General features: G+C 43.0%; 4 protein-coding genes across 4 annotated transcripts in view; all 4 read left to right on the forward strand.

Annotated features, from left to right (window-relative positions):
* The first annotated feature begins 605 nt into the window (after nt 1-605).
* Nucleotides 606-9,211, forward strand: LOC134355410 (pepsin A-like). The gene is made up of 9 exons (XM_063065258.1): nt 606-664; nt 768-930; nt 1,515-1,632; nt 3,181-3,299; nt 4,878-5,077; nt 5,789-5,908; nt 6,758-6,902; nt 8,831-8,929; nt 9,074-9,211. The coding sequence occupies exons 1-9, from the start codon at nt 606-608 to the stop codon at nt 9,209-9,211; spliced, it is 1,161 nt and encodes a 386-aa protein (XP_062921328.1).
* Nucleotides 9,212-21,701: 12,490 nt separating this feature from the next.
* On the forward strand, nt 21,702-30,307 carry LOC134355899 (pepsin A-like). The gene is made up of 9 exons (XM_063066426.1): nt 21,702-21,760; nt 21,864-22,026; nt 22,611-22,728; nt 24,277-24,395; nt 25,974-26,173; nt 26,885-27,004; nt 27,854-27,998; nt 29,927-30,025; nt 30,170-30,307. The coding sequence occupies exons 1-9, from the start codon at nt 21,702-21,704 to the stop codon at nt 30,305-30,307; spliced, it is 1,161 nt and encodes a 386-aa protein (XP_062922496.1).
* A 12,517-nt stretch (nt 30,308-42,824) lies between these two features.
* Nucleotides 42,825-51,430, forward strand: LOC134355900 (pepsin A-like). The gene is made up of 9 exons (XM_063066427.1): nt 42,825-42,883; nt 42,987-43,149; nt 43,734-43,851; nt 45,400-45,518; nt 47,097-47,296; nt 48,008-48,127; nt 48,977-49,121; nt 51,050-51,148; nt 51,293-51,430. The coding sequence occupies exons 1-9, from the start codon at nt 42,825-42,827 to the stop codon at nt 51,428-51,430; spliced, it is 1,161 nt and encodes a 386-aa protein (XP_062922497.1).
* Nucleotides 51,431-64,214: 12,784 nt separating this feature from the next.
* Nucleotides 64,215-72,089, forward strand: part of LOC134355901 (pepsin A-like) — an 8,606-nt gene continuing 731 nt past the window's right edge. The window contains exons 1-7 of the mRNA XM_063066428.1: nt 64,215-64,273; nt 64,377-64,539; nt 65,124-65,241; nt 66,790-66,908; nt 68,487-68,686; nt 69,398-69,517; nt 70,367-70,511. Of these exons, the coding sequence (XP_062922498.1) occupies nt 64,215-64,273; nt 64,377-64,539; nt 65,124-65,241; nt 66,790-66,908; nt 68,487-68,686; nt 69,398-69,517; nt 70,367-70,511 (924 nt within the window). The remainder of the gene's footprint in view (nt 64,274-64,376; nt 64,540-65,123; nt 65,242-66,789; nt 66,909-68,486; nt 68,687-69,397; nt 69,518-70,366; nt 70,512-72,089) is intronic.

Below are 72,089 nucleotides of genomic sequence, written 5' to 3' on the forward strand. Positions count from 1 at the left end.
CACATAAGAAAGCCTGCAGATGCTGGAAATCCAAAGCAACACACTTAAAATGCTGGAGGAACTCAGCAGGTCAGGCAGCATCTGTGGAAGTGAATAAACAGTGGATATTTAAATATACTCTGGTCTTTGAACTTCAGTTGGACTTCACAAAATTATGAGAGACATAGACAGAGTAGCCAGTCAATGATACCATCGTCCATTCTGTGTCAGGTCTCACTGATGTAGAGGAGGCCTCAATGGGAAAACCAGATACAATAAATGACACTGGTGGGTTCACAAGTAAAGGGCTACCTCACCTGGAAGGACTGTTTACGTCTCAGTCATTTGATAAAACAGTTTTGAACCTAATTTCAGATTGTGTTATCTATAATAAGAATTATCTTTAATTTCACAGCACTTAACATACTTTGTTATCAACTTCTACATTGAAGGGTGTCTTTAATAGAATGTATTTTATCAGAGATAAACTGATCACGAGTACCAGAATATTTACTTTTCATATGGAATGATTGTCTCTGTGTCCACGTGACAATGATTCCTTGAGTATAAGTATTAGGGCTCACAAGCCCAATGTCAGATTCTGAAAGGAATCCAATCGATTCAACATGAAGTGGTTACTCCTCGCCTTCGTATGCATCCAGCTCTCTGATGCCGCCCTGACCAGGTAGGAACAGTTTAACCAAAACTTAACAGTTGTAGCAGTTAAATCTTCTCCCCAAGGAGCAATAATAGATGATGACATTCCTAACCCATTTCCCACTTTACAGAGTTCCTTTATATAAAGGAAAATCTGCCCGAGATATTCTTCGGGAGAAGGGATTGTTGGCAGATTACCTCAAGAATCATCCCTATGATCCCTGCACAAAGTTCAAAGGTGCTTGTTCCATTGGAACTTTGGCATCACTGGAGCCAATGACCAACTACATGGATGTAAGTAATCCTTGACTGCTATGAGCCGAAACGTTGGGTGAAGGGTCTCTTGACCTTCGTAATGAAAATGCTGTAATATTTCTATTGTTTTTATAGCTAGTTCCTATTTGAAGGGAAAAACAGAGAGGTGCAGAAGGAATAGTCCCTTCAGAATGCTGATAGGGGGAGCAGTGGTGGGGAGATGAGTCCAGTGGTGGGATCCTGTGGAGGCTGATAGAAATGATGGGGTAGGATCCATTGTATGCAGAGGCTAGTCAGGTGGAGGGTGAGGACAAGAGGAACCCAACGCCGGTTCCTGCTGGGAAAAGGGTGGTGTGATCAGAAGTGGTCAATTGCTAACATGGTGAATTGTTTTACGATTAGTAAAATTCCACCTATCACCTCCCAGTTTCTCACTTCATCCCCGCTCATTCACCCACCCACCATCCTTCCCTCTCAGCTGGACGTATGTATCACCTGCTAGTCTGTACTCCAGACTCTCCTCCCACTCTCTTACTTCTGTCTTGTCCCCTTTCCTCTCCAGTCATCATGAAGGCAATCACACTAAATCAGACTAACCAAGGAGATTTTGTTTTTGCCGACAGCTGTCATACTATGGAGCCATCAGCCTCGGTAACCCCCCACAGAGCTTCACAGTCGTCTTTGATACTGGCTCATCCAACCTCTGGGTCCCGTCAGTCTACTGCGACCAGACACCATGCGGTAAGAACATGTTCCCTTGCTCTCAAATACATTGAAGCTCTCACATATCCCATAAGAACGTAAGAAATATGAGCAGCAGTAGGTCATCTGGCCCATTGAATCTTCTCCGTTATTCAATAAGATCATGGCTGATTTGGCCATGGACTCATCTCCACCTACCTACCTTTTCCTCATAACTCTTAATTCCCCTAATATTCAAAAATCTATCCAACCATGCCTTCAAATTATTTACTGAGGTTGCCTCCACTGCTTCTTTGGGCAGAGAATTGCACAGATTCACCACCCTCTGGGTAAAGCAGTTCCTCCTCATCTCCGTCTTAAATCTACACCCCGGAACTTTGAGGCTGTTTCCAGTATCACCTACCAGTGGAAACAACTTTCCATCCTCTATCATATCTATCTCTTCCATAATTTTATGTGTTTCTATAAGATCTCCTCTCATTCTTATGAATTCCAGCAAGTACAATCCCGGGCAACTCAATCTCTCCTCATAGTCTAACTCCTTCATCTCTGGAATCAACCTGGTGAGCCTCTTCTTCACAGCCTCCAAAGCCAGTCTACCCTTCCTCAAGTACGAAGACTCGAACTGCACGCAGTAGTCCAGGTGGAGCCTCACCAGTTCCCTGCACAGTTGCAGCATAACCTCCCTGCTCTTAAATTCAATCCCTCTGGCAATGAAGGCCAACATTGCATTTGCCTTCCTGACAGCCTGCTGCACCTGCAAACCAACCTTTTGTGATTCATGCACAAGCACTCCCAAATCCCTCTGCAAAACAGTATGCTGCATTGTTTTACCATTTAAATAATAATCTGCTCTTTCATTTTCCCTTCTAAAGTGGATGAGCTCACATTTACCAACATTGTATTCCATCTGCCTGACCTTTGCCCACTTACCTAACCAAACTATATCTTCTTGCAGGCTCTCCACATCTTCTGCACAATTTGTCTTTCTACTCAATTTATTATCATTAGCTAACTTGGATACACTACAGTCGGTCCCCTCTTCCAGATCATTAATGTAGATCATGAACATTTACGGGCCCAGTCCCGACCGCTGTGGCACACCACTCTCCACTGATTACTGACCAGAGTAACACCCCTGTATCCCAACTCTCTGCTTTCTATTAGTTAACCGATCTTCTATCCTTGTTAACACATCACCTTCAACTCTATGCATGTTGCTGGGACTCAGTGTATATTATATGTCACGTGAATGTCGCACCATTGAAACAAAGGTTAAAATGTGTCGCTTCCAAAGACGTGCAGCGGGCAGCCTGCAAAGTGTTGACTTGCTTCTGCCACCGGTGTAGCATGACCACAACTTAGTCGCCCTCATGTCTTTGGAAGGTGGGTGGAAACCGGGGCACTGGTCTGGTGAGGGGTGGAACGTTTGCAACTTCGCTCAAGGAGAAATCTCGGAGTCTGCCAGCCTAGCGATACTTGGTGTGTTTTGACAAGATTTAGGAAACTATTGGCAGGAGCTTGTTTGGCGCAGGGTGATATATTGAAACTTTTTGTTTCGTTGATGAAATGGATGTTTCTTTGCAGTGAAGCACAACAGATTCAACCCATCCCAGTCCTCAACCTTCCACACAGATTATCAGTATCTGTCCATCCAGTATGGGACAGGAAGTATGACCGGTATTCTGGGATATGATACTCTGAGAGTAAGTGAACTCTTCACCCTTATAACTCAAACCACACTAATACCTGTATTCCAAAACTTAGAGATCCTAACTGATAAACATTCTCAATATTATTTTGATGTATTTATTTATTGTTATTTTTTGGCATTGCTTTTCTTGTCCTCATTTTCACATTGCTTGTTTGCCCATCTTTGTGTGCAGTTTTTTTCCGTTAAATCTTTGTTCTACTCTGAATGTGTACAAGAAAGTGAATCTCAGGGAATGAAACTGATAAGTGGATATGGAATGGTATATTTGTAAATATTCAGATTTGGATTCATGTATATCGTAATTATGTTTTGAAATGGTTTGTTTGTGTTCACAAATGAACGTACCCAAGGATGAACTGGGGGCATGTATTCCTGTGCCAACATAGGAGACCCACAGAAACACAGAGCTTGACAATCTGAACAGAACATACAACAACAGTGAAAGAAGCTCCGTTCCTCCCCGCCGCCACCACCTTCCTACCCACACACCCACAAACACACAGCCCTCTCTCCCCAGGACAGGCCACCTTTGACCTCTGTGGAGTTGGAGATCTGGGCCCCTGCCACTGGATATCACACAATTGTTGCAACTATGCTTAGGAAGTTAGGTCCAATCATGATTTTCACCACAAGTCTTTACAGCATGGACACAGGCTACTTGGTGCATGAACAACCATTTAAGTCTCTGCCTACCTTGATCTACTCTTTGTAATTTTCCCCACATTCAGATTAAATCTTCCTTCCGAGCGTCATTATCTGCGATGATTAGGCTGGTATCATACTTCAATACAGCATCTTCCCCTCACCTGCCATCTGACTTTTGAATGGACGTTGAACCCATGAAGACAACCTCACTAATTTGCATTAATACTATTTTTTTGCACTAGTTATTTAATTTAACTCATACACATTTACTATAATCTGTAGTTTCTTCTCTATTATTATCTATTCCATTGTACTGCTAACAGAAAGTTAACAAATTTCACGTCATAGCAGAATCAGATTTAATATCACCGGCATACATTGTGAAAATTGTTCAGTTTACAGAGGTAGTGCAATGAAATACATGATGAATAAATCTAGAGAGAAAGAACTGTGTTACTCTAAGTTTATATATGTTTATTAATGTTAATTAGAAATAAGTAGTACAAAATAACAGAATAAAAAGTTACACACACAAAATGCTGGGGGAACTCAGCAGGCCAGGCAGCATCTAGGGAAAAGGGTACAGTCGAATTTTGGGCCCAAACCATGCTGAACACGTATTCGTCCAACATGAATCATCTTTTAGTCTTATCAGCACCCTCCAGATTCTACCACTAGGATAATTGACAGTAACCAATTAACCAATCAATCAGCATGTCTTTGGGAAATGGGAGAAAATCCGATCACCCAGAATGAACCCACCTGAACACAGGGGCCGATCTGCAAACGTCATGCGGGGAATACCAGAGGCCGGGATTGAACCTGGGTCACTGGCATTGTGAGGCAGCAGCTCCACGAGCTGTGCCCATGTGCAGCCTGACGGGAGAACTATCTGATTAATTTCTCTTTAAACCTGTCTCACCAGCTTTCTGATCTTGTGGTCAATGGACAAGAGTTTGGATTAAGTATGACTGAACCCGGCAGTTTCTTTACCTACTGTAATTTCGATGGTATTTTGGGCTTGGGCTATCCATCACTTGCGGCAGAAGGAGCCACTACAGTCTTCGACAACATAATGTCTCAGCATCTGGTTTCGCAGCCACTCTTTTCTGTCTACTTGACAAGGTTAGCACGTAGTGACAACTTCCTTCACTACTGGAGAATCTGTCATGTCGCTTGTTAATTTGCTTGGTACCATCATTGCTTCTTCTTCTGATGATTCTGGTTATTTATTGTAGTTCAATGGGATTCTAGGAATTAAATCATGAATACAAAATAACGATAATGTTGAAAACTTAAAAGCAGATGAAATTTACCCGGTCAGGTGCAACATGTCAGGTCAGTGCTGATGACATTAATTGAACTGGAACTTGAAGATATTTTGATCTCCAGTCTGATAAAGATGCCCATCATTCTCAGAGTTTTATTTTTACTTCAGCTTGCACAGCTCACTTAAGGTCTAGAATGACTTGAATACGTGGATAGGAAAGGTTTAGGAAGACATGGAACAAACGGGGCAGGTGGGATTGGTGTAAATGGTGAGCATGGATGAGTTAGACTGAAGGCCCCTTTTCCATGCTGTGAGACTCTAACTCTACAAATGCAGGTTTTTCTTGCAATATTCATGAAATTATTCCTTGAAAGATTGAAAGATGAGCTTTATTAGTTTCATGTATATTGAAACTTGCTGTTTGTTTTAGGGATGTGTTGGTGACAGCCTACGAGTGTCACCACACTGCTGGTGACAGCACATCATGCCTACAACTTACTAATCAATATCTGAATGTCTTTTGAGTGTTGAAATCTGAGATATTCTTACTTAATGTTGTTTTCCAGGACAAATGGTGAGTCTGGAAGTGAAGTCCTGTTTGGTGGAATTGACTCAAGGCACTACACCGGCCCAATCTACTGGCTCCCTGTTACCCATGAGGCCTACTGGCAGATTGAGGTCGAGAGGTAAGTGGTATCTCCATCTGAGGTATTCTCTCACAGATCAGCCGTTGAAGATTTACTTTCAGTGAGTTGAACCAGTTATATAGTTAGAATTTATAGGAGAAAGCAATTGTTACAGTCATGATGAGGCTACAGTCAAGATGGAGGAGCAACACCTGATCTGGCCAACCTCCAATCTGCCTACCTGAATATTGATTTTTCTAACTTCCGATAATTTTTCCACATTCCCCCTTCTCTCTTTATCCATTACCTGTTCTGGTTCCCGTCTCACCCCTTCTCTTCTCCTTACATCTCACAAGTCATCTCTCATCCGCCTTTGGTCCAAAGAGAAAATCCCTAGCTCAGTCAACTTACCTTATGAGATATGCTCTCTAATCCTGGCAGCACCCTGGTAAATCTCCTCTGCACACTTTCTAAAACTTCCTCATCCTTCTTATAATGAGGCAATCAGAACTGATCACATTACTCCAAGTCCAGTCAAACCAGATATAATGAATATTTCAGCTTGAAGGCCAGATCTTCCAAATTATTTTCTTGAATTCTGGACTCAATTCTGAACCGATTCTACAATTACAGAATCACCATCAAGGACTCTACAACTCATATTCTCAGTTTTCTTTATTGTAATGGGAACAATTTGTCGTTTTTGCACATTGGTCGTTTGTCAGTCTTGTTTTATTGATAGTTTTCATAATATCTATTGAGTTTCCTTATTTGTCTGTCATTGAATCTCAGGGTAGTACAGCACATGGTGACATATATGTACATTGATGATAAATTTAATTTGACTCTGATTTCGGCAATAAATCCAAATGAGCATTTTTGGCAAAAACGATGATTTTTTTTACTCAGAGTGACAGTCAACGGCGAGATTGTAGCTTGCGCTCAAGGTTGCCCTGCCATCGTTGATACTGGAACTTCTCTTATCGCTGTTGGCGGAAATTACATCGGCAATATTCAGCAAAGCATCGGAGCAACTCCAAATTATTATGGCCAGGTAGGGGCTGACTGACCAGTGGTGTATACTCAGATGGCAGCTGTTAATGCATTATGCAGTCAGCACATTGAGTTAATGAAATTATATGTCGTGCAGGCAGCAGGATTTGCGGAAAGAATGCATTCTGTTAGAAATGGCTGGGATTAACATCTCCATTCACAATGTAACAATCAGAAAACGCTGGAGGAACTCAACAGGCCAGGCAGCTTCTATAGAAAAGAATAACCAGTCAATGTTTCATAGCGAGTCCCTTCATCAGGACTGGAAAGAAAGAGAAGTCAGAGTAAGAAGGTGGGGGTGAGAGAAAGAAGAAGTAGAAGGCAGTAGGTGATAGGTGAAGTTGGGGGGAGAGGGGTGAAATAAAGAGATAGGAAGTTGATTGGAGAAAGAGATAAAGGGCTGGAGACCATTGAAAAGGGTGAAGGGGAAGGAACACCACCGGGAGGTGATGGGCAGTCAAGGAGATCAGGTGAAGGAGGGAAACGGGAATGAGGAATGGTGAAGGAGTGGTGGGTAGGTGGGGCAATTTCCGGAAGTGCGAGAAACCAGTGTTCATGCCATCAGGTTGGAGGCTGCCCAGATGGAATATAAAATATTGCTCCTCCAACTGATTGTGGCCTTATCGCAACAGAAGAGGAGGCCATCGATTGACATGTCGGAATGTGATTGGGGAGTGGAATTAAAATAGGAGGCCCCTGGAAGTCCTTGTTTTTCATGGTGGATGATGTGAGGTACTCGGCGAAACTGTCTCCCAAGCTATGTCAGGTCTCACTGATATACAGGAGACCACACTGGGAGCAGCAGATGCAGTAGATGACCCAGACAGGCTCACAAATGAAATGAAGTGTTGCCTCACCTGGAAGCATTGTTTTGGGCCCTGAGTGGTGGTGAGGGGCGAGGTGTACCTGTAAACATTGAGTTCATGGTTACGTTTCTTCATATTTTGAAAACGCTTCATTCAAAAGAAATTCAGTAAAGATGCACAAACCACAATTCTTTTCCTGCTTAACATTTAGATTAGCACTATTATTTCAAAATAACTTATTGTGTTTTATCATCACTGTATATTCAACCTTTGTCTATTAGTAGTAAAAGCATTAAACCATGGAAATAGTCAGTGGGTCAGGCAGCACCTGTGGAGAGAGAAATAAAGAAAAGAGATGCTGAAAATCCTGATGAAGGGTCTTTGCCTGAAATATTAACTGTTTATTCCTCTCCACAGACTCTGCCTGACCGGTTGAGTTCCCCCAGCATTTTGAGTGATGGGGAAATCAAGTAGTGATTCACACCGATGACTTTCCATCAAAAGTGGCCATTTCTGGAAAGTCTGTCTATCAGAAATGACTAACTTCACCGATGATTTCTGAGGACTGTAACAAACCTAATTATTAGATGATGTCAGCTTACCAACATAAGCTCAGGGAAAAGAAAGTCAGAGTAGGAATGGGATGGAAATTTAAAATAACAACTATCCAGGAACTTAGGTTCATCCCTGTAGGCAGAATTAAGTGCTTTGCAAAGTGGCTACCCTATCTGCCTCTGCTTTCTCTGGTGTAGATGAGGCCACAAAATGAACACCCAATGCAGTAAGTTTTAATAAAAAGGTATGGAGAGGATGTTTTCAATATTGAGAGAGTCTAGGACCAGAGGACACAGCCTCAGAATAGAAGAATGTCCTTTTACAACCGTTAAGAAGAGGAATTTCTGTAGCCAGAGTGTGTTGAATCAGTGGAAGTCATTGCCAAAGATGGCTGTGGGTATATTTAAGCAGAGTAGGTAGTTTCTTGATTAAGGGGAAGGCAGAAGAATGGGGTTGAGAGGGAATATAAGTTAGCTATGGTCAAATGGTAGAGAGGACTCGATGGGTCGAATGGCTGAGTTCTGCTCCTATGTCTTATGGTCTAAATGTTGTTGCTCTTCTTTCACAGTACTCCATCAATTGCAACAACATTGGCAATATGCCTGATGTGATCTTCACCATCAATGGATATGACTTCACTCTTCCTGCCTCAGCCTACACACTGAAGGTACGGGATTCATCAGACATATGGGGGATGAGAATTTCAAGGGATACATTCATTAACTTTGCAGAGATTAATGACACATGTTATAATGATCATTTATTGAGTGGACACTTGACCTGGTGTTAATTGCTCTCCATTTCCTTCCAGCTCAGTTACAATAGCTGCGACAGTGGATTTAGCGGCACTGGTGGAAACCTCTGGATTCTGGGAGATGTCTTCATTAGAGAGTATTACTCCATCTTCGACAGAGGAAACAACCGAGTGGGATTGGCTAAGGCCGTCTAACTTGCCCCTGAATATTCCCATTGAAGGTCCATCCAAGTTCGTATTTGCAGGTTGACTTAAGCCATCTGATTTTTCATCTGACCCGTCAGTATCAAAGACCAGGGAGTGACTTTCAGAATCCTGAAGGTGAAGACACCCTATTGAATGCTGGGGTTTTACTGAAAGGAAAATGCAAAAAGAGGGAGAACTGAAATAAACGCCCAGCCAGGATGGGATTTTAAAGGACCAATCTACGAATTTTGGATCTGGACTGGATATGCAAATATTGACATCATGTAATTATGCCTCTTCTCAGATTCCTCTCTTTTCCTCTCTTCTTTCCTGATTTTCCTCTTCAGCTGTGGTTTCCAGTGATTCACTCCAGAACCTTTCTCATGGAGTGAAATCTATTTGATGTAAATGTGAGCTGAACATCACACAGCCTATTGTTCTACCCTGTGGGATATATCTATAAATAGTTCGTAACAACGTTGAATAAAATTTAATCATGAGATGCATATTACCAGAATTCCAGTACCTTTTTTCATTCATTGTGTGTGTGTGTAAAATCTTCTGGAAGTACAAACTCTGTTTAGTGGACAGAACAGAGCAAGTATTAAAAAAGTCACTGGGTGTGTCCAGGCCCCTCCCACTGCAACACACCTCCTACTCAATCCTGTCGCTGAGACCTCAAAGTATTACGTCCAAGTCCCACTGAATGCTCTCTTTTTATACAGTCCCCAGAGATAAGAAACACTGCAGTAAGTGGACCAATACACAGTGCCAGGTGAAGTCACTGAATCAGAACTAATCATCTCCTGTCACCACTCTTCAAGAAGCCCAGCCCTGAGTTTCCCAAGCTTTCATCTTGCCACTGTGGTTTTGCAGTTTCAAGGTTATTTTTCCATCATGGAAATCATAAACTCAGAAAGGAGGCCACCCTTGTCTCCGGGTGACCGATGTCCAAGCCGCTCTTGAACATCTGATGGGTCCATTGATTACGGGGTCCTTATGTCATGGTGAGTGCTGGAAAAGACTCAACTCTGGTGTGCAGAAATGGCAGATTCACATTCAGAGACAAAAGCAAGAGGTTATAGGTAGGAATTCCATAGAACATCGGAGGCACAATCCAGCGACACCGCAAGACAAGTCATTCTCAACACAAGGACCCCGTGTTGAATGGTATTCAGGAGACCGCTGTAAATAACCACAAAATGCGGAAAACCCGTCCCAGTCACAATTAACTGAACAAGATTAAACAGAAAGCACAAGGGCTGAACGACTCTATTTAAAACAAGAATTAGTAAATATAGGTGTTACAGAAAGGCAGAAGCCTAACGCTCTCTGGCAAGCCACAAAGGCCAGCAGATCTCATGACAGCAGACCTGGTATACCCATCAGTATTTGCATGACAAATGGTTACAAAATCATTATTATTTAAAATGAAGTTATTTTTCACATATCTTTTTAAAGATGAATATTAGTACATTTTTGAAGAGTTTTTCTAAAATGCCTCATTTATTTCAATCTCTCTTTGTTAGACTTTTATTAATAATTACTGAATAAATACACATAAATAAAGAGGACACATTCTTTTTCCTTTAAAAATGTTCATGATTATTGTCACTAATGCATTAATTAATGATCATTCCTCCTCAAACTTACCCTGCTGCACAGCAGAATTTCTTTAGATGATTCTCGCCAATTTGGACACACTCTCTCAAAATGGTTCTCCACCACTGGTCTAATCTATGCTTGGCTTCACCAATGTCAAGGAGGCCACGTCATCAATACCGAATGATGTTAACCAGGGTGGAAGAGGTTCAAAGAAGCATTTGTCTCACCTGAGCCATCCAGCATTCTGTTTTAGCTCTGGATTACTTTGGTAAGCAGCCAGAATAATCAAGGACTCATCCACCTGAGACAATGTCTCTTCTCTCCTCTCTCAGAGGGCAGAATCTACAAAACCCTGAAAGCAGGTACAACCAGGCTCAAGGACAGCATTTCCCTGCTGTTTTCAGACTATTGAATGATTCCCTAGCAAAATGAGGTAGATTCTTGAGCTCACAATCTACCTCGTTATGATCTTTCCCCTTAATGTCTACCTGCACTGCTCTTTCTCTGTGACTGTCACACTTTATTCTGCATTCTGTTGTTCTAACTTCATTTTTTATTTTACTGCGATACAGTGAGGAATAGCCTATTTTGGCCCTTCGAGTCATACTGTCCAGCAATCCTTCAATTTCCGAGCCTACCCAAAAAACAATTTACAATGAACAATTATCTTCTATTATCCCAAACCTCTCCTCCGCAGCCCCCTACTTACACCAATTCCACAGTCATCATGGACTGACCTTCACTACTGAGCAGATGTGAAGGGCTCTGTGGAAACTCAGACATAACAAAGAATTACTACTGGATGGTGTGAACCCCAAGCTCCAGAAGGAGTGCGCTGAGCAGCTGTGTGGAGTTCTCCAGTGAATTTTCAATCTGGCTAACATCATATTTGGTCTCAGTGCCCGAGAAGGGCTGACCAAATAATCTTGAATAACTGCCATCCTGTGGCCCTGACCTCACACATCATGAAGTCCCTTGAGAGGCTGTTGCTGGCTTACCTTTGACCCCTGGTCAGATCAGACCTCGATCTCCTGCAGTTTACCTACCAGGAGCACATTGCAGTTGACGATGGTGTCATTTACCCGCTGAACAGAGCCTACTCCCATTTTGATAAACAAGGCAGTACTGTGAGGATCATGTTTTTTGATTTCTCAAGTGCCATCAATACCATACAACGCTCCTTGCTGGGGGAGAATCTCTGTTCAAAGCAGGTTAGCACTTCCATTGGATCCTGGATAATGGCTGACCTGACTGGCAGACCACAGTTTGTGCAGCTTCAGAGCTGTGTGTCAGACGTGGCTAAAAGCTGCACTGGGACTCCACAGGGGATGGTATTGGCTCCCTTCATCTGTACTCTGTATACCTCAGACTTTAGGTACAACTCTGAGTCATGTCATCTGCAGAAATCTCCGATGACTCAGCAATAGTTGGGTTTTTAAAGGGAGGATGGGAGGATGAATACAGGGCCCTGATGGAGGACATTGTCAAACAGTGCAAACGGAATCATTTGCAGCTCAACATCAGTAAGACAAAGGAGATGGAGATGGACTTTAGGAAGACTAAGCCAGCCCCTCTGTCTGTTACAATTGATGGTGAGAATGTGGGTGTGGTGGGGACCTACAAGTACCCAGGTTTGCACGTGGATTACAGACTTGAAAGGAGCACCCAGACAGAGGCTGTGTACAAGAAGGACCAGAGTCACCTCTGCTTCCTGAGAAGATCGCGGTCCTTTGGAGAACGGAGGCCTCTGCTGCACATATTTTACCCGTCTGCTGCCTCCAGTAGAATATTCTGTGCAGTGGTGTGCTGGGGCAATGGCATCCGACCAGGTGATGCAAACTTGCTGATTTGATTAGAAAGGCTGGCTCTGTCATAGGTGTCAAACTGGACACACTGGAGGCTGTGGTAGAACAAGGAACCCTTCGGAAAATCCTGGCAATTCTGGATAATGTTTCCCACCTTCTGCATCCCACCTTGGCGGATCGAAGGAACACTTTCAGTAATAGACTAAGACAACTGCACTGCTCCAAAGAGTGCGACATGAGGTCATTCTTAACCTTGGTCAATAGCCAACCTATAGCCAGGGAAGTGATGACCCCTCGTGTTCGACTGCTATTTACCTCTGATTACTAGAGCTCTGCTTTCAATCTGTTTAGCTCTGTTTACCACTCCTGCTATCGTGCAATACTGTGCAATACCACCACCAGTTCTTATCTTGATGGTGTGAAGATGCACCCATTACTTTATAATATTACAGCAATTCTTGCACTACCATCTTATCAGTGTGAACTTGGAAATCTTGAAAATCTTATAATCTCTGATTTGTAAATCTTGTACATCTTATTTTTAAGGTCACTTTTTTTTATTCTTTCTTACTTCTCTTCTCATATTTGTAAATCTGTACACTTATAATGCTACTGTGACACTGTAATTTCCTTTGGTATCATGAAGTGTCTATCCATGTAAAGTTATTAATACCTGCAATGCACATTCTCTGTAACTGTTACACTATAATCTGTATTCTGCTATTGCCTTTCCCTTGTACAACCTCCATGTAAGACCATAAGGTATAGAAGCAGAATTAGGCCACTCAGCCCATTGAGTCTGTCCCACTGTTCCATCATGGCTGATCCCGGATCCCACTCAACCCCATACAACTGCCCTTTCGCCATTTTCTTTGACGCCCTGAGAGATCAGAAAACTACCAACATCCGCCTCAGATATACCTTTGGAGATGGCCTCCACCACAGTCTGTAGCAGAGCATTCCACCGATTCACAACTCTCTGGCTAAAGAAAATCTTCCTTTAATTCTGTTCTAAATGTTTGGCCCTCAATTTTGAGGTTGAACTCTGTAGTTTGGATATCTCGACCAGTGGAAACATCCTCTCCACATCCACCCTATCTAGACTTTTCAACATTTGGTCGGTTTCAATCAAATCCCCACACATGCTTCTAAATTCCAGTGAGTACAGGCCCAAAGCTGCCAAATGCCCCTCATATGTTAACCCCTTCACTCTCAGAATCATCCTCTGGACTCTCTGCAATGACAACACATCCTTTCTGAGATATGAGGCTCAAAACTGTTGACAATACTCCAAGTGCACCTGACTAGTGCCTTTTAAAGCCTAACATTATCTCCTTGCTGTTATATTCTATACCCCTTGAAATTTTTATCATCAATCTCCAGGTACCCCAAAACCTGATTCTTAACAATAGACTCCAACACTTTTCCAAACATTGAAGTTAGGCTAACCGGCCTATAATTTCCTTTCTTTCGCTTTCCTTCCTTCTTAAAGAGTGGTGTGACGTTTACTATCTTCCAGTCCTCCAGGACCATGCCAGAGTTAAGGGATTCTTGAAGGATCACGCCAAGAGCATCCATTATTTGTTCAGCAATGTCTCTTAGGACTCTGGGATGTAGTTGATTTGGTCCAGTGACTTAAGCACCTTAAGACCTTTGTGTCACTCACTCCTGCTGCCTGACACTCACAGACCTCGAGCACTCTAGGATTTTAAAAGCTTCCCAATCATCCAATTTCCCACTCACTTTTGCTACCTTATATGCCCTTTCCTTGGCATTCATGCAGACCTTAACTTCCCTTGTCATCCACGGTTGGCTAGCCCTGCTATTTGAGAACTACTTCTTCTATGGGACATATCTATCCTGTGCCTTGTGAATTATTCTCAGAAACTTCAGCTGCCTCTGCTCTACCATCATCCCCGCCAGTATCTTCTGTCACGTGACCGGCAACAATGAATCTTCCTTTGATCCACCGGGGTAAGCTCCTCTCTCTTGCCTCTGTAATTTTCTTTATTCCATCGCTATACTGTTAGGTAGATAGATAGATAGATAGACATACTTTATTGATCCCGAGGGAAATTGATTTTCGTTACAGTTGCACCAACCAAGAATAGAATATAAATGTAGCAATATAAAAACGATAAATAATTAAATAATAATATGTAAATTATGCCAGATGGAAATAAGTCCAGGACCAGCCTATTGGCTCAGGGTGTCTGACTCTCCAAGGGAGGAGTTGTAAAGTTTGATGTCCGCAGGCAGGAATGTCTTCCTATGATGCTCTGTGTTGCATCTTGGTGGAATGAGTCTCTGGCTGAATATACTCCTGTGCCCAATCAGTACATTAGGTAGTGGATGGGAGACATTGTCCAAGATGGCATTCAACTTGGACAGCATCATCTTTTCAGACACCACCGTGAGAGAGTCCAGTTCCATCCCCACAACATCACAGGCCTTACAAATGAGTTTTGATTCTGTAACAGGCTGCATGCACGACCGGCATTACCTGTGATTTATGCTTCTCCCTTTCAGTTTGCAGTATGAATTCAATCATATTATGATCACTGTCTCCTAACGGTTCCTTTAACATTAAGCTCCCTAATGAGATCTGGGTCATGACACAACACCCAAAAGCCTTTCCCCAAGTAGGCTCAAGCACAAGATGCTCTGAAAAGCCATCTCATCGGCATTCAACAAATTCCCTCTCTTTTTCCTGGGGAAAAACCTGATTTTCCCAATCCACTTGCATATTGAGGTCCCCCAATACCACTGCATCATTATCCTTTTCACGTGCCTTTTCCAACACTCTTTACAAACTCAACCCTATATATTGGCTATTATTAGGAGGCCTATAAGATTCTCAGAATATTTTTTTCACCTTTGCTGTTTCTTAACTCCACCGACAAAGATTGAATGTTCTCAGACCCTACGTCATCTCCATCTACAGATGTAATTTCATCTCTAACTAATATAGCCAGACCACCGCCTGTACCTTCTTGCCTGTCCTTACTTTACTGAGTATATCCATTGATGTTAAACTGACAACTATGGTCTTCCAACCACGACTCAGTGATGCCCACAATGTCACACCAACCAACCTCTAATTGTTCCACGAGTTCACCCACCTTATTCCGGATGCTACGCGGATTTAAATATCGCAGCTTCAGTCCGGCACCCTTCGCCCTGATGAATTTTGACTCTGTGGTCCAGTTGAGTTCTTTGCTCTGTCTGCATTTGTACCCCATCATTGGCTTGTCCTTCATTACATTCATGTTACACCCATCATCTACTTGTAAACCTGCTGGCTCACCCTCAGCTCCATCATCCTGATTCCCATCATATGTACTGATGTGATGAATTGATCTGTACGGGTGACATGAAAAACAAGGTGTATCATTGCACCGCAAGTGGTTCTTGTTCATCGTGGCCAACAGTGATAGATACCTGTGTGGGAGAGTTTTTAAAGTGGAAAATCTATCGCACTGGGTCAGTTCCACTTTCTAGACATCAGCAGTCCAGGCCCAGTGGTAGAAACAAGCGTCACAAGCTGGGGAATTCCTTGTTTGCAGTGGACAACCACGACAACTTCCATGCCTTTTCATGCGGTTCGCTCTCCTCGGAGCGATGCAGAGCCACCTTCCTAGTTGTTGGATCTCACTGCAGATCTCAGTCTACCAGAGCAGACTTTGCATGCTAGGACAGGCCTGGTACCCCCACCTGGTGAAGCGCTGTATTGGGTATGGCTGCTGTCACATACAAACAAATGGAAATAAATAATACAAATGTGGTGAGGTGGTGTTCATAAGTTCAATGTCAATTTAGAAACTGGATGGCAAGCTGTTTCTGAATTGCTGAGTGTGTGCCTTCAGGCTTCTGTCCCTCCTCCTGACGGTCACAATGAGAAGGGGGCATGGCCTGTGTGGTGGGGGTCCTCAATGATGGACACAGCCTTTGAGGCTCGGCTCCTGCAAGACATCTCAGATACTACGGTGGCGAGTACTCATGATTGTGCTGACTATCTACAATTGACTTCAGAATTGAAATGGAACCGAGGGCATTCTTGCAGGCAAATATTTTGTTTTGATGAAGGGTCTTGGCCCTAAACATCGATTGTACTCTTTTCCATAAATGCTGCCTGGCCTGTGAGATCGTCGAGTAATTTGCGTGCGTTGCTTGGATTTCCAGAATTTGAAGATTTTCAGTTGAATTTGTTTTCAATGTTGTCTTAGATCAGCAGTGAGAGCAAAGCGAAACACAAGAGGTTAATTTTATCAATAGAAGTCATGTTTAATTGCTCACCTTATCAATTAATAGTCAATAATAGGCACTTATTACTTACTGATTCTCTTTTCTTGACAGAGCATTTTTAATATGTTTCCAAATCTGATTATTATCCATTTGATTGAACAATTCCCCAGATATGAATACCCTTGAAACTATTATAAAAAAGCTTGAAATTATTTGTCCTGTTCCATGTTTCATCCTGTACTTCTGAAGGTCTTGGTTAATTTCACTGAGTTTTTGAAGAGACGGATCAGTTTTATATGTCACAAAGACAGTACATTGAAACATTGAAACATACTGTGAATTGCATTGTTTGTGTCAATGACCAACACAGTCCGAATACTTTACTTCCCCATTCTGAGTTTTGGTCTGATGAACAGCTGAACCTCTTGACCATGTCTGCATGCTTTTATGCATTGAGTGGCAGCTACATGATTGGCATTAATGAGTAGGTGCATGGGTGTAGCTGATAAAAAGGCCTCTGAGAGTATGAGAGGGATAGATAGCTGGCGAGTGTGTCGTCACTCACAGCTCCAAACTGCTAATTAAATTTGCTGACGATACTGCACTGATTGGCCTAATCTCAAATAATAATCAGGCTTCCTACAGAGAAGAAATCATCACCCTGATACAATCATGTCAAGAAGACAACCTCTCGCTCAATGTCACAAAAAGGAAGGAGCTGGTTATGGACTACAGGAGGTATGGAGACAGTCTAGTCGCTATTGACATCAATGGATCTGGAGTTGAGAGGGCGAACAGATTTAAGGTCCTCGACATACACATCTCCAAGGATCTCACATAGTCTGTACATACCGGCTGTGTGGTGAAAAAGGCACAACAGTGCCTCTTTCAGTTGAAGAAATTTGGTATGGGCCTCCAAATCCAAAGAACTTTCTCCAGGGGCACAATTGAGAGCATCTTGATTGGCTGCATCCCTGCCTGGTATGGGAACTGTACTTCCTTCAATCGCAGGACTCTGCAGAGAGTGGTGTGGACAGCCCAGCGCATCTGTAGATGGGAACTTCCCACTATTCAGGACAGGTATGTATGAAGGGCCCAAAGAGTCATTGGGGACCTGAGTCGCTCTAACCACAAACTGTTCCAGCTGCTACCATCCGGGAAGCGGTACCGCAGCGTAAAAGCCAGGACCAACAGGCTCTGGGATGTCCATATATTTGTTGTCCATACTATTTATTATAAATTTATATAAATTGCTTATTGCACATTTAGACAGAGACCTACTGTAAAGATTTTTACTCCTCATGTATATGAAGGATGTGCGTAATAAAGTCAATTCAATTCCCAGTGTTGAATTATCTAATTCCAGAGGTCATGCAGTTCAGTTGAGAGAGCGTAAGTTTATAGCAGATGCGTGGGGCAAGTTTTTTACATGGAGAGTGTTAGATGCTTGGAATGAGCCCCAAGGGAACATTGAAGGCTGAAGAGAATGTTCCTGTGCTTTGCCATTCATGGGTTTATAGACTGTTCAGACATCTGATGGTGAAGAGGAAGAAGGTGTTCTTAAATTGTTAAGAGTGAGTTTTTAAGAGGTTAGGATAGGTATATGGATGTGTGGGTTCCGGAGGGCATTGATGTGGGTGCAGGAGCTGGAATCAGACAGAAGACTAGACTGGCATGGGCTGGATTGGATGAAGGGCCTGTTTCTGTGCTGTGGTGTCTGTGACAATCGGACTCAAGACAAGTGTGTATGACAGTCGGACTCATGTCTGTTCGTACTGCAGTGCCCATGACAGTCGGACTCATAACTCCTCGTACTGAGGTGTTGTTGACAATCAGACTCAAGACTGTTCGTACTGTAGTGTCAAGGACAATCAGACTCATGACTCCTCGTAGAGTACTATCGATGACATCGGACTCATGGCTCTTCACACTATAGTGTCGATGACAATCAGACTCATGACTGTAGTGTGGTGTCAATGACAATCGGACTTATGACTTTTCCTACCGTAGTATAGATAGATAGATAGATAGATAGATATACTTTATTGATGCTGAGGGAAATTGGATTTCATTACAGCCACACCAACCAAGAATAGAGCATAAATATAGCAATACAAAAACCACAAACAATCAAACAACAAAATGCAAACTATGCCGGATGGAAATTAAGTCCAGGACCAGTCTATTGGCTCAGGGTGTCTGACCCTCCACAGGAGGAGCTGCAAGTTCGATGGCCACAGGCAGGAACACAGGCCCAGTGTTGTATCTTGGTGGAATGTGGCCGAAGTCCAACAGTAAAAAGTTCAGTATCCACAGTATCGATGACAGTTAGACTCATGACTGTGGATAGATTATGAAACCATATATTTCACTTCTTTTATGTTTGTTTTTTGTCTTGAATGTGATTCTGAGACTGTTTGAGCCTGTGATTTCCATTTTGGAAATCGTCAGGGTGGTTTCATGCTCTGTAGTCTCTGAGAGGATCGTGGCGGGAAGACTGCAGCATGGGCCTCAAGCCGATGTTCGGCTCCATTTTGTGGATTAAAGCTTCCATTGTTCACTGATTAAAACAAGGAGAGAGGGTGAAATATCGAGTGAAAACGGAAGGTGAACACCCACTGCCAGGCTTTTGATCGCTGGTGGGATTGTCCGCTGTCAGAGAAGGGATACTGCCTTTTGAACACTGGTGGGATCACTCTGCTATCAGAGAGGGAAAGAACAGCCGCTGGTTTACCCAGGTTTTCTGCATTTTGGATTTGGACTTGGACTATAGATTGTTGGTCAGTCTTACAGTATTTTATATTCTGTGTTTTTTGCCTGATGTTTCTCATTCTTTGTGTGTGGAGAGGGAGATTTGGAGGTTGATGTGACTGGTCCATTTTTGTCCATTTCTGCGTGGGGGGAGTAGGTATTTAGGGGTTGATGATCCTGCTACCGTTCTTTTTGTTTCGTTGTTGGTTCGTGAGACTGGACAGGTTGTGTCTGTTTTCCCTGGAGTGAAGGAGGCTGAGAGGTGACCTTCTCAAGGTTTATAAAATCACGAGCTGAGTACATAAAGTGAAGGTCACAGTCTTTTTCATGGTCTAAAAATAAAAGGTAAAGGTTTAAGGTGAGATGGGAAAGATTTAAAGGGCACCTGAGGGGCAATATTTTCCCCCATGGAGTGTGGTGGGTACATGGAATGAGATGCCAGAAGTAGTGGTGGAGGGAGGGACAATTAGACAAGTACAGCAATAGGATGGGTTTGGAGTCAGAGTTACAGAACACTACAACAGGTTTCAATAAGTGCATTCAATGTCAGAGAAATGTATTCGATACATTGATCCTGAAATTTATTTTCTTTGCAGACATCCACAAAAGCAGAGGAGTGCCCCAAGGAATGATTGACAGTTAAAACTTAGAGCCCCAAAGCTCCCCCCGCAACTCCCCCTCCCCTGCACAAGCAGCAACAAGGCAACATCCAGCCCCCCACCCCCACCAGCAAAAATGCATCAACACCGCCCACCGAGCACTCAAGCATGCAGCAAAGCATCAATAAAGACACAGACTTGCAGTACCCCAAAGACTACTCATTCACCCGATAATTTGACATACCACAGGCTCTCACTCTTCTTAATAAGGGAAAAAGGGGTGTCCCATTTCACAGTGAGACAGGAGACATAACAAACAACTCACTGATTTACGATGTTAAAAGTCTGTTGCTTCGTTTTTTCTGAGCTCTGCGCCCGGAGATTTGGCCTCAAAAAGCTGTAGCTCCCTGAGCACACAACCCCTGGTAGCCATACCGCTGCTCCCGATGTTCCGCGTTCTCCCGCGATGCTTCAATTTATGGCACCGGCCTGGAATCAGCATGTCTCCAGAGCCATGAAATGCCCGGAACCCTGTAAGCACGCTCGTCGTCCAGGCCGTGTCCTTGGGGATATTAATAAGCGGCTGTTTGTGAGGCCCTTAGAGCGGGTTCCATTCCCGCAAGGTCAGACACAGGTACTTCTGCCCATCTAGGCCAGGCTGAACTGCTCGTGTCATCGACTCTCACCTGGACCATGATCCTCCTCATCCATGTACTTATCCAAACTTCTCTTAAATGTTGCAATCAAACTCGAGTTCACCACTTCGATTGACAGCCCATTCCACAGTCTCACCACCCTCGGAGTCATGGTGGTCTCTTCTCAAATTTTTCTTAAATATTTCATCTTTCACCCTTAACCTATTACCTGTACCTCTTGTCTTAACCAACCTCAACAGAAGAAGCCTGTTTCCATTGACAATATCCACACCCATCAACATTTTGTACACATCTATCAAATTTCCTCACATTCTCCTTTGCTGCAGGGAATGAAGTCCATGTCTATGCAACCTTTCCCTCCACCTCAGGTCCTCAAATCTCAGCAATATACTTGTAAATTTTCTCTGTCCTCTTTCAATCTTCCTGATATCTTTCCAGTAGATAGGTGACTGATGTAGAGGAGGCCTCAATGGGAAAACCAGATACAATAAATGACACTGGTGGGTTCACAAGTAAAGGGCTACCTCACCTGGAAGGACTGTTTACGTCTCAGTCATTTGATAAAACAGTTTTGAACCTAATTTCAGATTGTGTTATCTATGATAAGACTTATCTTTAATTTCACAGCACTTAAAGTACTTTGTTATCAACTTCTACATTGAAAGGTGTCTTTAATAGAATGTATTTTATCAGAGATAAACTGATCACGAGTACCAGAATATTTACTTTTCATATGGAATGATTGTCTCTGTGTCCACGTGACAATGATTCCTTGAGTATAAGTATTAGGGCTCACAAGCCCAATGTCAGATTCTGAAAGGAATCCAATCGATTCAACATGAAGTGGTTACTCCTCGCCTTCGTATGCATCCAGCTCTCTGATGCTGCCCTGACCAGGTAGGAACAGTTTAACCAAAACTTAACAGTTGTAGCAGTTAAATCTTCTCCCCAAGGAGCAATAATAGATGATGACATTCCTAACCCATTTCCCACTTTACAGAGTTCCTTTATATAAAGGAAAATCTGCCCGAGATATTCTTCGGGAGAAGGGATTGTTGGCAGATTACCTCAAGAATCATCCCTATGATCCCTGCACAAAGTTCAAAGGTGCTTGTTCCATTGGAACTTTGGCATCACTGGAGCCAATGACCAACTACATGGATGTAAGTAATCCTTGACTGCTATGAGCCGAAACATTGGGTGAAGGGTCTCTTGACCTTCGTAATGAAAATGCTGTAATATTTCTATTGTTTTTATAGCTAGTTCCTATTTGAAGGGAAAAACAGAGAGGTGCAGAAGGAATAGTCCCTTCAGAATGCTGATAGGGGGAGCAGTGGTGGGGAGATGAGTCCAGTGGTGGGATCCTGTGGAGGCTGATAGAAATGATGGGGTAGGATCCATTGTATGCAGAGGCTAGTCAGGTGGAGGGTGAGGACAAGAGGAACCCAACGCCGGTTCCTGCTGGGAAAAGGGTGGTGTGATCAGAAGTGGTCAATTGCTAACATGGTGAATTGTTTTACGATTAGTAAAATTCCACCTATCACCTCCCAGTTTCTCACTTCATCCCCGCTCATTCACCCACCCACCATCCTTCCCTCTCAGCTGGACGTATGTATCACCTGCTAGTCTGTACTCCAGACTCTCCTCCCACTCTCTTACTTCTGTCTTGTCCCCTTTCCTCTCCAGTCATCATGAAGGCAATCACACTAAATCAGACTAACCAAGGAGATTTTGTTTTTGCCGACAGCTGTCATACTATGGAGCCATCAGCCTCGGTAACCCCCCACAGAGCTTCACAGTCGTCTTTGATACTGGCTCATCCAACCTCTGGGTCCCGTCAGTCTACTGCGACCAGACACCATGCGGTAAGAACATGTTCCCTTGCTCTCAAATACATTGAAGCTCTCACATATCCCATAAGAACGTAAGAAATATGAGCAGCAGTAGGTCATCTGGCCCATTGAATCTTCTCCGTTATTCAATAAGATCATGGCTGATTTGGCCATGGACTCATCTCCACCTACCTACCTTTTCCTCATAACTCTTAATTCCCCTAATATTCAAAAATCTATCCAACCATGCCTTCAAATTATTTACTGAGGTTGCCTCCACTGCTTCTTTGGGCAGAGAATTGCACAGATTCACCACCCTCTGGGTAAAGCAGTTCCTCCTCATCTCCGTCTTAAATCTACACCCCGGAACTTTGAGGCTGTTTCCAGTATCACCTACCAGTGGAAACAACTTTCCATCCTCTATCATATCTATCTCTTCCATAATTTTATGTGTTTCTATAAGATCTCCTCTCATTCTTATGAATTCCAGCAAGTACAATCCCGGGCAACTCAATCTCTCCTCATAGTCTAACTCCTTCATCTCTGGAATCAACCTGGTGAGCCTCTTCTTCACAGCCTCCAAAGCCAGTCTACCCTTCCTCAAGTACGAAGACTCGAACTGCACGCAGTAGTCCAGGTGGAGCCTCACCAGTTCCCTGCACAGTTGCAGCATAACCTCCCTGCTCTTAAATTCAATCCCTCTGGCAATGAAGGCCAACATTGCATTTGCCTTCCTGACAGCCTGCTGCACCTGCAAACCAACCTTTTGTGATTCATGCACAAGCACTCCCAAATCCCTCTGCAAAACAGTATGCTGCATTGTTTTACCATTTAAATAATAATCTGCTCTTTCATTTTCCCTTCTAAAGTGGATGAGCTCACATTTACCAACATTGTATTCCATCTGCCTGACCTTTGCCCACTTACCTAACCAAACTATATCTTCTTGCAGGCTCTCCACATCTTCTGCACAATTTGTCTTTCTACTCAATTTATTATCATTAGCTAACTTGGATACACTACAGTCGGTCCCCTCTTCCAGATCATTAATGTAGATCATGAACATTTACGGGCCCAGTCCCGACCGCTGTGGCACACCACTCTCCACTGATTACTGACCAGAGTAACACCCCTGTATCCCAACTCTCTGCTTTCTATTAGTTAACCGATCTTCTATCCTTGTTAACACATCACCTTCAACTCTATGCATGTTGCTGGGACTCAGTGTATATTATATGTCACGTGAATGTCGCACCATTGAAACAAAGGTTAAAATGTGTCGCTTCCAAAGACGTGCAGCGGGCAGCCTGCAAAGTGTTGACTTGCTTCTGCCACCGGTGTAGCATGACCACAACTTAGTCGCCCTCATGTCTTTGGAAGGTGGGTGGAAACCGGGGCACTGGTCTGGTGAGGGGTGGAACGTTTGCAACTTCGCTCAAGGAGAAATCTCGGAGTCTGCCAGCCTAGCGATACTTGGTGTGTTTTGACAAGATTTAGGAAACTATTGGCAGGAGCTTGTTTGGCGCAGGGTGATATATTGAAACTTTTTGTTTCGTTGATGAAATGGATGTTTCTTTGCAGTGAAGCACAACAGATTCAACCCATCCCAGTCCTCAACCTTCCACACAGATTATCAGTATCTGTCCATCCAGTATGGGACAGGAAGTATGACCGGTATTCTGGGATATGATACTCTGAGAGTAAGTGAACTCTTCACCCTTATAACTCAAACCACACTAATACCTGTATTCCAAAACTTAGAGATCCTAACTGATAAACATTCTCAATATTATTTTGATGTATTTATTTATTGTTATTTTTTGGCATTGCTTTTCTTGTCCTCATTTTCACATTGCTTGTTTGCCCATCTTTGTGTGCAGTTTTTTTCCGTTAAATCTTTGTTCTACTCTGAATGTGTACAAGAAAGTGAATCTCAGGGAATGAAACTGATAAGTGGATATGGAATGGTATATTTGTAAATATTCAGATTTGGATTCATGTATATCGTAATTATGTTTTGAAATGGTTTGTTTGTGTTCACAAATGAACGTACCCAAGGATGAACTGGGGGCATGTATTCCTGTGCCAACATAGGAGACCCACAGAAACACAGAGCTTGACAATCTGAACAGAACATACAACAACAGTGAAAGAAGCTCCGTTCCTCCCCGCCGCCACCACCTTCCTACCCACACACCCACAAACACACAGCCCTCTCTCCCCAGGACAGGCCACCTTTGACCTCTGTGGAGTTGGAGATCTGGGCCCCTGCCACTGGATATCACACAATTGTTGCAACTATGCTTAGGAAGTTAGGTCCAATCATGATTTTCACCACAAGTCTTTACAGCATGGACACAGGCTACTTGGTGCATGAACAACCATTTAAGTCTCTGCCTACCTTGATCTACTCTTTGTAATTTTCCCCACATTCAGATTAAATCTTCCTTCCGAGCGTCATTATCTGCGATGATTAGGCTGGTATCATACTTCAATACAGCATCTTCCCCTCACCTGCCATCTGACTTTTGAATGGACGTTGAACCCATGAAGACAACCTCACTAATTTGCATTAATACTATTTTTTTGCACTAGTTATTTAATTTAACTCATACACATTTACTATAATCTGTAGTTTCTTCTCTATTATTATCTATTCCATTGTACTGCTAACAGAAAGTTAACAAATTTCACGTCATAGCAGAATCAGATTTAATATCACCGGCATACATTGTGAAAATTGTTCAGTTTACAGAGGTAGTGCAATGAAATACATGATGAATAAATCTAGAGAGAAAGAACTGTGTTACTCTAAGTTTATATATGTTTATTAATGTTAATTAGAAATAAGTAGTACAAAATAACAGAATAAAAAGTTACACACACAAAATGCTGGGGGAACTCAGCAGGCCAGGCAGCATCTAGGGAAAAGGGTACAGTCGAATTTTGGGCCCAAACCATGCTGAACACGTATTCGTCCAACATGAATCATCTTTTAGTCTTATCAGCACCCTCCAGATTCTACCACTAGGATAATTGACAGTAACCAATTAACCAATCAATCAGCATGTCTTTGGGAAATGGGAGAAAATCCGATCACCCAGAATGAACCCACCTGAACACAGGGGCCGATCTGCAAACGTCATGCGGGGAATACCAGAGGCCGGGATTGAACCTGGGTCACTGGCATTGTGAGGCAGCAGCTCCACGAGCTGTGCCCATGTGCAGCCTGACGGGAGAACTATCTGATTAATTTCTCTTTAAACCTGTCTCACCAGCTTTCTGATCTTGTGGTCAATGGACAAGAGTTTGGATTAAGTATGACTGAACCCGGCAGTTTCTTTACCTACTGTAATTTCGATGGTATTTTGGGCTTGGGCTATCCATCACTTGCGGCAGAAGGAGCCACTACAGTCTTCGACAACATAATGTCTCAGCATCTGGTTTCGCAGCCACTCTTTTCTGTCTACTTGACAAGGTTAGCACGTAGTGACAACTTCCTTCACTACTGGAGAATCTGTCATGTCGCTTGTTAATTTGCTTGGTACCATCATTGCTTCTTCTTCTGATGATTCTGGTTATTTATTGTAGTTCAATGGGATTCTAGGAATTAAATCATGAATACAAAATAACGATAATGTTGAAAACTTAAAAGCAGATGAAATTTACCCGGTCAGGTGCAACATGTCAGGTCAGTGCTGATGACATTAATTGAACTGGAACTTGAAGATATTTTGATCTCCAGTCTGATAAAGATGCCCATCATTCTCAGAGTTTTATTTTTACTTCAGCTTGCACAGCTCACTTAAGGTCTAGAATGACTTGAATACGTGGATAGGAAAGGTTTAGGAAGACATGGAACAAACGGGGCAGGTGGGATTGGTGTAAATGGTGAGCATGGATGAGTTAGACTGAAGGCCCCTTTTCCATGCTGTGAGACTCTAACTCTACAAATGCAGGTTTTTCTTGCAATATTCATGAAATTATTCCTTGAAAGATTGAAAGATGAGCTTTATTAGTTTCATGTATATTGAAACTTGCTGTTTGTTTTAGGGATGTGTTGGTGACAGCCTACGAGTGTCACCACACTGCTGGTGACAGCACATCATGCCTACAACTTACTAATCAATATCTGAATGTCTTTTGAGTGTTGAAATCTGAGATATTCTTACTTAATGTTGTTTTCCAGGACAAATGGTGAGTCTGGAAGTGAAGTCCTGTTTGGTGGAATTGACTCAAGGCACTACACCGGCCCAATCTACTGGCTCCCTGTTACCCATGAGGCCTACTGGCAGATTGAGGTCGAGAGGTAAGTGGTATCTCCATCTGAGGTATTCTCTCACAGATCAGCCGTTGAAGATTTACTTTCAGTGAGTTGAACCAGTTATATAGTTAGAATTTATAGGAGAAAGCAATTGTTACAGTCATGATGAGGCTACAGTCAAGATGGAGGAGCAACACCTGATCTGGCCAACCTCCAATCTGCCTACCTGAATATTGATTTTTCTAACTTCCGATAATTTTTCCACATTCCCCCTTCTCTCTTTATCCATTACCTGTTCTGGTTCCCGTCTCACCCCTTCTCTTCTCCTTACATCTCACAAGTCATCTCTCATCCGCCTTTGGTCCAAAGAGAAAATCCCTAGCTCAGTCAACTTACCTTATGAGATATGCTCTCTAATCCTGGCAGCACCCTGGTAAATCTCCTCTGCACACTTTCTAAAACTTCCTCATCCTTCTTATAATGAGGCAATCAGAACTGATCACATTACTCCAAGTCCAGTCAAACCAGATATAATGAATATTTCAGCTTGAAGGCCAGATCTTCCAAATTATTTTCTTGAATTCTGGACTCAATTCTGAACCGATTCTACAATTACAGAATCACCATCAAGGACTCTACAACTCATATTCTCAGTTTTCTTTATTGTAATGGGAACAATTTGTCGTTTTTGCACATTGGTCGTTTGTCAGTCTTGTTTTATTGATAGTTTTCATAATATCTATTGAGTTTCCTTATTTGTCTGTCATTGAATCTCAGGGTAGTACAGCACATGGTGACATATATGTACATTGATGATAAATTTAATTTGACTCTGATTTCGGCAATAAATCCAAATGAGCATTTTTGGCAAAAACGATGATTTTTTTTACTCAGAGTGACAGTCAACGGCGAGATTGTAGCTTGCGCTCAAGGTTGCCCTGCCATCGTTGATACTGGAACTTCTCTTATCGCTGTTGGCGGAAATTACATCGGCAATATTCAGCAAAGCATCGGAGCAACTCCAAATTATTATGGCCAGGTAGGGGCTGACTGACCAGTGGTGTATACTCAGATGGCAGCTGTTAATGCATTATGCAGTCAGCACATTGAGTTAATGAAATTATATGTCGTGCAGGCAGCAGGATTTGCGGAAAGAATGCATTCTGTTAGAAATGGCTGGGATTAACATCTCCATTCACAATGTAACAATCAGAAAACGCTGGAGGAACTCAACAGGCCAGGCAGCTTCTATAGAAAAGAATAACCAGTCAATGTTTCATAGCGAGTCCCTTCATCAGGACTGGAAAGAAAGAGAAGTCAGAGTAAGAAGGTGGGGGTGAGAGAAAGAAGAAGTAGAAGGCAGTAGGTGATAGGTGAAGTTGGGGGGAGAGGGGTGAAATAAAGAGATAGGAAGTTGATTGGAGAAAGAGATAAAGGGCTGGAGACCATTGAAAAGGGTGAAGGGGAAGGAACACCACCGGGAGGTGATGGGCAGTCAAGGAGATCAGGTGAAGGAGGGAAACGGGAATGAGGAATGGTGAAGGAGTGGTGGGTAGGTGGGGCAATTTCCGGAAGTGCGAGAAACCAGTGTTCATGCCATCAGGTTGGAGGCTGCCCAGATGGAATATAAAATATTGCTCCTCCAACTGATTGTGGCCTTATCGCAACAGAAGAGGAGGCCATCGATTGACATGTCGGAATGTGATTGGGGAGTGGAATTAAAATAGGAGGCCCCTGGAAGTCCTTGTTTTTCATGGTGGATGATGTGAGGTACTCGGCGAAACTGTCTCCCAAGCTATGTCAGGTCTCACTGATATACAGGAGACCACACTGGGAGCAGCAGATGCAGTAGATGACCCAGACAGGCTCACAAATGAAATGAAGTGTTGCCTCACCTGGAAGCATTGTTTTGGGCCCTGAGTGGTGGTGAGGGGCGAGGTGTACCTGTAAACATTGAGTTCATGGTTACGTTTCTTCATATTTTGAAAACGCTTCATTCAAAAGAAATTCAGTAAAGATGCACAAACCACAATTCTTTTCCTGCTTAACATTTAGATTAGCACTATTATTTCAAAATAACTTATTGTGTTTTATCATCACTGTATATTCAACCTTTGTCTATTAGTAGTAAAAGCATTAAACCATGGAAATAGTCAGTGGGTCAGGCAGCACCTGTGGAGAGAGAAATAAAGAAAAGAGATGCTGAAAATCCTGATGAAGGGTCTTTGCCTGAAATATTAACTGTTTATTCCTCTCCACAGACTCTGCCTGACCGGTTGAGTTCCCTCAGCATTTTGAGTGATGGGGAAATCAAGTAGTGATTCACACCGATGACTTTCCATCAAAAGTGGCCATTTCTGGAAAGTCTGTCTATCAGAAATGACTAACTTCACCGATGATTTCTGAGGACTGTAACAAACCTAATTATTAGATGATGTCAGCTTACCAACATAAGCTCAGGGAAAAGAAAGTCAGAGTAGGAATGGGATGGAAATTTAAAATAACAACTATCCAGGAACTTAGGTTCATCCCTGTAGGCAGAATTAAGTGCTTTGCAAAGTGGCTACCCTATCTGCCTCTGCTTTCTCTGGTGTAGATGAGGCCACAAAATGAACACCCAATGCAGTAAGTTTTAATAAAAAGGTATGGAGAGGATGTTTTCAATATTGAGAGAGTCTAGGACCAGAGGACACAGCCTCAGAATAGAAGAATGTCCTTTTACAACCGTTAAGAAGAGGAATTTCTGTAGCCAGAGTGTGTTGAATCAGTGGAAGTCATTGCCAAAGATGGCTGTGGGTATATTTAAGCAGAGTAGGTAGTTTCTTGATTAAGGGGAAGGCAGAAGAATGGGGTTGAGAGGGAATATAAGTTAGCTATGGTCAAATGGTAGAGAGGACTCGATGGGTCGAATGGCTGAGTTCTGCTCCTATGTCTTATGGTCTAAATGTTGTTGCTCTTCTTTCACAGTACTCCATCAATTGCAACAACATTGGCAATATGCCTGATGTGATCTTCACCATCAATGGATATGACTTCACTCTTCCTGCCTCAGCCTACACACTGAAGGTACGGGATTCATCAGACATATGGGGGATGAGAATTTCAAGGGATACATTCATTAACTTTGCAGAGATTAATGACACATGTTATAATGATCATTTATTGAGTGGACACTTGACCTGGTGTTAATTGCTCTCCATTTCCTTCCAGCTCAGTTACAATAGCTGCGACAGTGGATTTAGCGGCACTGGTGGAAACCTCTGGATTCTGGGAGATGTCTTCATTAGAGAGTATTACTCCATCTTCGACAGAGGAAACAACCGAGTGGGATTGGCTAAGGCCGTCTAACTTGCCCCTGAATATTCCCATTGAAGGTCCATCCAAGTTCGTATTTGCAGGTTGACTTAAGCCATCTGATTTTTCATCTGACCCGTCAGTATCAAAGACCAGGGAGTGACTTTCAGAATCCTGAAGGTGAAGACACCCTATTGAATGCTGGGGTTTTACTGAAAGGAAAATGCAAAAAGAGGGAGAACTGAAATAAACGCCCAGCCAGGATGGGATTTTAAAGGACCAATCTACGAATTTTGGATCTGGACTGGATATGCAAATATTGACATCATGTAATTATGCCTCTTCTCAGATTCCTCTCTTTTCCTCTCTTCTTTCCTGATTTTCCTCTTCAGCTGTGGTTTCCAGTGATTCACTCCAGAACCTTTCTCATGGAGTGAAATCTATTTGATGTAAATGTGAGCTGAACATCACACAGCCTATTGTTCTACCCTGTGGGATATATCTATAAATAGTTCGTAACAACGTTGAATAAAATTTAATCATGAGATGCATATTACCAGAATTCCAGTACCTTTTTTCATTCATTGTGTGTGTGTGTAAAATCTTCTGGAAGTACAAACTCTGTTTAGTGGACAGAACAGAGCAAGTATTAAAAAAGTCACTGGGTGTGTCCAGGCCCCTCCCACTGCAACACACCTCCTACTCAATCCTGTCGCTGAGACCTCAAAGTATTACGTCCAAGTCCCACTGAATGCTCTCTTTTTATACAGTCCCCAGAGATAAGAAACACTGCAGTAAGTGGACCAATACACAGTGCCAGGTGAAGTCACTGAATCAGAACTAATCATCTCCTGTCACCACTCTTCAAGAAGCCCAGCCCTGAGTTTCCCAAGCTTTCATCTTGCCACTGTGGTTTTGCAGTTTCAAGGTTATTTTTCCATCATGGAAATCATAAACTCAGAAAGGAGGCCACCCTTGTCTCCGGGTGACCGATGTCCAAGCCGCTCTTGAACATCTGATGGGTCCATTGATTACGGGGTCCTTATGTCATGGTGAGTGCTGGAAAAGACTCAACTCTGGTGTGCAGAAATGGCAGATTCACATTCAGAGACAAAAGCAAGAGGTTATAGGTAGGAATTCCATAGAACATCGGAGGCACAATCCAGCGACACCGCAAGACAAGTCATTCTCAACACAAGGACCCCGTGTTGAATGGTATTCAGGAGACCGCTGTAAATAACCACAAAATGCGGAAAACCCGTCCCAGTCACAATTAACTGAACAAGATTAAACAGAAAGCACAAGGGCTGAACGACTCTATTTAAAACAAGAATTAGTAAATATAGGTGTTACAGAAAGGCAGAAGCCTAACGCTCTCTGGCAAGCCACAAAGGCCAGCAGATCTCATGACAGCAGACCTGGTATACCCATCAGTATTTGCATGACAAATGGTTACAAAATCATTATTATTTAAAATGAAGTTATTTTTCACATATCTTTTTAAAGATGAATATTAGTACATTTTTGAAGAGTTTTTCTAAAATGCCTCATTTATTTCAATCTCTCTTTGTTAGACTTTTATTAATAATTACTGAATAAATACACATAAATAAAGAGGACACATTCTTTTTCCTTTAAAAATGTTCATGATTATTGTCACTAATGCATTAATTAATGATCATTCCTCCTCAAACTTACCCTGCTGCACAGCAGAATTTCTTTAGATGATTCTCGCCAATTTGGACACACTCTCTCAAAATGGTTCTCCACCACTGGTCTAATCTATGCTTGGCTTCACCAATGTCAAGGAGGCCACGTCATCAATACCGAATGATGTTAACCAGGGTGGAAGAGGTTCAAAGAAGCATTTGTCTCACCTGAGCCATCCAGCATTCTGTTTTAGCTCTGGATTACTTTGGTAAGCAGCCAGAATAATCAAGGACTCATCCACCTGAGACAATGTCTCTTCTCTCCTCTCTCAGAGGGCAGAATCTACAAAACCCTGAAAGCAGGTACAACCAGGCTCAAGGACAGCATTTCCCTGCTGTTTTCAGACTATTGAATGATTCCCTAGCAAAATGAGGTAGATTCTTGAGCTCACAATCTACCTCGTTATGATCTTTCCCCTTAATGTCTACCTGCACTGCTCTTTCTCTGTGACTGTCACACTTTATTCTGCATTCTGTTGTTCTAACTTCATTTTTTATTTTACTGCGATACAGTGAGGAATAGCCTATTTTGGCCCTTCGAGTCATACTGTCCAGCAATCCTTCAATTTCCGAGCCTACCCAAAAAACAATTTACAATGAACAATTATCTTCTATTATCCCAAACCTCTCCTCCGCAGCCCCCTACTTACACCAATTCCACAGTCATCATGGACTGACCTTCACTACTGAGCAGATGTGAAGGGCTCTGTGGAAACTCAGACATAACAAAGAATTACTACTGGATGGTGTGAACCCCAAGCTCCAGAAGGAGTGCGCTGAGCAGCTGTGTGGAGTTCTCCAGTGAATTTTCAATCTGGCTAACATCATATTTGGTCTCAGTGCCCGAGAAGGGCTGACCAAATAATCTTGAATAACTGCCATCCTGTGGCCCTGACCTCACACATCATGAAGTCCCTTGAGAGGCTGTTGCTGGCTTACCTTTGACCCCTGGTCAGATCAGACCTCGATCTCCTGCAGTTTACCTACCAGGAGCACATTGCAGTTGACGATGGTGTCATTTACCCGCTGAACAGAGCCTACTCCCATTTTGATAAACAAGGCAGTACTGTGAGGATCATGTTTTTTGATTTCTCAAGTGCCATCAATACCATACAACGCTCCTTGCTGGGGGAGAATCTCTGTTCAAAGCAGGTTAGCACTTCCATTGGATCCTGGATAATGGCTGACCTGACTGGCAGACCACAGTTTGTGCAGCTTCAGAGCTGTGTGTCAGACGTGGCTAAAAGCTGCACTGGGACTCCACAGGGGATGGTATTGGCTCCCTTCATCTGTACTCTGTATACCTCAGACTTTAGGTACAACTCTGAGTCATGTCATCTGCAGAAATCTCCGATGACTCAGCAATAGTTGGGTTTTTAAAGGGAGGATGGGAGGATGAATACAGGGCCCTGATGGAGGACATTGTCAAACAGTGCAAACGGAATCATTTGCAGCTCAACATCAGTAAGACAAAGGAGATGGAGATGGACTTTAGGAAGACTAAGCCAGCCCCTCTGTCTGTTACAATTGATGGTGAGAATGTGGGTGTGGTGGGGACCTACAAGTACCCAGGTTTGCACGTGGATTACAGACTTGAAAGGAGCACCCAGACAGAGGCTGTGTACAAGAAGGACCAGAGTCACCTCTGCTTCCTGAGAAGATCGCGGTCCTTTGGAGAACGGAGGCCTCTGCTGCACATATTTTACCCGTCTGCTGCCTCCAGTAGAATATTCTGTGCAGTGGTGTGCTGGGGCAATGGCATCCGACCAGGTGATGCAAACTTGCTGATTTGATTAGAAAGGCTGGCTCTGTCATAGGTGTCAAACTGGACACACTGGAGGCTGTGGTAGAACAAGGAACCCTTCGGAAAATCCTGGCAATTCTGGATAATGTTTCCCACCTTCTGCATCCCACCTTGGCGGATCGAAGGAACACTTTCAGTAATAGACTAAGACAACTGCACTGCTCCAAAGAGTGCGACATGAGGTCATTCTTAACCTTGGTCAATAGCCAACCTATAGCCAGGGAAGTGATGACCCCTCGTGTTCGACTGCTATTTACCTCTGATTACTAGAGCTCTGCTTTCAATCTGTTTAGCTCTGTTTACCACTCCTGCTATCGTGCAATACTGTGCAATACCACCACCAGTTCTTATCTTGATGGTGTGAAGATGCACCCATTACTTTATAATATTACAGCAATTCTTGCACTACCATCTTATCAGTGTGAACTTGGAAATCTTGAAAATCTTATAATCTCTGATTTGTAAATCTTGTACATCTTATTTTTAAGGTCACTTTTTTTTATTCTTTCTTACTTCTCTTCTCATATTTGTAAATCTGTACACTTATAATGCTACTGTGACACTGTAATTTCCTTTGGTATCATGAAGTGTCTATCCATGTAAAGTTATTAATACCTGCAATGCACATTCTCTGTAACTGTTACACTATAATCTGTATTCTGCTATTGCCTTTCCCTTGTACAACCTCCATGTAAGACCATAAGGTATAGAAGCAGAATTAGGCCACTCAGCCCATTGAGTCTGTCCCACTGTTCCATCATGGCTGATCCCGGATCCCACTCAACCCCATACAACTGCCCTTTCGCCATTTTCTTTGACGCCCTGAGAGATCAGAAAACTACCAACATCCGCCTCAGATATACCTTTGGAGATGGCCTCCACCACAGTCTGTAGCAGAGCATTCCACCGATTCACAACTCTCTGGCTAAAGAAAATCTTCCTTTAATTCTGTTCTAAATGTTTGGCCCTCAATTTTGAGGTTGAACTCTGTAGTTTGGATATCTCGACCAGTGGAAACATCCTCTCCACATCCACCCTATCTAGACTTTTCAACATTTGGTCGGTTTCAATCAGATCCGCACACATGCTTCTAAATTCCAGTGAGTACAGGCCCAAAGCTGCCAAATGCCCCTCATATGTTAACCCCTTCACTCTCAGAATCATCCTCTGGACTCTCTGCAATGACAACACATCCTTTCTGAGATATGAGGCTCAAAACTGTTGACAATACTCCAAGTGCACCTGACTAGTGCCTTTTAAAGCCTAACATTATCTCCTTGCTGTTATATTCTATACCCCTTGAAATTTTTATCATCAATCTCCAAGTACCAAAAAACCTGATTCTTAACAATAGACTCCAACACTTTTCCAAACATTGAAGTTAGGCTAACCGGCCTATAATTTCCTTTCTTTCGCTTTCCTTCCTTCTTAAAGAGTGGTGTGACGTTTACTATCTTCCAGTCCTCCAGGACCATGCCAGAGTTAAGGGATTCTTGAAAGATCACGCCAAGAGCATCCATTATTTGTTCAGCAATGTCTCTTAGGACTCTGGGATGTAGTTGATTTGGTCCAGTGACTTAAGCACCTTAAGACCTTTGTGTCACTCACTCCTGCTGCCTGACACTCACAGACCTCGAGCACTCTAGGATTTTAAAAGCTTCCCAATCATCCAATTTCCCACTCACTTTTGCTACCTTATATGCCCTTTCCTTGGCATTCATGCAGACCTTAACTTCCCTTGTCATCCACGGTTGGCTAGCCCTGCTATTTGAGAACTACTTCTTCTATGGGACATATCTATCCTGTGCCTTGTGAATTATTCTCAGAAACTTCAGCTGCCTCTGCTCTACCATCATCCCCGCCAGTATCTTCTGTCACGTGACCGGCAACAATGAATCTTCCTTTGATCCACCGGGGTAAGCTCCTCTCTCTTGCCTCTGTAATTTTCTTTATTCCATCGCTATACTGTTAGGTAGATAGATAGATAGATAGACATACTTTATTGATCCCGAGGGAAATTGATTTTCGTTACAGTTGCACCAACCAAGAATAGAGTATAAATGTAGCAATATAAAAATGATAAATAATTAAATAATAATATGTAAATTATGCCAGATGGAAATAAGTCCAGGACCAGCCTATTGGCTCAGGGTGTCTGACTCTCCAAGGGAGGAGTTGTAAAGTTTGATGTCCGCAGGCAGGAATGTCTTCCTATGATGCTCTGTGTTGCATCTTGGTGGAATGAGTCTCTGGCTGAATATACTCCTGTGCCCAATCAGTACATTAGGTAGTGGATGGGAGACATTGTCCAAGATGGCATTCAACTTGGACAGCATCATCTTTTCAGACACCACCATGAGAGAGTCCAGTTCCATCCCCACAACATCACAGGCCTTACAAATGAGTTTTGATTCTGTAACAGGCTGCATGCACGACCGGCATTACCTGTGATTTATGCTTCTCCCTTTCAGTTTGCAGTATGAATTCAATCATATTATGATCACTGTCTCCTAACGGTTCCTTTAACATTAAGCTCCCTAATGAGATCTGGGTCATGACACAACACCCAAAAGCCTTTCCCCAAGTAGGCTCAAGCACAAGATGCTCTGAAAAGCCATCTCATCGGCATTCAACAAATTCCCTCTCTTTTTCCTGGGGAAAAACCTGATTTTCCCAATCCACTTGCATATTGAGGTCCCCCAATACCACTGCATCATTATCCTTTTCACGTGCCTTTTCCAACACTCTTTACAAACTCAACCCTATATATTGGCTATTATTAGGAGGCCTATAAGATTCTCAGAATATTTTTTTCACCTTTGCTGTTTCTTAACTCCACCGACAAAGATTGAATGTTCTCAGACCCTACGTCATCTCCATCTACAGATGTAATTTCATCTCTAACTAATATAGCCAGACCACCGCCTGTACCTTCTTGCCTGTCCTTACTTTACTGAGTATATCCATTGATGTTAAACTGACAACTATGGTCTTCCAACAACGACTCAGTGATGCCCACAATGTCACACCAACCAACCTCTAATTGTTCCACGAGTTCACCCACCTTATTCCGGATGCTACGCGGATTTAAATATCGCAGCTTCAGTCCGGCACCCTTCGCCCTGATGAATTTTGACTCTGTGGTCCAGTTGAGTTCTTTGCTCTGTCTGCATTTGTACCCCATCATTGGCTTGTCCTTCATTACATTCATGTTACACCCATCATCTACTTGTAAACCTGCTGGCTCACCCTCAGCTCCATCATCCTGATTCCCATCATATGTACTGATGTGATGAATTGATCTGTACGGGTGACATGAAAAACAAGGTGTATCATTGCACCGCAAGTGGTTCTTGTTCATCGTGGCCAACAGTGATAGATACCTGTGTGGGAGAGTTTTTAAAGTGGAAAATCTATCGCACTGGGTCAGTTCCACTTTCTAGACATCAGCAGTCCAGGCCCAGTGGTAGAAACAAGCGTCACAAGCTGGGGAATTCCTTGTTTGCAGTGGACAACCAGGACAACTTCCATGCCTTTTCATGCGGTTCGCTCTCCTCGGAGCGATGCAGAGCCACCTTCCTAGTTGTTGGATCTCACTGCAGATCTCAGTCTACCAGAGCAGACTTTGCATGCTAGGACAGGCCTGGTACCCCCACCTGGTGAAGCGCTGTATTGGGTATGGCTGCTGTCACATACAAACAAATGGAAATAAATAATACAAATGTGGTGAGGTGGTGTTCATAAGTTCAATGTCAATTTAGAAACTGGATGGCAAGCTGTTTCTGAATTGCTGAGTGTGTGCCTTCAGGCTTCTGTCCCTCCTCCTGACGGTCACAATGAGAAGGGGGCATGGCCTGTGTGGTGGGGGTCCTCAATGATGGACACAGCCTTTGAGGCTCGGCTCCTGCAAGACGTCTCAGATACTACGGTGGCGAGTAGTCATGATTGTGCTGACTATCTACAATTGACTTCAGAATTGAAATGGAACCGAGGGCATTCTTGCAGGCAAATATTTTGTTTTGATGAAGGGTCTTGGCCCTAAACATCGATTGTACTCTTTTCCATAAATGCTGCCTGGCCTGTGAGATCGTCGAGTAATTTGCATACGTTGCTTGGATTTCCAGAATTTGAAGATTTTCAGTTGAATTTGTTTTCACTGTTGTCTTAGATCAGCAGTGAGAGCAAAGCGAAACACAAGAGGTTAATTTTATCAATAGAAGTCATGTTTAATTGCTCACCTTATCAATTAATAGTCAATAATAGGCACTTATTACTGATTCTCTTTTCTTGACAGAGCATTTTTAATATGTTTCCAAATCTGATTATTATCCATTTGATTGAACAATTCCCCAGATATGAATACCCTTGAAACTATTATAAAAAAGCTTGAAATTATTTGTCCTGTTCCATGTTTCATCCTGTACTTCTGAAGGTCTTGGTTAATTTCACTGAGTTTTTGAAGAGACGGATCAGTTTTAAATGTCCCAAAGACAGTACATGGAAACATTGAAACATACTGTGAAATGCATTGTTTGTGTCAGTGACCAACACAGTCCGAATACTTTACTTCTCCATTCTGAGTTTTGGTCTGAAGAACAGCTGAACCTCTTGACCATGTCTGCATGCTTTTATGCATTGAGTGGCAGCTACATGATTGGCATTAATGAGCATGTGCATGGGTGTAGCTGATAAAAAGGCCTCTGAGAGTATGAGAGGGATAGATAGCTGGCGAGTGTGTCGTCACTCACCGCTCCAATCTGCCAATTAAATTTGCTGACGATACTGCACTGATTGGCCTAATCTCAAATAATAATGAGGCTTCCTACAGAGAAGAAATCATCACCCTGACACAATCATGTCAAGAAGACAACCTCTCGCTCAATCTCACAAAAAGGAAGGAGCTGGTTATGGACTACAGGAGGTATGGAGACAGTCTAGTCGCTATTGACATCAATGGATCTGGAGTTGAGAGGGTGAACAGATTTAAGGTCCTCGACATACACATCTCCAAGGATCTCACATGGTCTGTACATACCGGCTGTGTGGTGAAAAAGACACAACAGTGCCTCTTTCAGTTGAAGAAATTTGGTATGGGCCTCCAAATCCAAAGAACTTTCTCCAGGGGCACAATTGAGAGCATCTTGATTGGCTGCATCCCTGCCTGGTATGGGAACTGTACTTCCTTCAATCGCAGGACTCTGCAGAGAGTGGTGTGGACAGCCCAGCGCATCTGTAGATGGGAACTTCCCACTATTCAGGACAGGTATGTATGAAGGGCCCAAAGAGTCATTGGGGACCTGAGTCGCTCTAACCACAAACTGTTCCAGCTGCTACCATCCGGGAAGCGGTACCGCAGCGTAAAAGCCAGGACCAACAGGCTCTGGGACGGCTTCTTCCATGCTGATACAACTGTATTTCCATGATATATTTGTTGTCCATACTATTTATTATAAATTTATATAAATTGCTTATTGCACATTTAGACAGAGACCTACTGTAAAGATTTTTACTCCTCATGTATATGAAGGATGTGCGTAATAAAGTCAATTCAATTCCCAGTGTTGAATTATCTAATTCCAGAGGTCATGCAGTTCAGTTGAGAGAGCGTAAGTTTATAGCAGATGCGTGGGGCAAGTTTTTTACATGGAGAGTGTTAGATGCTTGGAATGAGCCCCAAGGGAACATTGAAGGCTGAAGAGAATGTTCCTGTGCTTTGCCATTCATGGGTTTATAGACTGTTCAGACATCTGATGGTGAAGAGGAAGAAGGTGTTCTTAAATTGTTAAGAGTGAGTTTTTAAGAGGTTAGGATAGGTATATGGATGTGTGGGTTCCGGAGGGCATTGATGTGGGTGCAGGAGCTGGAATCAGACAGAAGACTAGACTGGCATGGGCTGGATTGGATGAAGGGCCTGTTTCTGTGCTGTGGTGTCTGTGACAATCGGACTCAAGACAAGTGTGTATGACAGTCGGACTCATGTCTGTTCGTACTGCAGTGCCCATGACAGTCGGACTCATAACTCCTCGTACTGAGGTGTTGTTGACAATCAGACTCAAGACTGTTCGTACTGTAGTGTCAAGGACAATCAGACTCATGACTCCTCGTAGAGTACTATCGATGACATCGGACTCATGGCTCTTCACACTATAGTGTCGATGACAATCAGACTCATGACTGTAGTGTGGTGTCAATGACAATCGGACTTATGACTTTTCCTACCGTAGTATAGATAGATAGATAGATAGATAGATATACTTTATTGATGCTGAGGGAAATTGGATTTCGTTACAGCCGCACCAACCAAGAATAGAGCATAAATATAGCAATACAAAAACCACAAACAATCAAACAACAAAATGCAAACTATGCCAGATGGAAATTAAGTCCAGGACCAGTCTATTGGCTCAGTGTGTCTGACCCTCCACAGGAGGAGCTGCAAGTTCGATGGCCACAGGCAGGAACACAGGCCCAGTGTTGTATCTCGGTGGAATGTGGCCGAAGTCCAACAGTAAAAAGTTCAGTATCCATAGTATCGATGACAGTTAGACTCATGACTGTGGATAGATTATGAAACCATATATTTCACTTCTTTTATGTTTGTTTTTTGTCTTGAATGTGATTCTGAGACTGTTTGAGCCTGTGATTTCCATTTTGGAAATCGTCAGGGTGTTTTCATGCTCTGTAGTCTCTGAGAGGATCGTGGCGGGAAGACTGCAGCATGGGCCTCAAGCCGATGTTCGGCTCCATTTTGTGGATTAAAGCTTCCATTGTTCACTGATTAAAATAAGGAGAGAGGGTGAAATATCGATTGAAAACGGAAGGTGAACACCCACTGCCAGGCTTTTGATCGCTGGTGGGATTGTCCGCTGTCAGAGAAGGGATGCTGCCTTTTGAACACTGGTGGGATCACTCTGCTATCAGAGAGGGAAAGAACAGCCGCTGGTTTACCCAGGTTTTCTGCATTTTGGATTTGGACTTGGACTATAGATTGTTGGTCAGTCTTACAGTATTTTATATTCTGTGTTTTTTGCCTGATGTTTCTCATTCTTTGTGTGTGGAGAGGGAGATTTGGAGGTTGATGTGACTGGTCCATTTTTGTCCATTTCTGCGTGGGGGGAGTAGGTATTTAGGGGTTGATGATCCTGCTACCGTTCTTTTTGTTTCGTTGTTGGTTCGTGAGACTGGACAGGTTGTGTCTGTTTTCCCTGGAGTGAAGGAGGCTGAGAGGTGACCTTCTCAAGGTTTATAAAATCACGAGCTGAGTACATAAAGTGAAGGTCACAGTCTTTTTCATGGTCTAAAAATAAAAGGTAAAGGTTTAAGGTGAGATGGGAAAGATTTAAAGGGCACCTGAGGGGCAATATTTTCCCCCATGGAGTGTGGTGGGTACATGGAATGAGCTGCCAGAAGTAGTGGTGGAGGGAGGGACAATTAGACAAGTACAGCAATAGGATGGGTTTGGAGTCAGAGTTACAGAACACTACAACAGGTTTCAATAAGTGCATTTAATGTCAGAGAAATGTATTCGATACATTGATCCTGAAATTTATTTTCTTTGCAGACATCCACAAAAGCAGAGGAGTGCCCCAAGGAATGATTGACAGTTAAAACTTAGAGCCCCAAAGCTCCCCCCGCAACTCCCCCTCCCCTGCACAAGCAGCAACAAGGCAACATCCAGCCTCCCACCCCCACCAGCAAAAATGCATCAACACCGCCCACCGAGCACTCAAGCATGCAGCAAAGCATCAATAAAGACACAGACTTGCAGTACCCCAAAGACTACTCGTTCACCCGATAATTTGACATACCACAGGCTCTCACTCTTCTTAATAAGGGAAAAAGGGGTGTCCCATTTCACAGTGAGACAGGAGACATAACAAACAACTCACTGCTTTACGATGTTAACAGTCTGTTGCTTCGCTTTTTCTGAGCTCTGCGCCCGGAGATTTGGCAGCAAAAAGCTGTAGCTCCCTGAGCACACAACCCCTGGTAGCCATCCCGCTGCTCCCGATGTTCCGCGTTCTCCCGCGATGCTTCAATTTATGGCACCGGCCTGGAATCAGCATGTCTCCAGAGCCATGAAATGCCCGGAACCCTGTAAGCACGCTCGTCTTCCAGGCCGTGTCCTTGGGGATATTAATAAGCGGCTGTTTGTGAGGCCCTTAGAGCGGGTTCCATTCCCGCAAGGTCAGACACAGGTACTTCTGCCCATCTAGGCCAGGCTGAACTGCTCGTGTCATCGACTCTCACCTGGACCATGATCCTCCTCATCCATGTACTTATCCAAACTTCTCTTAAATGTTGCAATCAAACTCGAGTTCACCACTTCGATTGACAGCCCATTCCACAGTCTCACCACCCTCGGAGTCATGGTGGTCTCTTCTCAAATTTTTCTTAAATATTTCATCTTTCACCCTTAACCTATTACCTGTACCTCTTGTCTTAACCAACCTCAACAGAAGAAGCCTGTTTCCATTGACAATATCCACACCCATCAACATTTTGTACACATCTATCAAATTTCCTCACATTCTCCTTTGCTGCAGGGAATGAAGTCCATGTCAATGCAACCTTTCCCTCTACCTCAGGTCCTCAAATCTCAGCAATATACTTGTAAATTTTCTCTGTCCTCTTTCAATCTTCCTGATATCTTTCCAGTAGATAGGTGACTGATGTAGAGGAGGCCTCAATGGGAAAACCAGATACAATAAATGACACTGGTGGGTTCACAAGTAAAGGGCTACCTCACCTGGAAGGACTGTTTACGTCTCAGTCATTTGATAAAACAGTTTTGAACCTAATTTCAGATTGTGTTATCTATGATAAGACTTATCTTTAATTTCACAGCACTTAAAGTACTTTGTTATCAACTTCTACATTGAAGGGTGTCTTTAATAGAATGTATTTTATCAGAGATAAACTGATCACGAGTACCAGAATATTTACTTTTCATATGGAATGATTGTCTCTGTGTCCACGTGACAATGATTCCTTGAGTATAAGTATTAGGGCTCACAAGCCCAATGTCAGATTCTGAAAGGAATCCAATCGATTCAACATGAAGTGGTTACTCCTCGCCTTCGTATGCATCCAGCTCTCTGATGCTGCCCTGACCAGGTAGGAACAGTTTAACCAAAACTTAACAGTTGTAGCAGTTAAATCTTCTCCCCAAGGAGCAATAATAGATGATGACATTCCTAACCCATTTCCCACTTTACAGAGTTCCTTTATATAAAGGAAAATCTGCCCGAGATATTCTTCGGGAGAAGGGATTGTTGGCAGATTACCTCAAGAATCATCCCTATGATCCCTGCACAAAGTTCAAAGGTGCTTGTTCCATTGGAACTTTGGCATCACTGGAGCCAATGACCAACTACATGGATGTAAGTAATCCTTGACTGCTATGAGCCGAAACGTTGGGTGAAGGGTCTCTTGACCTTCGTAATGAAAATGCTGTAATATTTCTATTGTTTTTATAGCTAGTTCCTATTTGAAGGGAAAAACAGAGAGGTGCAGAAGGAATAGTCCCTTCAGAATGCTGATAGGGGGAGCAGTGGTGGGGAGATGAGTCCAGTGGTGGGATCCTGTGGAGGCTGATAGAAATGATGGGGTAGGATCCATTGTATGCAGAGGCTAGTCAGGTGGAGGGTGAGGACAAGAGGAACCCAACGCCGGTTCCTGCTGGGAAAAGGGTGGTGTGATCAGAAGTGGTCAATTGCTAACATGGTGAATTGTTTTACGATTAGTAAAATTCCACCTATCACCTCCCAGTTTCTCACTTCATCCCCGCTCATTCACCCACCCACCATCCTTCCCTCTCAGCTGGACGTATGTATCACCTGCTAGTCTGTACTCCAGACTCTCCTCCCACTCTCTTACTTCTGTCTTGTCCCCTTTCCTCTCCAGTCATCATGAAGGCAATCACACTAAATCAGACTAACCAAGGAGATTTTGTTTTTGCCGACAGCTGTCATACTATGGAGCCATCAGCCTCGGTAACCCCCCACAGAGCTTCACAGTCGTCTTTGATACTGGCTCATCCAACCTCTGGGTCCCGTCAGTCTACTGCGACCAGACACCATGCGGTAAGAACATGTTCCCTTGCTCTCAAATACATTGAAGCTCTCACATATCCCATAAGAACGTAAGAAATATGAGCAGCAGTAGGTCATCTGGCCCATTGAATCTTCTCCGTTATTCAATAAGATCATGGCTGATTTGGCCATGGACTCATCTCCACCTACCTACCTTTTCCTCATAACTCTTAATTCCCCTAATATTCAAAAATCTATCCAACCATGCCTTCAAATTATTTACTGAGGTTGCCTCCACTGCTTCTTTGGGCAGAGAATTGCACAGATTCACCACCCTCTGGGTAAAGCAGTTCCTCCTCATCTCCGTCTTAAATCTACACCCCGGAACTTTGAGGCTGTTTCCAGTATCACCTACCAGTGGAAACAACTTTCCATCCTCTATCATATCTATCTCTTCCATAATTTTATGTGTTTCTATAAGATCTCCTCTCATTCTTATGAATTCCAGCAAGTACAATCCCGGGCAACTCAATCTCTCCTCATAGTCTAACTCCTTCATCTCTGGAATCAACCTGGTGAGCCTCTTCTTCACAGCCTCCAAAGCCAGTCTACCCTTCCTCAAGTACGAAGACTCGAACTGCACGCAGTAGTCCAGGTGGAGCCTCACCAGTTCCCTGCACAGTTGCAGCATAACCTCCCTGCTCTTAAATTCAATCCCTCTGGCAATGAAGGCCAACATTGCATTTGCCTTCCTGACAGCCTGCTGCACCTGCAAACCAACCTTTTGTGATTCATGCACAAGCACTCCCAAATCCCTCTGCAAAACAGTATGCTGCATTGTTTTACCATTTAAATAATAATCTGCTCTTTCATTTTCCCTTCTAAAGTGGATGAGCTCACATTTACCAACATTGTATTCCATCTGCCTGACCTTTGCCCACTTACCTAACCAAACTATATCTTCTTGCAGGCTCTCCACATCTTCTGCACAATTTGTCTTTCTACTCAATTTATTATCATTAGCTAACTTGGATACACTACAGTCGGTCCCCTCTTCCAGATCATTAATGTAGATCATGAACATTTACGGGCCCAGTCCCGACCGCTGTGGCACACCACTCTCCACTGATTACTGACCAGAGTAACACCCCTGTATCCCAACTCTCTGCTTTCTATTAGTTAACCGATCTTCTATCCTTGTTAACACATCACCTTCAACTCTATGCATGTTGCTGGGACTCAGTGTATATTATATGTCACGTGAATGTCGCACCATTGAAACAAAGGTTAAAATGTGTCGCTTCCAAAGACGTGCAGCGGGCAGCCTGCAAAGTGTTGACTTGCTTCTGCCACCGGTGTAGCATGACCACAACTTAGTCGCCCTCATGTCTTTGGAAGGTGGGTGGAAACCGGGGCACTGGTCTGGTGAGGGGTGGAACGTTTGCAACTTCGCTCAAGGAGAAATCTCGGAGTCTGCCAGCCTTGCGATGCTTGGTGTGTTTTGACAAGATTTAGGAAACTATTGGCAGGAGCTTGTTTGGCGCAGGGTGATATATTGAAACTTTTTGTTTCGTTGATGAAATGGATGTTTCTTTGCAGTGAAGCACAACAGATTCAACCCATCCCAGTCCTCAACCTTCCACACAGATTATCAGTATCTGTCCATCCAGTATGGGACAGGAAGTATGACCGGTATTCTGGGATATGATACTCTGAGAGTAAGTGAACTCTTCACCCTTATAACTCAAACCACACTAATACCTGTATTCCAAAACTTAGAGATCCTAACTGATAAACATTCTCAATATTATTTTGATGTATTTATTTATTGTTATTTTTTGGCATTGCTTTTCTTGTCCTCATTTTCACATTGCTTGTTTGCCCATCTTTGTGTGCAGTTTTTTTCCGTTAAATCTTTGTTCTACTCTGAATGTGTACAAGAAAGTGAATCTCAGGGAATGAAACTGATAAGTGGATATGGAATGGTATATTTGTAAATATTCAGATTTGGATTCATGTATATCGTAATTATGTTTTGAAATGGTTTGTTTGTGTTCACAAATGAACGTACCCAAGGATGAACTGGGGGCATGTATTCCTGTGCCAACATAGGAGACCCACAGAAACACAGAGCTTGACAATCTGAACAGAACATACAACAACAGTGAAAGAAGCTCCGTTCCTCCCCGCCGCCACCACCTTCCTACCCACACACCCACAAACACACAGCCCTCTCTCCCCAGGACAGGCCACCTTTGACCTCTGTGGAGTTGGAGATCTGGGCCCCTGCCACTGGATATCACACAATTGTTGCAACTATGCTTAGGAAGTTAGGTCCAATCATGATTTTCACCACAAGTCTTTACAGCATGGACACAGGCTACTTGGTGCATGAACAACCATTTAAGTCTCTGCCTACCTTGATCTACTCTTTGTAATTTTCCCCACATTCAGATTAAATCTTCCTTCCGAGCGTCATTATCTGCGATGATTAGGCTGGTATCATACTTCAATACAGCATCTTCCCCTCACCTGCCATCTGACTTTTGAATGGACGTTGAACCCATGAAGACAACCTCACTAATTTGCATTAATACTATTTTTTTGCACTAGTTATTTAATTTAACTCATACACATTTACTATAATCTGTAGTTTCTTCTCTATTATTATCTATTCCATTGTACTGCTAACAGAAAGTTAACAAATTTCACGTCATAGCAGAATCAGATTTAATATCACCGGCATACATTGTGAAAATTGTTCAGTTTACAGAGGTAGTGCAATGAAATACATGATGAATAAACCTAGAGAGAAAGAACTGTGTTACTCTAAGTTTATATATGTTTATTAATGTTAATTAGAAATAAGTAGTACAAAATAACAGAATAAAAAGTTACACACACAAAATGCTGGGGGAACTCAGCAGGCCAGGCAGCATCTAGGGAAAAGGGTACAGTCGAATTTTGGGCCCAAACCATGCTGAACACGTATTCGTCCAACATGAATCATCTTTTAGTCTTATCAGCACCCTCCAGATTCTACCACTAGGATAATTGACAGTAACCAATTAACCAATCAATCAGCATGTCTTTGGGAAATGGGAGAAAATCCGATCACCCAGAATGAACCCACCTGAACACAGGGGCCGATCTGCAAACGTCATGCGGGGAATACCAGAGGCCGGGATTGAACCTGGGTCACTGGCATTGTGAGGCAGCAGCTCCACGAGCTGTGCCCATGTGCAGCCTGACGGGAGAACTATCTGATTAATTTCTCTTTAAACCTGTCTCACCAGCTTTCTGATCTTGTGGTCAATGGACAAGAGTTTGGATTAAGTATGACTGAACCCGGCAGTTTCTTTACCTACTGTAATTTCGATGGTATTTTGGGCTTGGGCTATCCATCACTTGCGGCAGAAGGAGCCACTACAGTCTTCGACAACATAATGTCTCAGCATCTGGTTTCGCAGCCACTCTTTTCTGTCTACTTGACAAGGTTAGCACGTAGTGACAACTTCCTTCACTACTGGAGAATCTGTCATGTCGCTTGTTAATTTGCTTGGTACCATCATTGCTTCTTCTTCTGATGATTCTGGTTATTTATTGTAGTTCAATGGGATTCTAGGAATTAAATCATGAATACAAAATAACGATAATGTTGAAAACTTAAAAGCAGATGAAATTTACCCGGTCAGGTGCAACATGTCAGGTCAGTGCTGATGACATTAATTGAACTGGAACTTGAAGATATTTTGATCTCCAGTCTGATAAAGATGCCCATCATTCTCAGAGTTTTATTTTTACTTCAGCTTGCACAGCTCACTTAAGGTCTAGAATGACTTGAATACGTGGATAGGAAAGGTTTAGGAAGACATGGAACAAACGGGGCAGGTGGGATTGGTGTAAATGGTGAGCATGGATGAGTTAGACTGAAGGCCCCTTTTCCATGCTGTGAGACTCTAACTCTACAAATGCAGGTTTTTCTTGCAATATTCATGAAATTATTCCTTGAAAGATTGAAAGATGAGCTTTATTAGTTTCATGTATATTGAAACTTGCTGTTTGTTTTAGGGATGTGTTGGTGACAGCCTACGAGTGTCACCACACTGCTGGTGACAGCACATCATGCCTACAACTTACTAATCAATATCTGAATGTCTTTTGAGTGTTGAAATCTGAGATATTCTTACTTAATGTTGTTTTCCAGGACAAATGGTGAGTCTGGAAGTGAAGTCCTGTTTGGTGGAATTGACTCAAGGCACTACACCGGCCCAATCTACTGGCTCCCTGTTACCCATGAGGCCTACTGGCAGATTGAGGTCGAGAGGTAAGTGGTATCTCCATCTGAGGTATTCTCTCACAGATCAGCCGTTGAAGATTTACTTTCAGTGAGTTGAACCAGTTATATAGTTAGAATTTATAGGAGAAAGCAATTGTTACAGTCATGATGAGGCTACAGTCAAGATGGAGGAGCAACACCTGATCTGGCCAACCTCCAATCTGCCTACCTGAATATTGATTTTTCTAACTTCCGATAATTTTTCCACATTCCCCCTTCTCTCTTTATCCATTACCTGTTCTGGTTCCCGTCTCACCCCTTCTCTTCTCCTTACATCTCACAAGTCATCTCTCATCCGCCTTTGGTCCAAAGAGAAAATCCCTAGCTCAGTCAACTTACCTTATGAGATATGCTCTCTAATCCTGGCAGCACCCTGGTAAATCTCCTCTGCACACTTTCTAAAACTTCCTCATCCTTCTTATAATGAGGCAATCAGAACTGATCACATTACTCCAAGTCCAGTCAAACCAGATATAATGAATATTTCAGCTTGAAGGCCAGATCTTCCAAATTATTTTCTTGAATTCTGGACTCAATTCTGAACCGATTCTACAATTACAGAATCACCATCAAGGACTCTACAACTCATATTCTCAGTTTTCTTTATTGTAATGGGAACAATTTGTCGTTTTTGCACATTGGTCGTTTGTCAGTCTTGTTTTATTGATAGTTTTCATAATATCTATTGAGTTTCCTTATTTGTCTGTCATTGAATCTCAGGGTAGTACAGCACATGGTGACATATATGTACATTGATGATAAATTTAATTTGACTCTGATTTCGGCAATAAATCCAAATGAGCATTTTTGGCAAAAACGATGATTTTTTTTACTCAGAGTGACAGTCAACGGCGAGATTGTAGCTTGCGCTCAAGGTTGCCCTGCCATCGTTGATACTGGAACTTCTCTTATCGCTGTTGGCGGAAATTACATCGGCAATATTCAGCAAAGCATCGGAGCAACTCCAAATTATTATGGCCAGGTAGGGGCTGACTGACCAGTGGTGTATACTCAGATGGCAGCTGTTAATGCATTATGCAGTCAGCACATTGAGTTAATGAAATTATATGTCGTGCAGGCAGCAGGATTTGCGGAAAGAATGCATTCTGTTAGAAATGGCTGGGATTAACATCTCCATTCACAATGTAACAATCAGAAAACGCTGGAGGAACTCAACAGGCCAGGCAGCTTCTATAGAAAAGAATAACCAGTCAATGTTTCATAGCGAGTCCCTTCATCAGGACTGGAAAGAAAGAGAAGTCAGAGTAAGAAGGTGGGGGTGAGAGAAAGAAGAAGTAGAAGGCAGTAGGTGATAGGTGAAGTTGGGGGGAGAGGGGTGAAATAAAGAGATAGGAAGTTGATTGGAGAAAGAGATAAAGGGCTGGAGACCATTGAAAAGGGTGAAGGGGAAGGAACACCACCGGGAGGTGATGGGCAGTCAAGGAGATCAGGTGAAGGAGGGAAACGGGAATGAGGAATGGTGAAGGAGTGGTGGGTAGGTGGGGCAATTTCCGGAAGTGCGAGAAACCAGTGTTCATGCCATCAGGTTGGAGGCTGCCCAGATGGAATATAAAATATTGCTCCTCCAACTGATTGTGGCCTTATCGCAACAGAAGAGGAGGCCATCGATTGACATGTCGGAATGTGATTGGGGAGTGGAATTAAAATAGGAGGCCCCTGGAAGTCCTTGTTTTTCATGGTGGATGATGTGAGGTACTCGGCGAAACTGTCTCCCAAGCTATGTCAGGTCTCACTGATATACAGGAGACCACACTGGGAGCAGCAGATGCAGTAGATGACCCAGACAGGCTCACAAATGAAATGAAGTGTTGCCTCACCTGGAAGCATTGTTTTGGGCCCTGAGTGGTGGTGAGGGGCGAGGTGTACCTGTAAACATTGAGTTCATGGTTACGTTTCTTCATATTTTGAAAACGCTTCATTCAAAAGAAATTCAGTAAAGATGCACAAACCACAATTCTTTTCCTGCTTAACATTTAGATTAGCACTATTATTTCAAAATAACTTATTGTGTTTTATCATCACTGTATATTCAACCTTTGTCTATTAGTAGTAAAAGCATTAAACCATGGAAATAGTCAGTGGGTCAGGCAGCACCTGTGGAGAGAGAAATAAAGAAAAGAGATGCTGAAAATCCTGATGAAGGGTCTTTGCCTGAAATATTAACTGTTTATTCCTCTCCACAGACTCTGCCTGACCGGTTGAGTTCCCCCAGCATTTTGAGTGATGGGGAAATCAAGTAGTGATTCACACCGATGACTTTCCATCAAAAGTGGCCATTTCTGGAAAGTCTGTCTATCAGAAATGACTAACTTCACCGATGATTTCTGAGGACTGTAACAAACCTAATTATTAGATGATGTCAGCTTACCAACATAAGCTCAGGGAAAAGAAAGTCAGAGTAGGAATGGGATGGAAATTTAAAATAACAACTATCCAGGAACTTAGGTTCATCCCTGTAGGCAGAATTAAGTGCTTTGCAAAGTGGCTACCCTATCTGCCTCTGCTTTCTCTGGTGTAGATGAGGCCACAAAATGAACACCCAATGCAGTAAGTTTTAATAAAAAGGTATGGAGAGGATGTTTTCAATATTGAGAGAGTCTAGGACCAGAGGACACAGCCTCAGAATAGAAGAATGTCCTTTTACAACCGTTAAGAAGAGGAATTTCTGTAGCCAGAGTGTGTTGAATCAGTGGAAGTCATTGCCAAAGATGGCTGTGGGTATATTTAAGCAGAGTAGGTAGTTTCTTGATTAAGGGGAAGGCAGAAGAATGGGGTTGAGAGGGAATATAAGTTAGCTATGGTCAAATGGTAGAGAGGACTCGATGGGTCGAATGGCTGAGTTCTGCTCCTATGTCTTATGGTCTAAATGTTGTTGCTCTTCTTTCACAGTACTCCATCAATTGCAACAACATTGGCAATATGCCTGATGTGATCTTCACCATCAATGGATATGACTTCACTCTTCCTGCCTCAGCCTACACACTGAAGGTACGGGATTCATCAGACATATGGGGGATGAGAATTTCAAGGGATACATTCATTAACTTTGCAGAGATTAATGACACATGTTATAATGATCATTTATTGAGTGGACACTTGACCTGGTGTTAATTGCTCTCCATTTCCTTCCAGCTCAGTTACAATAGCTGCGACAGTGGATTTAGCGGCACTGGTGGAAACCTCTGGATTCTGGGAGATGTCTTCATTAGAGAGTATTACTCCATCTTCGACAGAGGAAACAACCGAGTGGGATTGGCTAAGGCCGTCTAACTTGCCCCTGAATATTCCCATTGAAGGTCCATCCAAGTTCGTATTTGCAGGTTGACTTAAGCCATCTGATTTTTCATCTGACCCGTCAGTATCAAAGACCAGGGAGTGACTTTCAGAATCCTGAAGGTGAAGACACCCTATTGAATGCTGGGGTTTTACTGAAAGGAAAATGCAAAAAGAGGGAGAACTGAAATAAACGCCCAGCCAGGATGGGATTTTAAAGGACCAATCTACGAATTTTGGATCTGGACTGGATATGCAAATATTGACATCATGTAATTATGCCTCTTCTCAGATTCCTCTCTTTTCCTCTCTTCTTTCCTGATTTTCCTCTTCAGCTGTGGTTTCCAGTGATTCACTCCAGAACCTTTCTCATGGAGTGAAATCTATTTGATGTAAATGTGAGCTGAACATCACACAGCCTATTGTTCTACCCTGTGGGATATATCTATAAATAGTTCGTAACAACGTTGAATAAAATTTAATCATGAGATGCATATTACCAGAATTCCAGTACCTTTTTTCATTCATTGTGTGTGTGTGTAAAATCTTCTGGAAGTACAAACTCTGTTTAGTGGACAGAACAGAGCAAGTATTAAAAAAGTCACTGGGTGTGTCCAGGCCCCTCCCACTGCAACACACCTCCTACTCAATCCTGTCGCTGAGACCTCAAAGTATTACGTCCAAGTCCCACTGAATGCTCTCTTTTTATACAGTCCCCAGAGATAAGAAACACTGCAGTAAGTGGACCAATACACAGTGCCAGGTGAAGTCACTGAATCAGAACTAATCATCTCCTGTCACCACTCTTCAAGAAGCCCAGCCCTGAGTTTCCCAAGCTTTCATCTTGCCACTGTGGTTTTGCAGTTTCAAGGTTATTTTTCCATCATGGAAATCATAAACTCAGAAAGGAGGCCACCCTTGTCTCCGGGTGACCGATGTCCAAGCCGCTCTTGAACATCTGATGGGTCCATTGATTACGGGGTCCTTATGTCATGGTGAGTGCTGGAAAAGACTCAACTCTGGTGTGCAGAAATGGCAGATTCACATTCAGAGACAAAAGCAAGAGGTTATAGGTAGGAATTCCATAGAACATCGGAGGCACAATCCAGCGACACCGCAAGACAAGTCATTCTCAACACAAGGACCCCGTGTTGAATGGTATTCAGGAGACCGCTGTAAATAACCACAAAATGCGGAAAACCCGTCCCAGTCACAATTAACTGAACAAGATTAAACAGAAAGCACAAGGGCTGAACGACTCTATTTAAAACAAGAATTAGTAAATATAGGTGTTACAGAAAGGCAGAAGCCTAACGCTCTCTGGCAAGCCACAAAGGCCAGCAGATCTCATGACAGCAGACCTGGTATACCCATCAGTATTTGCATGACAAATGGTTACAAAATCATTATTATTTAAAATGAAGTTATTTTTCACATATCTTTTTAAAGATGAATATTAGTACATTTTTGAAGAGTTTTTCTAAAATGCCTCATTTATTTCAATCTCTCTTTGTTAGACTTTTATTAATAATTACTGAATAAATACACATAAATAAAGAGGACACATTCTTTTTCCTTTAAAAATGTTCATGATTATTGTCACTAATGCATTAATTAATGATCATTCCTCCTCAAACTTACCCTGCTGCACAGCAGAATTTCTTTAGATGATTCTTGCCAATTTGGACACACTCTCTCAAAATGGTTCTCCACCACTGGTCTAATCTATGCTTGGCTTCACCAATGTCAAGGAGGCCACGTCATCAATACCGAATGATGTTAACCAGGGTGGAAGAGGTTCAAAGAAGCATTTGTCTCACCTGAGCCATCCAGCATTCTGTTTTAGCTCTGGATTACTTTGGTAAGCAGCCAGAATAATCAAGGACTCATCCACCTGAGACAATGTCTCTTCTCTCCTCTCTCAGAGGGCAGAATCTACAAAACCCTGAAAGCAGGTACAACCAGGCTCAAGGACAGCATTTCCCTGCTGTTTTCAGACTATTGAATGATTCCCTAGCAAAATGAGGTAGATTCTTGAGCTCACAATCTACCTCGTTATGATCTTTCCCCTTAATGTCTACCTGCACTGCTCTTTCTCTGTGACTGTCACACTTTATTCTGCATTCTGTTGTTCTAACTTCATTTTTTATTTTACTGCGATACAGTGAGGAATAGCCTATTTTGGCCCTTCGAGTCATACTGTCCAGCAATCCTTCAATTTCCGAGCCTACCCAAAAAACAATTTACAATGAACAATTATCTTCTATTATCCCAAACCTCTCCTCCGCAGCCCCCTACTTACACCAATTCCACAGTCATCATGGACTGACCTTCACTACTGAGCAGATGTGAAGGGCTCTGTGGAAACTCAGACATAACAAAGAATTACTACTGGATGGTGTGAACCCCAAGCTCCAGAAGGAGTGCGCTGAGCAGCTGTGTGGAGTTCTCCAGTGAATTTTCAATCTGGCTAACATCATATTTGGTCTCAGTGCCCGAGAAGGGCTGACCAAATAATCTTGAATAACTGCCATCCTGTGGCCCTGACCTCACACATCATGAAGTCCCTTGAGAGGCTGTTGCTGGCTTACCTTTGACCCCTGGTCAGATCAGACCTCGATCTCCTGCAGTTTACCTACCAGGAGCACATTGCAGTTGACGATGGTGTCATTTACCCGCTGAACAGAGCCTACTCCCATTTTGATAAACAAGGCAGTACTGTGAGGATCATGTTTTTTGATTTCTCAAGTGCCATCAATACCATACAACGCTCCTTGCTGGGGGAGAATCTCTGTTCAAAGCAGGTTAGCACTTCCATTGGATCCTGGATAATGGCTGACCTGACTGGCAGACCACAGTTTGTGCAGCTTCAGAGCTGTGTGTCAGACGTGGCTAAAAGCTGCACTGGGACTCCACAGGGGATGGTATTGGCTCCCTTCATCTGTACTCTGTATACCTCAGACTTTAGGTACAACTCTGAGTCATGTCATCTGCAGAAATCTCCGATGACTCAGCAATAGTTGGGTTTTTAAAGGGAGGATGGGAGGATGAATACAGGGCCCTGATGGAGGACATTGTCAAACAGTGCAAACGGAATCATTTGCAGCTCAACATCAGTAAGACAAAGGAGATGGAGATGGACTTTAGGAAGACTAAGCCAGCCCCTCTGTCTGTTACAATTGATGGTGAGAATGTGGGTGTGGTGGGGACCTACAAGTACCCAGGTTTGCACGTGGATTACAGACTTGAAAGGAGCACCCAGACAGAGGCTGTGTACAAGAAGGACCAGAGTCACCTCTGCTTCCTGAGAAGATCGCGGTCCTTTGGAGAACGGAGGCCTCTGCTGCACATATTTTACCCGTCTGCTGCCTCCAGTAGAATATTCTGTGCAGTGGTGTGCTGGGGCAATGGCATCCGACCAGGTGATGCAAACTTGCTGATTTGATTAGAAAGGCTGGCTCTGTCATAGGTGTCAAACTGGACACACTGGAGGCTGTGGTAGAACAAGGAACCCTTCGGAAAATCCTGGCAATTCTGGATAATGTTTCCCACCTTCTGCATCCCACCTTGGCGGATCGAAGGAACACTTTCAGTAATAGACTAAGACAACTGCACTGCTCCAAAGAGTGCGACATGAGGTCATTCTTAACCTTGGTCAATAGCCAACCTATAGCCAGGGAAGTGATGACCCCTCGTGTTCGACTGCTATTTACCTCTGATTACTAGAGCTCTGCTTTCAATCTGTTTAGCTCTGTTTACCACTCCTGCTATCGTGCAATACTGTGCAATACCACCACCAGTTCTTATCTTGATGGTGTGAAGATGCACCCATTACTTTATAATATTACAGCAATTCTTGCACTACCATCTTATCAGTGTGAACTTGGAAATCTTGAAAATCTTGTAATCTCTGATTTGTAAATCTTGTACATCTTATTTTTAAGGTCACTTTTTTTTATTCTTTCTTACTTCTCTTCTCATATTTGTAAATCTGTACACTTATAATGCTACTGTGACACTGTAATTTCCTTTGGTATCATAAAGTGTCTATCCATGTAAAGTTATTAATACCTGCAATGCACATTCTCTGTAACTGTTACACTATAATCTGTATTCTGCTATTGCCTTTCCCTTGTACAACCTCCATGTAAGACCATAAGATATAGAAGCAGAATTAGGCCACTCAGCCCATTGAGTCTGTCCCACTGTTCCATCATGGCTGATCCCGGATCCCACTCAACCCCATACAACTGCCCTTTCGCCATTTTCTTTGACGCCCTGAGAGATCAGAAAACTACCAACATCCGCCTCAGATATACCTTTGGAGATGGCCTCCACCACAGTCTGTAGCAGAGCATTCCACCGATTCACAACTCTCTGGCTAAAGAAAATCTTCCTTTAATTCTGTTCTAAAAGTTTGGCCCTCAATTTTGAGGCTGAGCTCTCTAGTTTGGATATCTCGACCAGTGGAAACATCCTCTCCACATCCACCCTATCTAGACTTTTCAACATTTGGTCGGTTTCAATCAGATCCGCACACATGCTTCTAAATTCCAGTGAGTACAGGCCCAAAGCTGCCAAATGCCCCTCATATGTTAACCCCTTCACTCTCAGAATCATCCTCTGGACTCTCTGCAATGACAACACATCCTTTCTGAGATATGAGGCTCAAAACTGTTGACAATACTCCAAGTGCACCTGACTAGTGCCTTTTAAAGCCTAACATTATCTCCTTGCTGTTATATTCTATTCCCCTTGAAATTTTTATCATCAATCTCCAGGTACCAAAAAACCTGATTCTTAACAATAGACTCCAACACTTTTCCAAACATTGAAGTTAGGCTAACCGGCCTATAATTTCCTTTCTTTCGCTTTCCTCCCTTCTTAAAGAGTGGTGTGACGTTTACTATCTTCCAGTCCTCCAGGACCATGCCAGAGTTAAGGGATTCTTGAAGGATCACGCCAAGAGCATCCATTATTTGTTCAGCAATGTCTCTTAGGACTCTGGGATGTAGTTGATTTGGTCCAGTGACTTAAGCACCTTAAGACCTTTGTGTCACTCACTCCTGCTGCCTGACACTCACAGACCTCGAGCACTCTAGGATTTTAAAAGCTTCCCAATCATCCAATTTCCCACTCACTTTTGCTACCTTATATGCCCTTTCCTTGGCATTCATGCAGACCTTAACTTCCCTTGTCATCCACGGTTGGCTAGCCCTGCTATTTGAGAACTACTTCTTCTATGGGACATATCTATCCTGTGCCTTGTGAATTATTCTCAGAAACTTCAGCTGCCTCTGCTCTATCATCATCCCCGCCAGTATCTTCTGTCACGTGACCGGCAACAATGAATCTTCCTTTGATCCACCGGGGTAAGCTCCTCTCTCTTGCCTCTGTAATTTTCTTTATTCCATCGCTATACTGTTAGGTAGATAGATAGATAGATAGACATACTTTATTGATCCCGAGGGAAATTGATTTTCGTTACAGTTGCACCAACCAAGAATAGAGTATAAATGTAGCAATATAAAAACGATAAATAATTAAATAATAATATGTAAATTATGCCAGATGGAAATAAGTCCAGGACCAGCCTATTGGCTCAGGGTGTCTGACTCTCCAAGGGAGGAGTTGTAAAGTTTGATGTCCGCAGGCAGGAATGTCTTCCTATGATGCTCTGTGTTGCATCTTGGTGGAATGAGTCTCTGGCTGAATATACTCCTGTGCCCAATCAGTACATTATGTAGTGGATAGAAGACATTGACCAAGATGACATGCAACTTAGACAGCATCTTCTTTTCAGACACCACCGTGAGAGAGTCCAGTTCCATCCCCACAACATCACTGGCCTTACAAATGAGTTTTGATTCTGTAACAGGCTCCACGCACGACCGGCATTACCAGTGATTTATGCTTCTCCCTTTCAGTTTGCAGTATGAATTCAATCATATTATGATCACTGTCTCCTAACGGTTCCTTTAACATTAAGCTCCCTAATGAGATCTGGGTCATGACACAACACCCAAAAGCCTTTCCCCAAGTAGGCTCAAGCACAAGATGCTCTGAAAAGCCATCTCATCGGCATTCAACAAATTCCCTCTCTTTTTCCTGGGGAAAAACCTGATTTTCCCAATCCACTTGCATATTGAGGTCCCCCAATACCACTGCATCATTATCCTTTTCACGTGCCTTTTCCAACACTCTTTACAAACTCAACCCCATATATTGGCAACATACATCAAAGTTGCTGGTGAACGCAGCAGGCCAAGCAGCATCTATAGGAAGAGGCGCAGTCGACGTTTCAGGCCGAGACCAGTCCTGACGAAGGGTCTCGGCCTGAAACGTCGACTGCGCCTCTTCCTATAGATGCTGCTTGGCCTGCTGCGTTCACCAGCAACTTTGATGTATGTTGCTTGAATTTCCAGCATCTGCAGAATTCCTGTTGTTTACCCATATATTGGCTATTATTAGGAGGCCTATAAGATTCTCAGAATATTTTTTTCACCTTTGCTGTTTCTTAACTCCACCGACAAAGATTGAATGTTCTCAGACCCTACGTCATCTCCATCTACAGATGTAATTTCATCTCTAACTCATCTCCATCTACAGATGTAATTTCATCTCTAACTAATATAGCCAGACCACCGCCTGTACCTTCTTGCCTGTCCTTACTTTACTGAGTATATCCATTGATGTTAAACTGACAACTATGGTCTTCCAACAACGACTCAGTGATGCCCACAATGTCACACCAACCAACCTCTAATTGTTCCACGAGTTCACCCACCTTATTCCGGATGCTACGCGGATTTAAATATCGCAGCTTCAGTCCGGCACCCTTCGCCCTGATGAATTTTGACTCTGTGGTCCAGTTGAGTTCTTTGCTCTGTCTGCATTTGTACCCCATCATTGGCTTGTCCTTCATTACATTCATGTTACACCCATCATCTACTTGTAAACCTGCTGGCTCACCCTCAGCTCCATCATCCTGATTCCCATCATATGTACTGATGTGATGAATTGATCTGTACGGGTGACATGAAAAACAAGGTGTATCATTGCACCGCAAGTGGTTCTTGTTCATCGTGGCCAACAGTGATAGATACCTGTGTGGGAGAGTTTTTAAAGTGGAAAATCTATCGCACTGGGTCAGTTCCACTTTCTAGACATCAGCAGTCCAGGCCCAGTGGTAGAAACAAGCGTCACAAGCTGGGGAATTCCTTGTTTGCAGTGGACAACCAGGACAACTTCCATGCCTTTTCATGCGGTTCGCTCTCCTCGGAGCGATGCAGAGCCACCTTCCTAGTTGTTGGATCTCACTGCAGATCTCAGTCTACCAGAGCAGACTTTGCATGCTAGGACAGGCCTGGTACCCCCACCTGGTGAAGCGCTGTATTGGGTATGGCTGCTGTCACATACAAACAAATGGAAATAAATAATACAAATGTGGTGAGGTGGTGTTCATAAGTTCAATGTCAATTTAGAAACTGGATGGCAAGCTGTTTCCGAATTGCTGAGTGTGTGCCTTCAGGCTTCTGTCCCTCCTCCTGACGGTCACAATGAGAAGGGGGCATGGCCTGTGTGGTGGGGGTCCTCAATGATGGACACAGCCTTTGAGGCTCGGCTCCTGCAAGACGTCTCAGATACTACGGTGGCGAGTAGTCATGATTGTGCTGACTATCTACAATTGACTTCAGAATTGAAATGGAACCGAGGGCATTCTTGCCGGCAAATATTTTGTTTTGATGAAGGGTCTTGGCCCTAAACATCGATTGTACTCTTTTCCATAAATGCTGCCTGGCCTGTGAGATCGTCGAGTAATTTGCATACGTTGCTTGGATTTCCAGAATTTGAAGATTTTCAGTTGAATTTGTTTTCACTGTTGTCTTAGATCAGCAGTGAGAGCAAAGCGAAACACAAGAGGTTAATTTTATCAATAGAAGTCATGTTTAATTGCTCACCTTATCAATTAATAGTCAATAATAGGCACTTATTACTGATTCTCTTTTCTTGACAGAGCATTTTTAATATGTTTCCAAATCTGATTATTATCCATTTGATTGAACAATTCCCCAGATATGAATACCCTTGAAACTATTATAAAAAAGCTTGAAATTATTTGTCCTGTTCCATGTTTCATCCTGTACTTCTGAAGGTCTTGGTTAATTTCACTGAGTTTTTGAAGAGACGGATCAGTTTTAAATGTCCCAAAGACAGTACATGGAAACATTGAAACATACTGTGAAATGCATTGTTTGTGTCAGTGACCAACACAGTCCGAATACTTTACTTCTCCATTCTGAGTTTTGGTCTGAAGAACAGCTGAACCTCTTGACCATGTCTGCATGCTTTTATGCATTGAGTGGCAGCTACATGATTGGCATTAATGAGCATGTGCATGGGTGTAGCTGATAAAAAGGCCTCTGAGAGTATGAGAGGGATAGATAGCTGGCGAGTGTGTCGTCACTCACCGCTCCAATCTGCCAATTAAATTTGCTGACGATACTGCACTGATTGGCCTAATCTCAAATAATAATGAGGCTTCCTACAGAGAAGAAATCATCACCCTGACACAATCATGTCAAGAAGACAACCTCTCGCTCAATCTCACAAAAAGGAAGGAGCTGGTTATGGACTACAGGAGGTATGGAGACAGTCTAGTCGCTATTGACATCAATGGATCTGGAGTTGAGAGGGTGAACAGATTTAAGGTCCTCGACATACACATCTCCAAGGATCTCACATGGTCTGTACATACCGGCTGTGTGGTGAAAAAGACACAACAGTGCCTCTTTCAGTTGAAGAAATTTGGTATGGGCCTCCAAATCCAAAGAACTTTCTCCAGGGGCACAATTGAGAGCATCTTGATTGGCTGCATCCCTGCCTGGTATGGGAACTGTACTTCCTTCAATCGCAGGACTCTGCAGAGAGTGGTGTGGACAGCCCAGCGCATCTGTAGATGGGAACTTCCCACTATTCAGGACAGGTATGTATGAAGGGCCCAAAGAGTCATTGGGGACCTGAGTCGCTCTAACCACAAACTGTTCCAGCTGCTACCATCCGGGAAGCGGTACCGCAGCGTAAAAGCCAGGACCAACAGGCTCTGGGACGGCTTCTTCCATGCTGATACAACTGTATTTCCATGATATATTTGTTGTCCATACTATTTATTATAAATTTATATAAATTGCTTATTGCACATTTAGACAGAGACCTACTGTAAAGATTTTTACTCCTCATGTATATGAAGGATGTGCGTAATAAAGTCAATTCAATTCCCAGTGTTGAATTATCTAATTCCAGAGGTCATGCAGTTCAGTTGAGAGAGCGTAAGTTTATAGCAGATGCGTGGGGCAAGTTTTTTACATGGAGAGTGTTAGATGCTTGGAATGAGCCCCAAGGGAACATTGAAGGCTGAAGAGAATGTTCCTGTGCTTTGCCATTCATGGGTTTATAGACTGTTCAGACATCTGATGGTGAAGAGGAAGAAGGTGTTCTTAAATTGTTAAGAGTGAGTTTTTAAGAGGTTAGGATAGGTATATGGATGTGTGGGTTCCGGAGGGCATTGATGTGGGTGCAGGAGCTGGAATCAGACAGAAGACTAGACTGGCATGGGCTGGATTGGATGAAGGGCCTGTTTCTGTGCTGTGGTGTCTGTGACAATCGGACTCAAGACAAGTGTGTATGACAGTCGGACTCATGTCTGTTCGTACTGCAGTGCCCATGACAGTCGGACTCATAACTCCTCGTACTGAGGTGTTGTTGACAATCAGACTCAAGACTGTTCGTACTGTAGTGTCAAGGACAATCAGACTCATGACTCCTCGTAGAGTACTATCGATGACATCGGACTCATGGCTCTTCACACTATAGTGTCGATGACAATCAGACTCATGACTGTAGTGTGGTGTCAATGACAATCGGACTTATGACTTTTCCTACCGTAGTATAGATAGATAGATAGATAGATAGATATACTTTATTGATGCTGAGGGAAATTGGATTTCGTTACAGCCGCACCAACCAAGAATAGAGCATAAATATAGCAATACAAAAACCACAAACAATCAAACAACAAAATGCAAACTATGCCAGATGGAAATTAAGTCCAGGACCAGTCTATTGGCTCAGTGTGTCTGACCCTCCACAGGAGGAGCTGCAAGTTCGATGGCCACAGGCAGGAACACAGGCCCAGTGTTGTATCTCGGTGGAATGTGGCCGAAGTCCAACAGTAAAAAGTTCAGTATCCATAGTATCGATGACAGTTAGACTCATGACTGTGGATAGATTATGAAACCATATATTTCACTTCTTTTATGTTTGTTTTTTGTCTTGAATGTGATTCTGAGACTGTTTGAGCCTGTGATTTCCATTTTGGAAATCGTCAGGGTGTTTTCATGCTCTGTAGTCTCTGAGAGGATCGTGGCGGGAAGACTGCAGCATGGGCCTCAAGCCGATGTTCGGCTCCATTTTGTGGATTAAAGCTTCCATTGTTCACTGATTAAAATAAGGAGAGAGGGTGAAATATCGATTGAAAACGGAAGGTGAACACCCACTGCCAGGCTTTTGATCGCTGGTGGGATTGTCCGCTGTCAGAGAAGGGATGCTGCCTTTTGAACACTGGTGGGATCACTCTGCTATCAGAGAGGGAAAGAACAGCCGCTGGTTTACCCAGGTTTTCTGCATTTTGGATTTGGACTTGGACTATAGATTGTTGGTCAGTCTTACAGTATTTTATATTCTGTGTTTTTTGCCTGATGTTTCTCATTCTTTGTGTGTGGAGAGGGAGATTTGGAGGTTGATGTGACTGGTCCATTTTTGTCCATTTCTGCGTGGGGGGAGTAGGTATTTAGGGGTTGATGATCCTGCTACCGTTCTTTTTGTTTCGTTGTTGGTTCGTGAGACTGGACAGGTTGTGTCTGTTTTCCCTGGAGTGAAGGAGGCTGAGAGGTGACCTTCTCAAGGTTTATAAAATCACGAGCTGAGTACATAAAGTGAAGGTCACAGTCTTTTTCATGGTCTAAAAATAAAAGGTAAAGGTTTAAGGTGAGATGGGAAAGATTTAAAGGGCACCTGAGGGGCAATATTTTCCCCCATGGAGTGTGGTGGGTACATGGAATGAGCTGCCAGAAGTAGTGGTGGAGGGAGGGACAATTAGACAAGTACAGCAATAGGATGGGTTTGGAGTCAGAGTTACAGAACACTACAACAGGTTTCAATAAGTGCATTTAATGTCAGAGAAATGTATTCGATACATTGATCCTGAAATTTATTTTCTTTGCAGACATCCACAAAAGCAGAGGAGTGCCCCAAGGAATGATTGACAGTTAAAACTTAGAGCCCCAAAGCTCCCCCCGCAACTCCCCCTCCCCTGCACAAGCAGCAACAAGGCAACATCCAGCCTCCCACCCCCACCAGCAAAAATGCATCAACACCGCCCACCGAGCACTCAAGCATGCAGCAAAGCATCAATAAAGACACAGACTTGCAGTACCCCAAAGACTACTCGTTCACCCGATAATTTGACATACCACAGGCTCTCACTCTTCTTAATAAGGGAAAAAGGGGTGTCCCATTTCACAGTGAGACAGGAGACATAACAAACAACTCACTGCTTTACGATGTTAACAGTCTGTTGCTTCGCTTTTTCTGAGCTCTGCGCCCGGAGATTTGGCAGCAAAAAGCTGTAGCTCCCTGAGCACACAACCCCTGGTAGCCATCCCGCTGCTCCCGATGTTCCGCGTTCTCCCGCGATGCTTCAATTTATGGCACCGGCCTGGAATCAGCATGTCTCCAGAGCCATGAAATGCCCGGAACCCTGTAAGCACGCTCGTCTTCCAGGCCGTGTCCTTGGGGATATTAATAAGCGGCTGTTTGTGAGGCCCTTAGAGCGGGTTCCATTCCCGCAAGGTCAGACACAGGTACTTCTGCACATCTAGGCCAGGCTGAACTGCTCGTGTCATCGACTCTCACCTGGACCATGATCCTCCTCATCCATGTACTTATCCAAACTTCTCTTAAATGTTGCAATCAAACTCGAGTTCACCACTTCGATTGACAGCCCATTCCACAGTCTCACCACCCTCGGAGTCATGGTGGTCTCTTCTCAAATTTTTCTTAAATATTTCATCTTTCACCCTTAACCTATGACCTGTACCTCTTGTCTTAACCAACCTCAACAGAAGAAGCCTGTTTCCATTGACAATATCCACACCCATCAACATTTTGTACACATCTATCAAATTTCCTCACATTCTCCTTTGCTGCAGGGAATGAAGTCCATGTCAATGCAACCTTTCCCTCTACCTCAGGTCCTCAAATCTCAGCAATATACTTGTAAATTTTCTCTGTCCTCTTTCAATCTTCCTGATATCTTTCCAGTAGATAGGTGACTGATGTAGAGGAGGCCTCAATGGGAAAACCAGATACAATAAATGACACTGGTGGGTTCACAAGTAAAGGGCTACCTCACCTGGAAGGACTGTTTACGTCTCAGTCATTTGATAAAACAGTTTTGAACCTAATTTCAGATTGTGTTATCTATGATAAGACTTATCTTTAATTTCACAGCACTTAAAGTACTTTGTTATCAACTTCTCAATTGAAGGGTGTCCTTAATAGAATGTATTTTATCAGAGATAAACTGATCACGAGTACCAGAATATTTACTTTTCATATGGAATGATTGTCTCTGTGTCCACGTGACAATGATTCCTTGAGTATAAGTATTAGGGCTCACAAGCCCAATGTCAGATTCTGAAAGGAATCCAATCGATTCAACATGAAGTGGTTACTCCTCGCCTTCGTATGCATCCAGCTCTCTGATGCCGCCCTGACCAGGTAGGAACAGTTTAACCAAAACTTAACAGTTGTAGCAGTTAAATCTTCTCCGCAAGGAGCAATAATAGATGATGACATTCCTAACCCATTTCCCACTTTACAGAGTTCCTTTATATAAAGGAAAATCTGCCCGAGATATTCTTCGGGAGAAGGGATTGTTGGCAGATTACCTCAAGAATCATCCCTATGATCCCTGCACAAAGTTCAAAGGTGCTTGTTCCATTGGAACTTTGGCATCACTGGAGCCAATGACCAACTACATGGATGTAAGTAATCCTTGACTGCTATGAGCCGAAACGTTGGGTGAAGGGTCTCTTGACCTTCGTAATGAAAATGCTGTAATATTTCTATTGTTTTTATAGCTAGTTCATATTTGAAGGGAAAAACAGAGAGGTGCAGAAGGAATAGTCCCTTCAGAATGCTGATAGGGGGAGCAGTGGTGGGGAGATGAGTCCAGTGGTGGGATCCTGTGGAGGCTGATAGAAATGATGGGGTAGGATCCATTGTATGCAGAGGCTAGTCAGGTGGAGGGTGAGGACAAGAGGAACCCAACACCGGTTCCTGCTGGGAAAAGGGTGGTGTGATCAGAAGTGGTCAATTGCTAACATGGTGAATTGTTTTACGATTAGTAAAATTCCACCTATCACCTCCCAGTTTCTCACTTCATCCCCGCTCATTCACCCACCCACCATCCTTCCCTCTCAGCTGGACGTATGTATCACCTGCTAGTCTGTACTCCAGACTCTCCTCCCACTCTCTTACTTCTGTCTTGTCCCCTTTCCTCTCCAGTCATCATGAAGGCAATCACACTAAATCAGACTAACCAAGGAGATTTTGTTTTTGCCGACAGCTGTCATACTATGGAGCCATCAGCCTCGGTAACCCCCCACAGAGCTTCACAGTCGTCTTTGATACTGGCTCATCCAACCTCTGGGTCCCGTCAGTCTACTGCGACCAGACACCATGCGGTAAGAACATGTTCCCTTGCTCTCAAATACATTGAAGCTCTCACATATCCCATAAGAACGTAAGAAATATGAGCAGCAGTAGGTCATCTGGCCCATTGAATCTGCTCCGTTATTCAATAAGATCATGGCTGATCTGGCCATGGACTCATCTCCACCTACCTACCTTTTCTTCATAACTCTTAATTCCCCTAATATTCAAAAATCTATCCAACCATGCCTTCAAATTATTTACTGAGGTTGCCTCCACTGCTTCTTTGGGCAGAGAATTGCACAGATTCACCACCCTCTGGGTAAAGCAGTTCCTCCTCATCTCCGTCCTAAATCTACACCCCCGAACTTTGAGGCTATTTCCAGTATCACCTACCAGTGGAAACAACTTTCCATCCTCTATCATATCTATCTCTTCCATAATTTTATGTGTTTCTATAAGATCTCCTCTCATTCTTATGAATTCCAGCAAGTACAATCCCGGGCAACTCAATCTCTCCTCATAGTCTAACTCCTTCATCTCTGGAATCAACCTGGTGAGCCTCTTCTTCACAGCCTCCAAAGCCAGTCTACCCTTCCTCAAGTACGAAGACTCGAACTGCACGCAGTAGTCCAGGTGGAGCCTCACCAGTACCCTGTACAGTTGCAGCATAACCTCCCTGCTCTTACATTCAATCCCTCTGGCAATGAAGGCCAACATTGCATTTGCCTTCCTGACAGCCTGCTGCACCTGCAAACCAACCTTTCGTGATTCATGCACAAGCACTCCCAAATCCCTCTGCAAAACAGTATGCTGCATTGTTTTACCATTTAAATAATAATCTGCTCTTTCATTTTTCCTTCTAAAGTGGATGAGCTCACATTTACCAACACTGTATTCCACCTGCCTGACCTTTGCCCACTTACCTAACCAAACTATATCTTCTTGCAGGCTCTCCACATCTTCTGCACAATTTGTCTTTCTACTCAATTTATTATCATTAGCTAACTTGGATACACTACAGTCGGTCCCCTCTTCCAGATCATTAATGTAGATCATGAACATTTACGGGCCCAGTCCCGACCGCTGTGGCACACCACTCTCCACTGATTACTGACCAGAGTAACACCCCTGTATCCCAACTCTCTGCTTTCTATTAGTTAACCGATCTTCTATCCTTGTTAACACATCACCTTCAACTCTATGCATGTTGCTGGGACTCAGTGTATATTATATGTCATGTGAATGTCGCACCATTGAAACAAAGGTTAAAATGTGTCGCTTCCAAAGACGTGCAGCGGGCAGCCTGCAAAGTGTTGACTTGCTTCTGCCACCGGGTTAGCATGACCACAACTTAGTCGCCCTCATGTCTTTGGAAGGTGGGTGGAAACCGGGGCACTGGTCTGGTGAGGGGTAGAACGTTTGCAACTTCGCTCAAGGAGAAATCTCGGAGTCTGCCAGCCTAGCGATACTTGGTGTGTTTTGACAAGATTTAGGAAACTATTGGCAGGAGCTTGTTTGGCGCAGGGTGATATATTGAAACTTTTTGTTTCGTTGATGAAATGGATGTTTCTTTGCAGTGAAGCACAACAGATTCAACCCATCCCAGTCCTCAACCTTCCACACAGATTATCAGTATCTGTCCATCCAGTATGGGACAGGAAGTATGACCGGTATTCTGGGATATGATACTCTGAGAGTAAGTGAACTCTTCACCCTTATAACTCAAACCACACTAATACCTGTATTCCAAAACTTAGAGATCCTAACTGATAAACATTCTCAATATTATTTTGATGTATTTATTTATTGTTATTTTTTGGCATTGCTTTTCTTGTCCTCATTTTCACATTGCTTGTTTGCCCATCTTTGTGTGCAGTTTTTTTCCGTTAAATCTTTGTTCTACTCTGAATGTGTACAAGAAAGTGAATCTCAGGGAATGAAACTGATAAGTGGATATGGAATGGTATATTTGTAAATATTCAGATTTGGATTCATGTATATCGTAATTATGTTTTGAAATGGTTTGTTTGTGTTCACAAATGAACGTACCCAAGGATGAACTGGGGGCATGTATTCCTGTGCCAACATAGCTGACCCACAGAAACACAGAGCTTGACAATCTGAACAGAACATACAACAACAGTGAAAGAAGCTCCGTTCCTCCCCCCCGCCACCACATTCCTACCCACACCCCCACAAACACACAGCCCTCTCTCCCCAGGACAGGCCACCTTTGACCTCTGTGGAGTTGGAGATCTGGGCCCCTGCCACTGGATATCACACAATCGTTGCAACTATGCTTAGGAAGTTAGGTCCAATCATGATTTTCACCACAAGTCTTTACAGCATGGACACAGGCTACTTGGTGCATCAACAACCATTTAAGTCTCTGCCTACCTTGATCTACTCTTTGTAATCCTCCCCACATTCAGATTAAATCTTCCTTCCGAGCGTCATTATCTGCGATGATTAGGCTGGTATCATGCTTCAATACAGCATCTTCCCCTCACCTGCCATCTGACTTTTGAATGGACGTTGAACCCATGAAGACAACCTCACTAATTTGCATTAATACTATTTTTTTGCACTAGTTATTTAATTTAACTCATACACATTTACTATAATCTGTAGTTTCTTCTCTATTATTATCTATTCCATTGTACTGCTAACAGAAAGTTAACAAATTTCACGTCATAGCAGAATCAGATTTAATATCACCGGCATACATTGTGAAAATTGTTCAGTTTACAGAGGTAGTGCAATGAAATACGTGATGAATAAACCTAGAGAGAAAGAACTGTGTTACTCTAAGTTTATATATGTTTATTAATGTTAACTAGAAATAAGTAGTACAAAATAACAGAATAAAAAGTTACACACACAAAATGCTGGGGGAACTCAGCAGGCCAGGCAGCATCTAGGGAAAAGGGTACAGTCGAATTTTGGGCCCAAACCATGCTGAACACGTATTCGTCCAACATGAATCATCTTTTAGTCTTATCAGCACCCTCCAGATTCTACCACTAGGATAATTGACAGTAACCAATTAACCAATCAATCAGCATGTCTTTGGGAAATGGGAGAAAATCCGATCACCCAGAATGAACCCACCTGAACACAGGGGCCGATCTGCAAACGTCATGCGGGGAATACCAGAGGCCGGGATTGAACCTGGGTCACTGGCATTGTGAGGCAGCAGCTCCACGAGCTGTGCCCATGTGCAGCCTGACGGGAGAACTATCTGATTAATTTCTCTTTAAACCTGTCTCACCAGCTTTCTGATCTTGTGGTCAATGGACAAGAGTTTGGATTAAGTATGACTGAACCCGGCAGTTTCTTTACCTACTGTAATTTCGATGGTATTTTGGGCTTGGGCTATCCATCACTTGCGGCAGAAGGAGCCACTACAGTCTTCGACAACATAATGTCTCAGCATCTGGTTTCGCAGCCACTCTTTTCTGTCTACTTGACAAGGTTAGCACGTAGTGACAACTTCCTTCACTACTGGAGAATCTGTCATGTCGCTTGTTAATTTGCTTGGTACCATCATTGCTTCTTCTTCTGATGATTCTGGTTATTTATTGTAGTTCAATGGGATTCTAGGAATTAAATCATGAATACAAAATAACGATAATGTTGAAAACTTAAAAGCAGATGAAATTTACCCGGTCAGGTGCAACATGTCAGGTCAGTGCTGATGACATTAATTGAACTGGAACTTGAAGATATTTTGATCTCCAGTCTGATAAAGATGCCCATCATTCTCAGAGTTTTATTTTTACTTCAGCTTGCACAGCTCACTTAAGGTCTAGAATGACTTGAATACGTGGATAGGAAAGGTTTAGGAAGACATGGAACAAACGGGGCAGGTGGGATTGGTGTAAATGGTGAGCATGGATGAGTTAGACTGAAGGCCCCTTTTCCATGCTGTGAGACTCTAACTCTACAAATGCAGGTTTTTCTTGCAATATTCATGAAATTATTCCTTGAAAGATTGAAAGATGAGCTTTATTAGTTTCATGTATATTGAAACTTGCTGTTTGTTTTAGGGATGTGTTGGTGACAGCCTACGAGTGTCACCACACTGCTGGTGACAGCACATCATGCCTACAACTTACTAATCAATATCTGAATGTCTTTTGAGTGTTGAAATCTGAGATATTCTTACTTAATGTTGTTTTCCAGGACAAATGGTGAGTCTGGAAGTGAAGTCCTGTTTGGTGGAATTGACTCAAGGCACTACACCGGCCCAATCTACTGGCTCCCTGTTACCCATGAGGCCTACTGGCAGATTGAGGTCGAGAGGTAAGTGGTATCTCCATCTGAGGTATTCTCTCACAGATCAGCCGTTGAAGATTTACTTTCAGTGAGTTGAACCAGTTATATAGTTAGAATTTATAGGAGAAAGCAATTGTTACAGTCATGATGAGGCTACAGTCAAGATGGAGGAGCAACACCTGATCTGGCCAACCTCCAATCTGCCTACCTGAATATTGATTTTTCTAACTTCCGATAATTTTTCCACATTCCCCCTTCTCTCTTTATCCATTACCTGTTCTGGTTCCCGTCTCACCCCTTCTCTTCTCCTTACATCTCACAAGTCATCTCTCATCCGCCTTTGGTCCAAAGAGAAAATCCCTAGCTCAGTCAACTTACCTTATGAGATATGCTCTCTAATCCTGGCAGCACCCTGGTAAATCTCCTCTGCACACTTTCTAAAACTTCCTCATCCTTCTTATAATGAGGCAATCAGAACTGATCACATTACTCCAAGTCCAGTCAAACCAGATATAATGAATATTTCAGCTTGAAGGCCAGATCTTCCAAATTATTTTCTTGAATTCTGGACTCAATTCTGAACCGATTCTACAATTACAGAATCACCATCAAGGACTCTACAACTCATATTCTCAGTTTTCTTTATTGTAATGGGAACAATTTGTCGTTTTTGCACATTGGTCGTTTGTCAGTCTTGTTTTATTGATAGTTTTCATAATATCTATTGAGTTTCCTTATTTGTCTGTCATTGAATCTCAGGGTAGTACAGCACATGGTGACATATATGTACATTGATGATAAATTTAATTTGACTCTGATTTCGGCAATAAATCCAAATGAGCATTTTTGGCAAAAACGATGATTTTTTTTACTCAGAGTGACAGTCAACGGCGAGATTGTAGCTTGCGCTCAAGGTTGCCCTGCCATCGTTGATACTGGAACTTCTCTTATCGCTGTTGGCGGAAATTACATCGGCAATATTCAGCAAAGCATCGGAGCAACTCCAAATTATTATGGCCAGGTAGGGGCTGACTGACCAGTGGTGTATACTCAGATGGCAGCTGTTAATGCATTATGCAGTCAGCACATTGAGTTAATGAAATTATATGTCGTGCAGGCAGCAGGATTTGCGGAAAGAATGCATTCTGTTAGAAATGGCTGGGATTAACATCTCCATTCACAATGTAACAATCAGAAAACGCTGGAGGAACTCAACAGGCCAGGCAGCTTCTATAGAAAAGAATAACCAGTCAATGTTTCATAGCGAGTCCCTTCATCAGGACTGGAAAGAAAGAGAAGTCAGAGTAAGAAGGTGGGGGTGAGAGAAAGAAGAAGTAGAAGGCAGTAGGTGATAGGTGAAGTTGGGGGGAGAGGGGTGAAATAAAGAGATAGGAAGTTGATTGGAGAAAGAGATAAAGGGCTGGAGACCATTGAAAAGGGTGAAGGGGAAGGAACACCACCGGGAGGTGATGGGCAGTCAAGGAGATCAGGTGAAGGAGGGAAACGGGAATGAGGAATGGTGAAGGAGTGGTGGGTAGGTGGGGCAATTTCCGGAAGTGCGAGAAACCAGTGTTCATGCCATCAGGTTGGAGGCTGCCCAGATGGAATATAAAATATTGCTCCTCCAACTGATTGTGGCCTTATCGCAACAGAAGAGGAGGCCATCGATTGACATGTCGGAATGTGATTGGGGAGTGGAATTAAAATAGGAGGCCCCTGGAAGTCCTTGTTTTTCATGGTGGATGATGTGAGGTACTCGGCGAAACTGTCTCCCAAGCTATGTCAGGTCTCACTGATATACAGGAGACCACACTGGGAGCAGCAGATGCAGTAGATGACCCAGACAGGCTCACAAATGAAATGAAGTGTTGCCTCACCTGGAAGCATTGTTTTGGGCCCTGAGTGGTGGTGAGGGGCGAGGTGTACCTGTAAACATTGAGTTCATGGTTACGTTTCTTCATATTTTGAAAACGCTTCATTCAAAAGAAATTCAGTAAAGATGCACAAACCACAATTCTTTTCCTGCTTAACATTTAGATTAGCACTATTATTTCAAAATAACTTATTGTGTTTTATCATCACTGTATATTCAACCTTTGTCTATTAGTAGTAAAAGCATTAAACCATGGAAATAGTCAGTGGGTCAGGCAGCACCTGTGGAGAGAGAAATAAAGAAAAGAGATGCTGAAAATCCTGATGAAGGGTCTTTGCCTGAAATATTAACTGTTTATTCCTCTCCACAGACTCTGCCTGACCGGTTGAGTTCCCCCAGCATTTTGAGTGATGGGGAAATCAAGTAGTGATTCACACCGATGACTTTCCATCAAAAGTGGCCATTTCTGGAAAGTCTGTCTATCAGAAATGACTAACTTCACCGATGATTTCTGAGGACTGTAACAAACCTAATTATTAGATGATGTCAGCTTACCAACATAAGCTCAGGGAAAAGAAAGTCAGAGTAGGAATGGGATGGAAATTTAAAATAACAACTATCCAGGAACTTAGGTTCATCCCTGTAGGCAGAATTAAGTGCTTTGCAAAGTGGCTACCCTATCTGCCTCTGCTTTCTCTGGTGTAGATGAGGCCACAAAATGAACAC

Source organism: Mobula hypostoma, chromosome 13, assembly GCF_963921235.1.
Source record: "Mobula hypostoma chromosome 13, sMobHyp1.1, whole genome shotgun sequence".
NCBI lineage: Eukaryota > Metazoa > Chordata > Chondrichthyes > Myliobatiformes > Myliobatidae > Mobula > Mobula hypostoma.

Excerpts from the sequence above, each read along its gene's own strand:
- LOC134355900 (XM_063066427.1), top strand. The coding sequence starts at position 42,825 with ATGAAGTGGTTACTCCTCGCCTTCGTATGCATCCAGCTCTCTGATGCT. Across the intron at positions 43,150-43,733 it reads CAATGACCAACTACATGGAT|CTGTCATACTATGGAGCCAT; the intron begins GTAAGTAATCCT and ends TTTTGCCGACAG. Across the intron at positions 49,122-51,049 it reads CTCCAAATTATTATGGCCAG|TACTCCATCAATTGCAACAA; the intron begins GTAGGGGCTGAC and ends CTTCTTTCACAG.
- LOC134355899 (XM_063066426.1), top strand. The coding sequence starts at position 21,702 with ATGAAGTGGTTACTCCTCGCCTTCGTATGCATCCAGCTCTCTGATGCT. Across the intron at positions 21,761-21,863 it reads TCTGATGCTGCCCTGACCAG|AGTTCCTTTATATAAAGGAA; the intron begins GTAGGAACAGTT and ends CCCACTTTACAG. Across the intron at positions 22,729-24,276 it reads CTGCGACCAGACACCATGCG|TGAAGCACAACAGATTCAAC; the intron begins GTAAGAACATGT and ends GTTTCTTTGCAG.
- LOC134355410 (XM_063065258.1), top strand. The coding sequence starts at position 606 with ATGAAGTGGTTACTCCTCGCCTTCGTATGCATCCAGCTCTCTGATGCC. Across the intron at positions 931-1,514 it reads CAATGACCAACTACATGGAT|CTGTCATACTATGGAGCCAT; the intron begins GTAAGTAATCCT and ends TTTTGCCGACAG. Across the intron at positions 8,930-9,073 it reads CCTCAGCCTACACACTGAAG|CTCAGTTACAATAGCTGCGA; the intron begins GTACGGGATTCA and ends ATTTCCTTCCAG.